At 37.3% G+C, this 72,089-nt stretch overlaps 1 protein-coding gene and 1 long non-coding RNA gene across 4 annotated transcripts; both read left to right on the top strand.

Annotated features, from left to right (window-relative positions):
- The first annotated feature begins 17,872 nt into the window (after positions 1-17,872).
- LOC138888766 (uncharacterized) lies at positions 17,873-31,066 on the top strand. 2 transcript variants are annotated; one of them, XR_011406279.1, is made up of 6 exons: positions 17,873-17,951; positions 18,147-18,239; positions 19,864-19,916; positions 27,629-27,781; positions 30,152-30,310; positions 30,814-31,066. It is a non-coding gene; the product is annotated as an uncharacterized lncRNA (long non-coding RNA). The 2 variants fall into 2 exon arrangements; XR_011406278.1 differs by having other exon boundaries at positions 17,900-18,032.
- Positions 31,067-38,188: 7,122 nt separating this feature from the next.
- LOC104211321 (glutamyl-tRNA reductase-binding protein, chloroplastic) lies at positions 38,189-42,265 on the top strand. 2 transcript variants are annotated; one of them, XM_009760366.2, is made up of 5 exons: positions 38,189-38,728; positions 38,824-38,904; positions 39,938-40,042; positions 40,370-40,519; positions 41,679-42,265. In XM_009760366.2, exons 1-5 carry the CDS (start codon positions 38,342-38,344, stop codon positions 41,916-41,918), a joined length of 963 nt encoding a protein of 320 aa, XP_009758668.1. In that variant the 5' UTR covers positions 38,189-38,341; the 3' UTR covers positions 41,919-42,265. The 2 variants fall into 2 exon arrangements, with proteins under 2 accessions (XP_009758668.1, XP_070027361.1); XM_070171260.1 differs by having other exon boundaries at positions 38,270-38,728; positions 39,941-40,042.
- Positions 42,266-72,089: the final 29,824 nt, after the last annotated feature.

Below are 72,089 nucleotides of genomic sequence, written 5' to 3'. Positions count from 1 at the left end.
ACTAAACATTTATAATCTTAAGAAAACTAAAAATGACTCTTTTTTTTTTCAAATTCAAACGTTGTTTTTTTCCAAATTATCCTAGGAGAAAATTCGTCAGAGTAGGAGACATTTTTTTTTTTGGTATCTTAGGAGAAAGATTCATCATACTAAGATTTTGATCCTAGGAGAAGGTTCGTCAGGCTAGGTCTCTATCTTAGGAGAAAAATTCATCGGATTAAGATTTTGATCCTAGGAGAAGGTTCATCGGACTAGGTCTTTTCTTTTTGGTATCTTAGGAGAAAGATTCATCATACTAAGATTTTGATCCTAGGAGAAGGTTCGTCAGACTAGGTCTCTATCTTAGGAGAAAAATTCATCGGACTAAGATTTTGATCCTAGGAAAAGGTTCATCAGACTAGGTCTTGTTTTTTTGGTATCTTAGGAGAAAGATTCATCAGACTAAGATTTTGATCCTAGGAGAAGGTTCATCAGACTAGGTCTCTATCTTAGGAGAAAAATTCGTCAGACTAAGATTTTGATCCTAGGAGAAGGTTCATCGGACTAGGTCTTGTTTTTTTTGGTATCTTAGGAGAAAGATTCATCAGACTAAGATTTTGATCCTAGAAGAAGGTTCGTCAGACTAGGTCTCTATCTTAGGAGAAAAATTCATCAGACTAAGATTTTGATCCTAGGAGAAGGTTCGTCAGACTAGGTCTCTATCTTAGGAGAAAAATTCATCAGACTAAGATTTTGATCCTAGGAGAAGGTTCGTCAGACTAGGTCTCTATCTTAGGATAAAAATTCATCAGACTAAGATTTTGATCCTAGGAGAAGGTTCGTCAGACTAGGTCTCTATCTTAGGAGAAAAATTCATCAGACTAAGATTTTGATCCTAAGAGAAGGTTCATCAGACTAGGTCTCTATCTTAGGAGAAAAATTTGTCAGACTAAGATTTTGATCCTAGGAGAAGGTTCATCAGACTAGGTCTTTTCTTTTTGGTATCTTAGGAGAAAGATTCATCAGACTAAGATTTTGATCCTAGGAGAAGGTTCGTCAGACTAGGTCTCTATCTTAGGAGAAAAATTCATCAGACTAAGATTTTGATCCTAGGAGAAGGTTCATCAGACTAGGTCTTGTTTTTTTGGTATCTTAGGAGAAAGATTCATCAGACTAAGATTTTGATCCTAGGAGAAGGTTCATCAGACTAGGTCTTGTTTTTTTTTCTCGCAAACAACTTAGGAGGAAATGCATCTCCTATGGGTAAAACTTAACTTAGGAGGAAATGCGTCTCCTATGGGTAAAACATAAACTTAGGAGGAAATGCGTCTCCTATGGGTAAAAACTAAACTTAGGAGGAAATGCATCTCCTATGGGTGAATCTAAAACAAACTTAGGAGGAAATGCATCTCCTATGGGTAAAACTAGACTTAGGAGGAAATGCGTCTCCTATGGGTAAAACATAAACTTAGGAGGAAATGCGTCTCCTATGGGTAAAAGTGAAACAAACTTAGGAGGAAATGCATCTCCTATGGGTAAAAACTTTAATGATTTCAAATTAGGAAGTGCGTCTCCTATTAATGACATATTCATTTAGGAAGTGCGTCTCCTATGCGTGAACCATTTCCTTTTTTTTTTTTGAATTATTTACTTACATGTGTTGTCTTCCCTCGAAACTGTTGGGGATTATTTTGATGGGGATGACTTTCCCCCTTTTTTCTCTTTTTTTCATTATTATCTTTTTATTTTTTTTTATTTTTTTATTATTCTTTTTTTTTTGTTTTGTTTTTTTCATAGCTTCTTCCTTCGAAGACTACCTCCCTTGAGAGTCGTTTTGCCTTTCCCCGAAAGGAACTGCTGAGGATACCGACTTTCCAACCTTGTGTTGGACTCCTCGCAACTACTAGGGATAACGCTGTTGGGGAATTATTTACTTACCTGTTGGGGGTAAAATGTTATCAGCTGAGGGTACCTGACTTCCAGAAAATTTTCTAAATGGAAGGAAAATTTTCTGCCCCAGTTCGATAATATCCCTTGTGGCATGCAGTTCTGGCATCAATGCCATTTCCGTTACCTGCTTCAAATCAAACAAAATTTGTTAGTTTAAAACATGGTGGTTGGTTGCGATACTCCTACTGGGATGGCTTTCCCTTTCTCCTTCATCGCGCTGTGTTCCACGACTTGCTGGGGATGATATTATGTGTTGGGGATAATCCCTTCCTGCTGGGGATATCCCTCTTCTTTTGTGGCATAGCTTGGAAACTGGCATTTCCCCGACCTTTTAGTCTAGTATGGATTTCGCCAAATCATGCTCACTACTCTCCTTGCATTGTTCACGGGCCTTGGCCTTGAGGTTTGTAACCTTGGTTTTGACAAGGATATCCCTCTTGACACTCGTCAATCCTTTTGTCAATTCCCTTTTGCTGGGGATATTTTCTTGACACTGGCCTCGCGTTTGTTCCTTGCTGACTATACCATTTGGATGTACTAGTCAAATCTAATCTTGCATGATTGGAGAGTTGATGGCCCATTTTGAAGTCATTTCCCACTGGTTTTGACCAAACAGACTCTATTGGGGAATTTTTCTATGAAAGGAAAAAATAAAAAAAGGGAACAGAACAAAAAGACACAGGACAAAGATGACTCTTTAACAAAAGAAACTATAAATAAAACCCTATCAAACGCAGATACCGACTCTAATGGTCATGACATGCATATGTGGCCTATCTTCTACCGTCAATCATTCTTCAATTGGCGATTCCCCATTTGATTCTCAATCTTGTTCGACTCGTAGTACCCGAAAGGTTTTCACTATCAAGTCTCTCTCATTTTGGTTTCTCTCAGCTTTCATTGCCTTATGGTGCCTGTGAAGGTTTTCACCAATAAGACTCTCTCATTTGTATCACTTTTCCAGCTGGGGCTTTGGAGTGTCGGTATGACTCTTTCTGTTTGGAGATTAGAGTCCTCTCTGCTGTGGAACAGAATGTTATGTCCACCGGTAAGACTATCATTTGTTTGACATCTTTTGAAGACTGATCAGAAGGTCTTTCTTTGGACCGTAATGTGGGTTTTGGATAGGGCTAGAAAGAAAGGGTATAAAAGGCTCAAAAGTGCGTCGATTCTGGGTTATTAATTACAACTTTTGGAACCAGATTTATTTACAACGAACGCAACCTCTGCCCCAGTTTCTTGCTTGGGGATATCTTAATTGATTTTTTTTCATTTTTCAAAATTATGACCGAGCCATGAAGCGCTTACGTATCCTCTTTGAGGAATCAGGTCAAACGTAGTTCCCAATTCCTCTTTTTTCATTTGACTTTCTCTTTTTTTTTCTTTGTTATCATTTTCTTTTCTTTTCTTTTCTTTTTTTTTTCTTTTTTGTTTTGTTGTTTTCTTTTCTTTTTTTTTTTTCTTTCTTTTGTTTGCCTGCCGCACTTGTGTATTCTATTCGTTGCTACTAATTCCGAACGAGGGGTATGAAAGGAAAAAAAAATAAGGCTCAAAAGGGGTAAACGAAGGATAAAGTGTTTAGGTAGCAGAACAAAATGCCTTCGTCATTCCAGTCTTCAAAACATGCCCAGTGCAAACAACATAATTAAACCATAGATTTATAGTCTCTTCCGATGGTGCTGGACTTGAAAATTATGTTAAACATTTGCTTTTCCTTTGTCATTTCTAAAGCACCATTGGGCGACACTCTCATTATCATGACCGACCCTCATGCCAATTTGGCGAATCTTGCTTTTAACGTTTTTCTGTGTTTAATTTGCCCCAGTTCCACATGACTCGAGCTACGAATAATCTCAACCGTCCTTATTTTCTTTAAATGGTCTGATCACCTTTTCGGGGTTTTATGATTAACTTTAAAGACTAGGCCCAAACTGTGTGCGCATGTCATGTCACTAGAATCCGCGATGAACATAATGACAAAAGGACTAAACAAAGAGATGAATGGAAATAATAAAAGACAGAATTTTGTATTAGACTACCGGTGAAATGGTTTGAATAACAAAACAAACAAAACAAACCAGAATGAAATCCTAAAATAACCTGGACAAAACTTAAACAAACCGATATGACAAAATGGAAAGATAAGAAAGTTTGACACAGGACAAAATCCGAATTACAATCCTAATAATCCGAACAAAGAAATGACAACAAAATAAGCCACCAAATGCCTCTTTCTTGCTAACCAAGGAACGAAGCGTCCTCCCACTTTATCAAAACTGGCATCTTAGCCACTGAGCTTTGCATCGGTATTGTCAAGACCATTGTCAGCTTCAATATCAGCAACCTCCGTCAACAAGTTTCCAATAGGATTCAAGTGTTTCTGTTATCAGGCCTGATCCCCGCAGAGTGTATATCATGAAGTGCAAACAAAGGATTCTGGGCGTCATTGTCCGGCTTACCACAAACCAACCACCTTAATTTTCTTTGCGATTTAAAACGAAACAGGTTAAAATGGACTCAGTCGGTCCCCATTATTAACAACATTTTTTTTTTCTCTTTCTTTTTTCATTTTTTCATTTTTCCTTTTTTCGATTTTTTCTTTTTTCATTCTCTTTTTCCATTTTTTTCTTTTTTGTTTTTTTTTGTGGTCGAATCTTATGGAGAATGCCTACGTATCATGACCCCGTATGAATCAGACCTTGCGTAGTTCAGACCAATAAAAGATAAACAATAATGAATATTTTTTTCAATTTTCATATTAAAACAAACTGGGTTTCAAGGATTTAATTATTAACCCACAAACTTGAAAATCAAACAACCCGCATGTTCTAATCAAAAGATTTACAAACTCAAAACAACCGGCCAGCTTCCTTTCCCCGTTTGACAAATGCAACCGAACGGTAATTTTTTGCAAGCGTGCCCCCCTCCAAATTTCACATGAATTTGAGGCCGGGGAGGATTATTTTGATACTTTACAAACTTGTCCATTCTTTTACGAAAAATAATCTTTCGACAACTGAAAGATACTCTAAGGCTATTTCGGCAAGAACGGTTTAAGACGCGGCCGAAGCTGGCTCGGCTTATTATGACAAAATTTGAACGGTATTCACCTGACCGCTGACTCTTTATTTTTTTTTTCTTTTCAAAATTACAAGAAAATCTGGTGTTGCAAACACGACCCTTCAGCGCCTCGGGGACGAAGATTTTTTAAGGCTGTGTGGGTTAACTAGACCAAAAATCCTAAACATGACCCAAAAAGTGGCTGTTTATGCAAAGTCAGCCTTCCGGCGTCCCTTTCGGGAACATTCGGCTATTTATGACCAAACAGCATCACCTTGACTTGTTTATGACTCTTTTATCATTTTTCAAAAATAGAAAATTCTATATTGCAAACACGGCCTTTCAACGCCTCGGGGAAGAAGATTTTTAAAGCTGTGGGGGTCAACTGGACCAAATCTTAAACATGACCCAAAAAGCGACTGTTTATGCAAAGTCAGCCTTCCGGCGTCCCTTTTGGGAACATTCGGCTGTTTTTGACAAAACAGCATCACCCGACTTATTTATGACCCTTTTTTTTACATGTTTTTTATTTATTTATTTTTTGGCTATTTTAGCAAAAGGTGGGGCTGGACACCGCCCGACTTGTTTATGACAAAATTAAAATTTTGACACGTTTTTTATTTATTTATTTTGGCTATTTAGTAAAATGGGGGTTGGACCCGATGAGGGTTGCCTACGTATCTCACATCCTGTGAGAATCAAACCCGCGTAGTTCGGGCAAATAAACTGTTTTTTACAACAAACAAACAAACTCTTATTTTTCATTCATAACAAACTAACAAAAACATAAAACATTCCTTCTTTTTTTCAAAAATTTCGGCAGAGTTTCAACACTACTTGGACATTGATTTTTTTTCTAAAAATAAGTAGTTATATCTCTATACTGTTATTTTCTCCTCTTTTTCACGATTTTTTTAATCTATGGAAAATGATGAAAACATACAAAATCTTTTGAATTTTCATGCTTTTTTATATGTATTTTTATTTTTTATATTTATTATTATTTTTCAAAAATGTGGCATGAGAAACATAAGTATTTCCAAGACATCTTGGATTCCGCAAATGTTCCCCATGCGCTTTTCCCAACATGTGAAGCATGGGGGACATAGGGAATTCCAAGACTTCTTGGGTTCCACAAATGTTCCCCATGTGTTTTTTCCCAAAAATGAAGCGTGGGGGACATATGGAATAACAAGGCTTCTTGAATTCCACAATGTTCCCCATGTGCTTAATTAACATAATAACATGCTTATCTAAAAAATCGTGCAACTTTCTTATTAAACGTGATCAACATAACAAAGTGTGTCATTTGTCCGCAACTATCATTGGTCCGCCAAATGACCCATTCACCCTTGAATAAATACAACATGTAGCACATAGGATGCCAGAAGATGGTCTATTATTTCCAGGTTGCTTGTCCTAGACGGACCCAACCCCTGTGTTGAGTCCCCTAAGTCAAATGCACATGATGCAAATAAGCGTTCCTATTAGGGATCCGGCATGAAGTCACATTATTCTATGTTCAAAACCTGGGTATTTGTTCTAGACAGTGTACCTGAGCGGACAACTCGAGTTGAGGAAGGAGCTCCTTTCCGCAAACCAAAAGGCCAGCCGACTTAGAAACTTTCCGAGCCTCTTTTATTTAGGGTATGACACTAACATAATAGGGAGTCTCAACCAGTAAGCACATTCCCGGAGGTAAGAAGAGAAGGGTTTCGGCACAGTTTATATACAGTTCAAATAATATCAAAGCGGTGTAAAAGCATCATTTAGCACATTGAGCCCAAACATATAATAAAATCAGATAATAAATAAAGCCAAATAATAACAATTATTCTAAGCTCGAATTTCTAACCCTGAACCAGTGGTTCTGGGTCATTTTTCCCCAGTGGAGTCGCCAGAGCTGTCACACCTCCTTTTTCCGCACCCGAGAGGGCGCAAGGGAGTTTTTTCCAATTAAAGGACAATCGAAACGGGATTGGTTTATTTATTTCAGAGTCGCCACTTGGGAGATTTAGGGTGTCCCAAGTCACCAATTTTAATCCCGAATCGAGGAAAAGAATGACTCCATATTACAGTCTGCGTACCAGAAATCCGGATAAGGAATTCTGTTAACTCGGGAGAAGGTGTTAGGCATTCCCGAGTTCCGTGGTTCTAGCACGGTCGCTCAACTGTTATATTCGGCTTGATTATCTGATTTTATACAAATATGAACTTATGTGCAAATTTTAACTTTTAACCACTTTGTTATTATTATTTTAAAAGAATGTGAACATCACTTGAAACATGTCTTTGGATTGCGTCATATGAAATGCGCCCACAATCCGGAACACATTTTTATTTGATGTTTTGGGATTTGGATTTGGGTCACATGAAATGCACACCCATGTTTAAGAAAGTAAATTATTAAACACGCGCCTAAAGGGACTAGCGTGTTATTATTTTGGGAAGATCATGAAATTCGCTAAACGGCCCTCCTGAATTCTAAGTAATTTAAAACAAGTATTTACTGAGGGCCCCGCAATTTGTATTTTTATTCGGCGAGGCTCATCTCATTCTTATTTTTAAGGGAATTTGCAACGTCATGGACATGCATCTCGAACCACGTTACAATCAATGTACCCGCGATTTAGAGACGCATTTCAACTCCGCTGAGATTTGGATTTGGGTCACATAAATGTGCACCCGAGTTAGGGAGGATAAATTATTACAGGCGCGCCTAAAGCAACTAGCGCATTATTATATTGGGTAGGGCCGTGAATTTTGTTAAACGGTCCGTCCCAGAATCTAAGTATTTAATACATATATTTTGTGAGGGCCCCGCAATCTATGTGTTTTATTTGGCGAGGCTCGTCTCATTTTATTATTTAAGGGCAAACTTAAAACAACTACGCTTTTCTATCAATGAAGTCATCCGAGGCTAAACGAAAACAACGATTCTAATAAGTAATAATATCCATGATAAAACGAGAAAGAAAAAAAAACAATTTAACAAAACGATTCACAAACCGTTCATATGTTCTCACATTTACCTTAAGCATACAGTAACTAACCATAAGGTAAACATTTTTAGCAAAAACAACAAAAATTGCATTGTTGACATTCATCAATATCAAATACTCTCATTCACCTTGAATCATAACATGCGAAACGAACACAATGAAACAAAGGAGGAAGAACAATAACCTTTGAACCTCGACAAACTCAGAACGACAACCACGACCCCGACGGAACTCAAGCCGGACCTCACTGAACAACGACAACCTCGATGGAAGCAGAGAGCTCGGCCAAAACTATCAATGCACGAGATATCGGCTGCTGTTGGATTTTCTCGACGTAGCAGGTACGTGAAGATAAGAAGAAGGGGTCGTTCGGATGTGAGGAGGAAACAGCTATGGAGGGTCGTTTGGGGCTGTGGTCGACGCGGCTATGGAGGGTCGTTTGTGCAGTGACGACGGGAGTTCAGACAGGAGGATGGTCGACTGGTGGTGGGTTGTTGACGCAAGGTGATGAGGCTGCAATGGCGGGGAAGCTGACGGGCTGGGGTTGGTGACTGTGTGAGACGGTGGTGGGAGCTGGTTGCGACGGGGGACGCGATGGTTTAGGGTTCTTGTTCATTTTATGGTTTTTGCCGGAGAAGAACATGACGCAGTAGTAGCATCAACAGCTGCTACTCGACAGGGGGTCCGGTGGTTCGAGCGTTGGGGGGTGCAACTGGTTTGGGTTTGTTTGAGGACGGAGCAGCTATGGAGGGTTTTAACAGTAGGGTTGCGGGTGGTTGACGGAGGTGGAAGGGTTACGATGGTCGCCGGATTCTACTGGTTTAGCAGGTGGTCGTGGGAATGTGACTAGTTTCAGTTGACGACGGAGGCGAAGTAACAGTGCTCGTCGGATTTAAATGGAGGAAGAAAGCGATGGTCGTTCGGACGTGAGGGGGGGCATCGCGGCTGGTTTTGGGTAGGTGTTTGGACGAGATGGTGATGGAGTTAGGCTGGTAGGTTTTTTCCAGTAGGGTTTTTGGTTCTTCTTTCTAAAGGAAGAAGAAGATGAGCAGTGAAAACCCTCTCCAATCTTTTTTCAAGTCCGTCCCCAAAATCCTTTTTTGTCCGTGTATTTGATACCCTTTGCCAAAATAAATGAGCCCCATGTGTGGTGGGGTTCAAGGCTTGTGTCCCCCACGCGTGGTGGGTTTCCCCGCGTATGGGATTCCGTCCGTGTTCCCCACGCGTGTCCCCTCATGTGTGGTGGACTCGGATTATTATGGGCTAGGTCCGAAATTAGGCCTAAAAACGGGTAGTTTGAACCCGAATATTATTCTTTTGCCCGGACCCGATTAAGAACACGACGTTGTTCGACTAATCCTATGTAAGCAAAATAGCTACCAAAATAAGACTAATATTTAAACAAAACTATATCTTTTTTAATATTTTTCAAGATTAAAATAGCTATGAAATATTAATAAAACTATTTTTTTTGTAATTTTCATTTTTATATAAAGATAACATATAAAGTAACATTTTTGTATTTTTCAAAATTTAAAATGACTACAAAACATTAATAGAACTATATTTTTTTGGTAATTTTCGAAATTATGTAAACTACAAAATAAGGTACTATTTTTTGTATTTTTCAAGTTTATGAGAAATACATAAACTAAAAATTTATATATATTTTTTTTGTAATTTTTCTTTTTGCAACGAAATAAAGCAAAATAGTCAAAATAGCTATATTAGACCTAAATTACATATTTATGCTAAAAATGTGAAAATTTTCGGGGAGGGTCAAAAATCCGGTGTCTACAATAGGCACCTAAAACTCTTGAGTTGTGAGTATTTGGGCCTTTTATTGTACAAAAGTTCATAGGAGCTTTTATTGTTAAGAATAGTGGATGGTGAGTCTATTTATTATGTAAGTAACTGTCAGGATGCACTCTCCCCAGTACTTTATGGGTAGTTTGGACTGGTAAAGAAGGGTTCTTGTTGTTTCAAGTAGGTATTTGTATTTTCTTTCCACCACATCATTTTGTTGTGGCGTGTATGGACAAATTTTCTGATGAACTATGCCCTTTTCTTGAAAGTATGTCATGGTTTCATTGTTAACAAATTCTAGACCATTATCAGATCTAATGGTCTTAACAGAGGTGTCAAACTGATTTTCAATCATGGATAGAAAGCTTTTAATAACATGAAAAGTATTGCTTTTGCAGCTTAGGAGGTGAGTCCAAGTTGACCTACTAAAATCATCAACAATGGTAAGGAAGTATTTGTAATTATCATGTGGTGGTGTATGATAGGGGACCCACAGGTCTACATGAAGTAATTCAAATATTTTGGTGGATGAAGTAGTTCTTTTAGGGAATGACAATCTAGTCTATCTAGCCATTGGACATATTGAACAAACAATAATAGGTTGTTTGGGTGCAAAATTGACCGATAAAGCAGATATTTTCCTCATCTTTACAAAAGGTACATGTACCAGCCTATTATGCCACACGTAATCAACATTATTTCCAGAAGATGTAGAACATACAGGAGATGAATTTACACTAAAAATATCAGTTTTTATTGCATGAATGAATACTGTTTACATTGTTCAATAAGCAAGATGGATCATTTACATTTGGTAATGAATAAGATGGATGAATTTGATCTTTTTTTCTACTAGCATTGTTATAAAAAATGGAAACACAAGAATGAGACAACTAGGAATTGGAACAGTAGATGGACTCAAGTTTGAACAGTTGTGATACTTTGAACAAATGAAGTACAATCCATTTCTTGTCTTACCAATCTCTAGAGGCCACTTTATTGAAGGGGCCTGCATTAGACAAAGATACTTGTTTAAATTAACATGCAATCAAGATGCATTGTTAAAGAGTGAATTGGAATGAGGTTGTATTTGAAACTAGGTACATATAAGACTCTAACCAAAGTTAGCTTAGGAATGAGTAAAGCATCACCAATTTCTGTCACTTTCACCTTATATTCATTAGGCAAGGTGACAAGAAAGGGATAAGGTAGGGTTCTAATATTGGTGAGAAAAGATTTTCTATATGTCATGTGGTTTGTAGCTCCACTATCTAATATCCACAAATCAACAATTGAATTTGAATATTTTCACATAGTTGTTTCATCTATCTTTTTATAAGTACAACAAGCTAGAATACCTGCGAAGTTGACAGCTTCACTAGTGATCATGTTTGGATTTTCTCCTGCATTGTTGACTTTGAAGTTCTAGCTGACTCAACAGCTGGTTGTATTGTTCCTTTGTCAGGTTCTGAAGATTCTAGTTCTGATTCCTACTATCAGCATCTTCATTGTTGCAGACTTGCATTAATTCATACGAACCATGTACATTTGCAGCAGATCATGTATTCCTACCCCTTGTAAACTTGAGGTCTTGTGGAAACCCATGTAACCTATAGCACTTTTCCTTGGTATGTCCTTACTTCTTGCAGTAGTCACAATACAATTAGATCTATTAGGGGGAAATGCGGGTCTATAGGAGTTACGTCCTGTCGTATTGCCCTGTGGATTATAATTGGTTCTAAATTTGTTGTTTCCTGGTCCATTAACATTCAGGGAGGTGGACTCTATGACTAGGAGATTGTTTCGCCTAATTTCTCTCTGCTTTTCCTCCTAGATAAGGATAGAGAAAGCCCGTGCAATACTAGGCAATGGGTTCATCATCAGAATACTTTCCCTAACCAATGTGTAGACTTCATTGAGTCATATTAAAAATTGAATTATCCTTCGATCTTGTTCTGCTTTGTACAAATTTGCCTTTGCACCACAGGTGCATTGACATCCACACTGGGCATGCGCATTTAAGGTATTAAGCTCCCCCATAGATTTTTTTTATTTTTGTGTAATATTCAGTTATGTCTAGGGTTCCTTCATTTAGGTCGTTAATTTCCTTTTGTAATTGATAAAGTTTTGCTTCGTTTGTCTGACCGTACCTGTCCTCGAGCTCTTGCCATAACTCATTTGTGTCACTCACGTACTACAAACCATCGACCAAATCCTTTGAGAGCGAGTTTAGAATCCATAATGTCACCATATCATCACATCGTGCCCACTGGTCATAGGTCGCCTTTCCAACATTGGGTTTCTTATACTTTCCTGTGATGAATCTGACCTTATTTTTCATAGATAGAGCTCTAAGAACACCTCTCTTCCAGGATCTATAGCCGGTGCCGTCACATGTCACCGGTACCAAAACAGTCCCAACACTTTTCGGTGAATGCATGTACAGTAGATTGGTTGAATCCAAAATTGTAGTGGTGTCTTGAATTTCTTTGTCTCTAGCCATGAGATGAGGTAGAGAATGTCAAAAATCTGAATTAATTGAAGATCGAGAGTCTGTGAATCGACGAATCTCAGAAAAAATTATGGATTGAAAACTTCCGATGTGTGATTTCTAATCGGGTGAAAATAACGAAGAAGGGAAATAGGATGTGAATTGAATCGGGATCGGAGATTAAGAGTTGTGCTCTAATACCATGTCGAAGATGGAGGTCAATAATCCACAGACCTCCATTGATGAGCTAGGTCGAGCTTCAGAGAAGGTTCTAGAGACAAGAGGAATTGGGAAAATGAAAGTTATCTATATCTCATGTCCGAGCAATGTATATACAGGTGTGACTAAGAGGAAAAAATAATATGTGACTAAGTGTGACCACTAACTATAAAAATGTCACTCTAACTAACTCAACTACATAACTAACTAACTCAACTACTTGATTAACTAACTCATCTACACACATATAAATATTACATTAATTATTCTCAATAACTTTTGATTTTTTTTTTTGAAATATTGTAATACAATGACAAATACATAAAGTTAGATTACTATCTTAAATGTTGTGTCCAGTCAATATTATCGTATAAATGTAGAATGCCCGTGTTAATAGTAACAATCACTAAGTATCAAAACATTCAAGAGAGTAAGCATAAATCTATGCCTATTTGGTAACATTTTTCTCAAATTTCAGTTAAGAAATATTAATCACTATTTATATGTACCAGAAATTTATGATTTAACGAATAATATGATGTCATCAAGTTAAAAATTCAAGCAAAACGTATTGTTCGATAATATAAGGCAAAATTAATTGTCAGCAATAAAAAAGAGTTCTTCAAACTTCCAAACACCAACAGTGAAGAAATTCACAAATGAACTGAAGCATGTATTTAATTTGTGAACAGTAAATTGTATTGAGTTTAACACTGGTGTAAGGAGAATAATAAAAAGAAAGAGAAAATGATCAAGCAGTTGATCATCACCTTGGGGCCAAAAACAATTTTGGCTGCTTCACAGTCTTTCGCACAGTTCACAATACAACTACCCAATATTATCCCACACTAAGGTAGCAAATGGTTAACCACCCATATTATCCATTAAAAATAGCTTGAATAATAAACTTTTTAAAAACGGGTCAAATATGGATAAGAACCATATTATCCATTTAGAAAATGGATAACCAATGGGTCTAACTTTTACATTTGTAAAGCCTCAAAGTGAGGTTGCTCAAGTTAGGGAGACTAAGAATTCTCCCAAAAGTGATCATATGCAAGAAGTCATGGATCAATCATATTATCCGTCGGTTAACCCATTTTTTATCCGTATTAAATATGGGTCAGATCGGTTAATTTATCCGTTTTTTCATTGCCCGTTTTCGACCCGAATCATATCCTACCCGACCCGCATGTTTGCTGCTCCTATCCCTCACCGTGGGGTCTTGGAAGGGTAGTGTGTGCGCAGACCTTACCCCTACCTTGTGAGGATAGAGAGACTGTTTTCAATAAACCCTCGGCTCAGGATAATATAAGTATCATATTAATAAAGATATATGCAAGAAAAGACAATATTAAAAAGCCATATAAAAACAGAATAAAACAACTAAAGTGATCAAACAACGAGAAAACAATGGTTGGATTCGCACCGTTCACAATCTCGCTATAAAAAAAAAACACATAGAATAGAAAAAGAGGACCTTTTGTCCGTGGAATAATCTGTTTATGGTAGGCTACTCTGTCATTTAATTTTCATGTTTTAAAATGTATTTCATTAATACCAATGGTTTCTCTGTTTTGTTCTTGTTTTACGTGTACTCATTCTCTAGTTCAACAGCATTCACCAACTCAACCACTTTCCCGTTGCTTAGTTAAGTTTTACTCTTCATCTTCCACCCTCAGAAAATAAGAGAGAAAGAAAAGAATGGTTAAAAGCCAAGATAGCCAAAAAAAATGTTGGAATGGTCAGCTAAAAAATGGGGCAACAACGGATGAAGACCAATTAAGTGCTTAAAAGAAAGACAATGATATGGCATCTGATTAAAACAGGTCTATATTAGTTGTCTTCCCGTTGGGATGACATCGTTGACATTCTTTTCTTATAATTAATCTGCAACGTTTAATTATTGCTGCTTCTAGTGTCAAAACTTAAAGAAATTTCAACACATTTTATATGACTCGGTGTACTACATCCAGAGAGCTATGGCCCCAAGGACTTGGCTCTCCTTATAAAGATAGAAATTCAACAACGACACGAATAAGAATTTCACATTTCTTTAGACAGGGCAATCAGGCAATGTTAAAGGACCAATTTCAGACAGTCGCTTTAGGTACGAGCAAAATTTTGTTAACTTCTCGCTCACTCAACCACAGGCTAGAGCATCCTCGTACTAAATTCGCCGCTAGGCGTAATTGCAAATTTGTGATCATCAATTCACTTGAATTTCAAAACAATAAAGATGCAACATAAACACGAGAAAGATTTTCTCATTTCCATCCAACAGAAAAGACCAAAGTATATTGGCGATATTATTGAAAGTTAAAATGTCCCAAATTCAACTTCCAGCAGATAAGCACTCTGTATAGTGCCAAGGCAGTACAAAATTCACTCAAGAAGAAGAAGCAATGCCTGAGATTCAACCATATTTTCAATCTTCCGGAGTGTCTGAGCGGATGGCTGTGAAGAAGACATGCAAAAACGTCCGTCAGTAAGCAAACTACTAGTATTTCTCAAACCAATAAGACAAGTAAAGCAAATAATGGATGCACGGAATAGTCAACCCCATCCTCTACACCCCTCAACCCACCAAAATAAAAAATATTTGAAACACCAAAAGGAACACACAACAATCATGTAGAAGTATGAACTTAATCCTGCATGTAAATACACTAATTAAGTAGCAAATTGAACATAAGACACAAGTGCACGACTTTTGTCTTCTACCTTATTGTACCAATCTTTAAGTGGTGGCTTGCTTATTTTATATATCCAAGGCACCACACCAACATGTGAACAGCCATGCTAATAAGACTACTCTTTTTAATTTTTCTGAAGAAAGTCACACAACATGCTGAATTCCTATATTTTCATAAATTTAACCATTTATTGATCCAGCATGTAGAAGCCAAATATAGAGAGCGAATAGATGGATGTCGGTAACATATCTGTAGATTACAGTCACCCGTTAATATCAATTAATAGAGTCTCACCATTCTGATCCTCCACTTCCCTATCCAGTTCTGTTTCACTCAAGATGTACATCTCAGTTTTAAAAACAAATAAGACATTGAACTGGGTCCGTGGTAAACATGATAAACATTATTATCGAACTTTCAATACCCCAAAATATCACCAAAGCACCATCTCTACGGCCCGTCCCCTTATCATATGCCCCCTGACTTTATACTCAACCGAAGACTGGAAGATAACTAAAAGTAATAGTTTTTCAAGGTAACACATTAACATGGACAACTAAACACACTATATATTTTTCATAATGAGCCAAGACAAGAACTGGAGTGCATAAGGACAGACAAGGTTATGTTTGAACACTTGGTTAATCCTCTATCAGCCAAAAAGAGTTAAATACAGAAAATTTTAATGACTATAAGAGAAACCAAATCCAGCACATTCCTGGAAATCTAAGACCTTGACTAACATGATATATGTCCTGATGATTGATAAGATGTTGGAGACAGAATGATAGTATTGTTCTAGTTGAAAGATCGGCTATAACTAGAGCAGATGGGGGTAAGATGTGTCATTGCACTAGAATTAATTTGTTCTGCTAGGTAGACAACGACAGGAAGGGATCATGTCTAGAGGACATATAATAGTCAAATCCATTATAAGCTAAAGTGCTAAACAGCAAAGAGCTAAGAAACCAAAAACACAATAACTAAATTACATGACAGTGGCAAGAAAAGATCATGTCTTGAGGACATATATCCCCCCCCCCCCCAAAGTTACAGTTCTTGCCCCTTGAGCAGTACCAAATTAATTAGAATAATTTTTGGTTGGCTTGGTTGGATAAGAAAATGAAGTATTTAACACCATTTGGAAAAAAAAAACAATTGGATTGGTAAGATATCTGCGATTGCTATTTATAACTTGACAAAGAGGAGAAACCAAATATCAAATGGTTAAATTAGAACAATGGCAAGAAGGGACATATGTTAAGGACAAATAATACTCAAATCCAGCATAAGCTAAACGACCAAGAGGGAAGAACCAAAAATCAAAAAACTAAATCAGTTGGCTCCGAGATCACTGATTAATAGAGCTCAATGTAAACTAAAACAACACTCAAAATCCTTGTCAAAATCCACCTCCCTCCTATATAAGTTAGTGGCGGAAAAATCTATTACCACATAAATTAGTGCCCTCAGTCTAACTATAAGATTTGATCTCTAGAAACCTGTCTTAAACTGATTTTAAGAACTGAAATAATGAATGAGAAAACCGAATGTCCTTTAATTTTCATTTTCCCAGAAGACTAAACCTGGGAAAATGAAACTTCAAAACAAACAGCTATGGTTGGATAAGAAAATGAAGTATTTAACACCATTTAGAAAAAAACCCATTTGGATTGGTAAAACATATGTGACTGCTATTTATAAGTTGACAAAGAGGAGAAACCAAATAGTTAAACTAGAAAACAATGGCAAGAAGGGACATATGTCAGGACGTATAATACTTAAATCCAGCATAAGCTAAACGACTAAGAGGGACGAAACCAAAAACTAAATCAGTTGGCTCTGAGATCACTGATTAATAGAGCTCAATGTAAACTTAACAACACTCAAGATCCTTGTCAAAATCCACCTCCCTCCTATATAAGTTAGTGGCGGAAAAATCTATTACCACATAAATTAGTGCCCTCAGCCTAACTATAAGATTTGATCTGTAGAAACCAGTCTTAAACTGATTTTAAGAACTGAAATAATGAATGAGAAAACCGAATGTCCTTTAATTTTCATTTTCCCAGAAGACTAAACCTGGGAAAATGAAACCTCAAAACAAACAGCCACTTATGATACCTCAAAATAACAAATTTGCCAGAATTCATATAGAAGACCCTAAACTAAATACACGTCCATCCCTAATAAGCGAATTTGAAACGAAAACGAAACGAAAAGTGTGAAAGCAATCAAATCAGTGTTAAGGAGACCAAAATATCTTAACTTTATATCACAAAAACAAAAAAGAGAGGAAGCGGATTGCTTACTGGGTTTCTGAGGCTTGCCATCGACCCATTTGGAGATGGAGTAGTGGACCTTTTCCCGAGTCAAGGCTTCGGTCTTGTAGGGTTCCTTAAGGCAGTTCCTGACCAGGTTGGCACACAGATTCGAGTATGTTATGTAAGTCATCCCCGCCGCTCTCCAAAAGGGTGCCGCTGCATTCGACGCCATTTCTCCTCCTTCACTTTCTTCGATTGACCGGAACGGATTACTACGCTGTTTGTAACGGGGCTCCGTTATTATACCAGGGTAATGTTTCTATTACTATAATACCCTTGAAATGTTCCTGAAATTGAGGGTAATTTCGTCAATTACTGACAAGCCACTTGCTTCCTTCAGAGTCGATGGATCTCACTCGCCCTCTAATTTCTATTTTGGTATGGAGGATTAAACAAGAACTTCCTTTTATTGACAAAGCATAAGGTAAACGAGGCCTTTCGTCGGTGTTTTACTTATTCCCATTATGTGTAGAACATTCGAAATAGGAAAACCGTAATTCGTCAGGTATTTTTATTTTAATATTTGACAGAAATTAGTGGTTCTTCAGGTAAATTAATAAGCTTTTTTATTGGCCCCTTTTTATTTGTTATTTATTTTATACCTCTCTTTGTTTGACAGAATGAAGAAAAGGTAATTTGGGGTTCTAGTTCAGTTTATTGAGATGCTTATGAAAATCAAGGTGAATTTCTAGAAACAGGAAAATATGGAAAGGTATTGAACTGGTTCCCACTTATGTTTAAACTAGTATGGTTATTTATTTATTTATTTATATATTTTGATAGGTGTTCTTGTTAAAGTAATTGTAGACTCACATTACTACTTTTGGATTTTGGTAATCTCTTGCATTGCTTCAGCACGTGTTAACTGCATAGCTTTAGCTTGTTCAAAATTTGACTGTATCTGGGAATTTAGTTCTATTCTCATTGTCGCCTAATGTCTCGTGTATTAGAATTGTTGGCACTTGATGAATGCCTGCCTTTTGAGGCGCCCTTAATGGGTCAACAATGTAGGTATAAACCTTCTCAAGATGTCACTATAGTGCTTGATTAGATGCGTCTTTCTTGTTTTATTTTGTTTCGGTAGTGGTTTGGGGATAGAGGGCAGAGGAAGTCTACCTTGCTTTGGGTACCGCTATATTGATCAAGCCTGATCAATTGAACACTAAAGTTTGGATTGCGCTTTATTAATGCCTATAAGTAGGATTATATCTGTAAAAAGAAATTAGTCAAGGATTTTCTAATCTGGGGCTTATTTCAATTCCGTGCTTACTTGGGAGAACCAATAGATGGAAAACAAATAGGCTGCATTTATTACTTTTTCAGTCTGTAATCTAGTCACTGGATTGCTTTATTGATAACTAAGTAACTGGCTTGGTTAGAAAACCCCTAAAGCCTACAAATATTTTCACCTTGGTTGTGTCATCTCAAAACAGAAGATTTAACATAGAACAACAGTTTCAACTCTTGAGTGGTGAAAAAAAAACACTAAAATGGGAGAGAACACGGGCAAGGATCCTATTGGTAAGGGGATGGATCAGACATGTGTGCTTGCCCTCGAGGCACCTTCACTTTCTGGTAGTTCGGCTAGGCCTCGACGTCCCAGAAAGATGAAAGCTCGCACTGATGGTACTGGCTATCCAATTTTTGTTTGGTTGTATAATTGTTGATTTTTTTTAGTTTTGTTTCACATATGTCCCGTGTCTTCAAAACCCCGAGATTTTGCAGAATCTCTACTAAGGAAAGAAAAGGATTATGGAAAATGGTGTCTTTCTTTTTCACCCTCTCCCACTCAAAAGGAGTAGGAGTGTGGTTTTATATCTTTTTCCCATCCACTTTATCAGCCAAAAAGGGAAAAGGAAGAAAATTTGGACACCATCCCCCTGATGAAAAAAAAAGAAAAAAAAAAGTTGGAAAGCAAGTTGAATGTACAAATTCTATTGTTACTAGTTGCACAACCTATGCTCTTTTAAAATTTCTATTGCTCAAAGTATTTTTCATGAGGTCAGGTTGAATGTGTCTATGCAGAAAGAATAAAGAGGACTGCGTGTTATGTGTCTCAAAGCTCTCTAACTTATAATCCCCATTTGCTTTGCGATCTAATGCTGTTAATTTTGGTGGGGACTAATGCTTTTGTGCTGCCCAGATCATATGGTTCTATAGATATATGCTTTTTCTAGAACTATTTGCATATTTTACATTGATGCTCCTCGACACGTATGTCATATTCAATGCTTCTGTCAGTTGAATATTTATGCTGTGCCTGTAACAGAACATTCATGTAATACTCCATATATAAATTCTGAAACTAAACACTCTTATTACATTTATTCTTGCAGAACCAAAGCATGAAGGGTTACTTGCGGATTCCTTGATTATCAATCCAGGAGAGGTCTCATTTTTGTACTTCTCCAGTGTTCATATTCTTTTGGACATGAAAAGCTTTCTTGTTCTGTGTGCTATTTTCTTCTCTAACATTGGTGTATTTCTTGCCTTGTCTATTTGTGAAAGAAAAGTATATCTCTTACCTTGTCATCTAGTATGCTTTTGTTCTGGTGCAATCCATAATTATCTGGTTGTCCTTTTCATGTAATGCGTTTCCGATTCCACCAAGTGTGCTTCTGTCTCCTTGATTTAGTTGCTTCATCATCTTCATAATGACAATATGGCATTGCTTTGTGGATGGAGACTTTGACTTTTAGCATGGTAAATTGAACCAAGGAGCTGAATTTTAATAACTGTAAATGGACAATGGATGGAGACTAAGGCCATAAGTTTTATGCTCATTCTTTGAAATGGATAAGTTTTATGCTCACTATCTTCTAAGAAGGTGACTTTTTCTTTTCGTTCGCTCAAATCATTCTTTGCTGCTGATGGTTTCTTGTCACTGCCAAAACCTAAAAGCATAGAGCCGAACCTTCCACAAAGTTCTCATTCTGTTTATAAAACCTTCATTTCCTAACCAAACCACTAAACACTGTTTATATCACAGTTAAAGTTTTGGAAGCTTTCTAGAATCTCATACTGTTGATCAAACCTTTCAGCTAAAGATCCTTTGTCCGTGGTCTGTCCTAGAAACTTGGGCTTAAACTGCATGTATCCTTTTCATATGGCTCTTTGTGTTTCCGACAACATTTTCAAGCAGGTTAAAGTACTTGCAATCCTTGAAACCAATATTTTTCTAAAATAACAGTGGCATCCGGGCCAATGTACGTGCCCCTCAACTATTTCCACTGAGTACTTGCATCCATCCATCAATATAGGTGTGAGAAGGCACGAGAGAAAATATGATATATTGATATTATGTGTCTAATGCAATACAAGATGTGCTAATTTATAGCTACTCTATACAAAAGGCATACTACAACTATTCCAATGTGGGACAATTACATATCTATATCTAACACTCCCCTCAAGCCGGAGCATACAAATCATATGTACCGAGCTTGTTACATATATAACCAATGCGAGGACCGGTGAGGGACTTGGTGAAAATATCTGCAAGTTGATCATTCGACCTCACAAACTTCGTAGTAATATCTCCTGAAAGTATTTTCTCTCTTACGAAGTGACAATCAATCTCAATGTGTTTAGTTCTCTCATGAAACATCGGATTTGATGCAATATGAAGGGCAGCTTGATTGTCGCACACAAGTTCCATTTGACTGATTTCACCAAATTTCAACTCATTGAGCAATTATTTGGTCCAGACTAGTTCACATGTGCCATAGCCATTGCTCGATATTCTGCTTCTGCACTAGACCAAGCAACTACATTCTGTTTCTTGTTTTTCCAGGACACCAAATTTTCTCCTACTAAAACACAATATCCAAACGTAGAACGTCTATCAAATAGTAATCCTGTCCAATCAGCATCTGAGTACCCAACGATCTGCTCATGACCTCGATCCTCAAACAGTAATCCTTTGCCTGGAGCCGATTTTATTTACCGGATAATGCGGACGACTGCATCCCAATGACTATCACAGGGAGAATTCATAAACTGACTTACAACACTCACAGGATAAGAAATGTCGGGTCTAGTAACTGTGAGATAATTTAATTTACCAACCAGCCGCCTATAGCTTGCAGGATCGCTAAGCGGCTCCCCCTGTCCTGACAGAAGTTTAGAATTCGGATCCATCGGAGTGTCAACAGGTCTGCAACCTATCATCCCTGTCTCCTCAAGAATGTCTAAAGTATATTTCCTTTGAGAAATAACAATACCTGAGCTAGATTGAGCAACCTCAATACCTAGAAAGTACTTCAATCTGCCTAGATCCTTAGTTTGAAAATGATGGAAGAGATGCTTCTTCAGATTAGTAATACCATCCTGATCATTACTAGTAATAACAATATCATCAACATAGACTACCATATAAATACATAGACTTGAAGCAGAGTGCCGATAAAACACAGAGTGATCAGCTTCACTACGAGTCATGCCAAACTCCTGGATAACCGTGCTGAACTTACCAAACCAGGCTCGAGGAGACTGCTTAAGACCATAAAGTGACCGACGCAAGCGACATACAAGGCCACGAGACTCCCCTAAGCAACAAAACCAGGTGGTTGCTCCATATAAACCTCATCATCAAGATCACCGTGAAGAAAGACATCTTAATGTCCAGCTGATAGAGGGGCCAATGACGAACCGCAACCATGGATAGAAAAAGGCGGACTGATGTCACTTTACCCACAGGAGAGAAGGTATCACTGTAATCGAGCCCAAATATCTGAGTATATCCTTTGGCAACAAGACGGGCCTTAAGCCGATCAATTTGGCCATCGGGACCAACTTTGATTGCATAAACCCTGACAACCAACAATAGATTTACCTGAAGGAAGAGGAACAAGCTCCCAAGTACCACTTGTATGTAAAGCAGACATCTCGTCACTCATAGCCTGTCGCCATCCTGGATGAGATAACGCTTCACCTGTAGACTTAGGGATGGAAACCGAGCACAAAGAAGATATAAAAGCATAATGGGGAGATGACAGACAATGATAACTCAAACCAACATAATGAGGATTAGGGTTAAGTGTGGTCCGTATACCTTTTCGAAGTGCAATCGGTGTACTAGGAGCAGGGTCCGCAGTAGGAGCTGGGTCAGGTGCAGGACGAGAACCAGTTGGGCTTGATGTAGGGCGCAGACGACGATGATAAGTCAAGAGTGGTGTTCCTGTGACTGGGGAACTAGGAGGAACAACACTAGACTCCTCAATGGTTAGTATGGGTGAAACCTCTGTGTTCGAAGGTAGAGGAAGAGCTATAGGAAACTCCTCAAAGGTCGGTATAGGTAAGTCCTTAGATATATCATGGTGGTCAGCAGAAGCAAAGAAAGGTTTAAACTCAAAAAATGTGACGTCAGCTGACATAAGGTACCTACGAAGATCAGGTGAATAACAACAATATCCCTTCTGAATACGAGAATAGCCAAGGAAGACACACTTGAGAGCACGAGGAGCTAACTTATCTTTCCCAAGGGCTAAGTTATGAACAAAACATATGCTCCCAAAAACACGAGGTGGAAGAGGATATAAGGCTTATTGGGGAAACAATACTGAATGCGGAATCTGATCCTTGATGGGAGATGAAGGCATCCTATTTATCAAATAACAAGCTGTGAGAACTGCATCGCCCCAAAAATGCAACGGAACACGAGATTCAATTAGAAGTGTGCGGGCAGTCTCAATAAGGTGCCTATTATTTCTCTCTGCAACCCCATTTTGCTGAGGGGTATAAGGACAAGATGTCTGATGAATAATTCCATGGGAAGTCATAAACTGCTGAAACTGAGAAAATACATATTCTAAGGCATTATCACTGCGAAAAATACGAATAGAGACACCAAATTGATTTTTTATTTCAGCACAAAAACTCTGGAATATAGAGAATAACTCAGAACGATCTTTCATTAAGAAAAGCCAAGTACATCTTGAGTAATCATCAATGAAACTAACAAAATAACGAAATCCCAAGGTTGAACTGACTCTATTAGGACCCATATATCAGAATGAACCAAGGAGAAAACAGACTTTGCATGACTCTCAACACTACGCGAAAAGGAAGCTCGGGTATGTTTCCCAAGCTGACACGACTCACAATCTATTGTAGACAAACTGGATAAACTAGGCACCATCTTCTGAAGTTTGGATAAACTTGGATGTCCTAAACGACAGTGGATTAGGTCCGGAGGATCGGTAACTAGACATGTTGTGGAAGGACTGAGTGAATTAAGGTAGTAAAGGCCTTCTGATTCACGTCCTGTACCAATTGTCTGTCCCGTACTGCGGTCCTGCATAATAAAAGAATCATCAGTAAAATATATACCACAATGGAGGGCACGAGTCAAACGACTAACAGATACAAGACTAAAAGGACAACCAGGGACATAAAGAACGGAATCTAGAGTGATAGAAGACAATGAATTAGCTTGTCCAACTCCTTGTGCCTTAGTTTGACATCCATTGGCTAAAGTAACAGTGGGAAGAGACTGTGAATATACAATATTCGACAAAAGTGATTTATTACCAGAGATGTGATCATAAGCGCCCGAGTCCATGACCCACGGTCCAAGAGTACTAGACTGGGAAACACAAGCAAAAGAATTACTAGCAACAAGAGTATCAGTCTGGGCAACTAAGGCTACTTGTGGAGATGTCTGCTTACTTGCTCGATACTGAAGGAGCTCATTATATTCTTCTTTAGATACAGAAAAACCTTGGTTACCTGTAGTCTCGGTCTGAGCAACGTAAGCATTTTTGGGTGGACGACCATGTAAGGAATAACACATTTCACGAGTGTGTCCAAGTTTGTGACAATAAGAACACTTGTGTCTAGATCTCCCAAAATGACCTCGTCCTCCTCTGTTCTCCATAGTTTGAGACGCCCGAACATCCACTGTCTGCGATGCGAGAACAGAGGAATCAAGTATTTGTGATGAGATCAGTGGGTGGCTTGGTACTGCAGCAAGGTGGAGTAATCGAGAGAATAATTCATCAACTGTAGGAACAGTCGGACTAGCCAAAATCTGGTCTCGCACTGAATCAAGATCATTAGGAAGTCCAGCGAGTGTAAGAACTAGAAACATCTTTTGTCGTTGCTCTTGTTGTTTTGCCACACTAGCAGAAACTGGCATTAATGTCTCCAATTCCTCCATGACTGCTTGTACTTGACCCAAGTAAGTAGACATATCTAATTCTTGCTTCTTTAAGTTTGTCATCCGTGATATCACATCATAGAAGCGAGATATGTCATTAGTGTATAAGGTATGAGCCTTTGCCCAAACCAAATAACATGTCTGGAATGGACGAAACAAAAGCATCAACTTGGAATCAATAGAACGCCACAAGATGCTACATAATTGAGCATCAATCTTTGCGCAAAGCGCTATCGCCTTTTCATCTCCTTCGCTAGACTGTTTAATTCGATGATCTTGAACACCTTGACCTTTACACCACAACTCGACAGATGAAGCCCAAGCTAAGTAGTTTGAACCTCCCATTAAAGGTTCCGAAGTAATCATAACACTAGAGCTTCCAGAACTATGTTTTTAGACCCAAAAGCATCAATTCCCAAAGACATCGTTGCAAATTATTACCAAATTAGAGAAATAATCAAATGTAATCCACTGAAACAGAGTAAAGAACAGTGAAACAGAATAAGGAAATACTGTAGCAGTCGGAATATTACTGCAGCAGTCGGAATAGTACTATAGCTGCTGGAAAAATTCAAAGTGGTCGGAATGACATAAAAACAGTAGGGGTAGGATCGGAATTACCAGACGACCCAACTGTTCTGAAGAAACGTTTTCAAAAAATGGCCGGAAGTCCACTTTTGAAATCACTATTCACGTCGGAAAAATATAAAAGTTGTCGGAATTTGGTGTAACCTGGATGGGTAGGCTCAGAATTGCAAGGGGAACAATTTGTCCGGAAGAGTCGTCGCCAAAAAATGGCCGGAAGGTGGCCCACGCAACGTCGGAACTTCGCCGGAGAATTTTCTTCCGGTGGCGAGTGGGGCACGTGGAGGGTATTCTGATGGAGATTTTTTTATGGGTTGGTCGCCGGAGCCCGATCTACTTCGTGGTGGTGTTGGTTTTTGCACAACACTGACGAAAAATGGCTTTTTTTACTTGCGGCAGACCTGCCGGAAAAAGGCTTCCGGTCAACTGATTTTCCTTCCCGGAGTCGCTGGAATTTATGCACAGCGATAAATCTCTCACGATTGCTCTGATACCATGTGAGAAGGCACGGGAGAAAATATGATATATTGATATTGTGTGTCTAATGCAATACAAGATGTGCTAATTTATAGCTACTCTATACAAAGGGCATACTACACCTATTCCAATGTGGGACAATTACATATCTATATCTAACAATAGGTACCGTATAACTTTGCCCCCATTGACTTAGGTGGATATGAATAAATCACTTAGCTTTTTATTTCTGTTGGGATTCAAACCCTGGTCTCCCGTGGTCTTCATTCTAACACCTTTGGGCTACTCCCAGAAACACAATTTCACTGTTGATATCTTGACTGCTTACCTATTGTATGACTTTCCATTAGCAAGTCTAACTGTTTTGTCTCTGGCCATGATAGAGGTGTCACTTTTCGACGTTTTATGTAGAAATTTAGTGCAAAACCATACTCAAAATTAGGAGACTATAATTCTCTTTGGAGCTTCTTGCCTCGTAAGGGAACTTGCTAAATAATAGAAGAAGGAATATTTTAGTTTTGATAGATTAGTGGCAAGAATTCTTCCAGAGGTAATATTTCACTATTTGTTGAAAAATCATTTTCTGCCTAGGTGCTGAGTAATAATGTCAGAAGCTCGCTGGAAGGAAGATGCAATGCTTATTAAGCATCTGAATTTACAAAAAAAAAAGGAAGAAAAGAAAAGAAGTAAATAAATATAAAGTTTACAACAATTACTGTACTACCTGAAATTATTAAGTCTTACAAAAACCCTACATCACCCGTGTCTTTGACATTTTACTATTGCAATTCTGACTTTATTATCCTCCAGTCGCTACATGTACCTTATGTAAGTAATTTTCAACGCTCAATATTATAATATTAAAAGAAGAATTGATTAAGTTCTCATTCGTAAACAGAAGGCACCCATTGGTGTTTGAAGATTACATTACTGGCTTGACCATTATATATTGCTGTATCTTTTATGCAGTTGGAAATGCCTCTTTTGGCATACTAGCTTAGTGTTATCTAATACGTGGATCATTATGATCTTGAATTTTTTTTTGGATACATTACTTATGTGTAGTACTGTTGGTGTAGGTTATATTAGGTAGTTGTGTATATTGAATCAATCAAGTATGCCTCAATCCTAAACAAGTTGAGGTCAGATACATATATGTGACATCATCGAGAAAATCAGGTCATATGGAACAAAAACTGCTATTCGTGAAGCATATCTCTAGGGTTTTAAATATGCTTGCAGAAAACCCGACATGCACTTTTGTTCCCTGACAAATAAGAGTGAAAGTAGTTAGGGTAATAAATTTGTTACATAAGCTTTAATTTTTAAATTTTGGATCAATGATGTGGCTGATATATTCTATAGTAATAACAAAGGATGTGGGTTTTCTACCTTATTTTATAAGCCTAGAGGCCTAAAGGATAATTGCAATGGCCTTCCAGATGGCGGTAAACGAAAAATATAGACAAGAATATGAACTTAAAAAAAATAGGAATGTGAAATGCTACGTAGCTCGGGGCGGTCATCACGATGTTTTCTCCTCCCTCCATTTGTTAGACATTCTAAATTTAGCCATCCTGTTGAATGGTAGTAAAAGACTAACGTGGTTTGATGTATTATGTCTTGTTTTATAACTTCTCTATGGGTAGTAGCAATCAGTGAAGACCAGTTAGATTGCTGACCTTCTGTTAATCTTCCCAATGGTTGTCATGTTCATTAGTTTATTACCGCTTCAGATTTGTTTGATAATGAATTGGAAATGTACTTCTTTCATGTTCTCCATTTTCTTTTGACTAAGCAATTAGGTTTTTTATAAAAGTAGGCAAGCCGTATATAGTTGGTGATAGAAGTGCACTCAAAGAACTCCGTTTACCTTTCAGGATGTTGGAGAAAAAGTTCTGTCTTATTTTCGGAACAGCACCAATAATTCTGCTAGTTTCCTTGGTCGCACGCAGACGGGCATTATCTTGTCAGCTATTGGTTCAGTTTTGGACCCGATAATGGATACAGAAAATTCATCAGCTTCAGATAAGGTACCTGATTATCTTATTTGCGTTATTTCTGTTTGCATCTCAAGAGTTTATTCCAAAGCAACAATCGTGCCAGATCATTACAAGGAACTATAATGGATTGCAGATAGCGAATCTCTGTTTTTCTCCTTTAATAGGTAGTGCGCATAATGTGTTCTCTAGATATGCAAAGGAGATTTCTAATGTTATGTGTGTAAGAATTCTTACTGGTAAGAGGACTCATTAGGTTTAGAAGCTACGTTTTGTGTTCTAAATGCTAGAGCCTAATAAGGCGTGACTTCGAAATAATGCATTTAACTTAAATGATTTCCTTGGGATTTAGAAGGCAAATCTAGATTTAATACAGCTTCAGAAGGCTAAGCTAAACTCAAGCCTGCTAGGCTTCTTTATTTATGTTAGCTGAGCTCAAATGTGAGTCGAGCTGTATGGTGTTTGAAGTTTTGACTTATGGGCAAGTCACGAAATGGATACACCAATCTGGGGTCTAAAGTGGTGAGTTTGCTCCACTAACGTTAAAATGGATTAGTGTTTCTTTAATACAAGGCAGAGAAAGAATAATGAACAGAAGCGTGTCAATGGAGCCATTCCCGTTCAACGAGTTACATGTGTACATATATGCTCTTGAGTTGGTTTGGAGACTGAGATGGTACCTATTCTGTTCCTTTTCTTTTTCTTTGTCGGGTGGGACCAGGAAGGAAGTCGAAACAAAGATTTGAAGTGTGTTTGACATTTATTGACGTTTCTGGTCTTTGATCCTCTTGTAGTTAAATTGGAATAAAAGTTGTTGATGGTAATCTCAAAAAGGGAATTTCTTTTTCTTCAGTGAGATAAGTGGGAATCCATTCATTGCACTCGACGAGTGTGCATGGTTGGTCTAAAGATACTGAACATATTAGGCACCACAATAATTAGCATTTGTTAAGCTAATAAGATAAACTCAATATACTTTAAACTAGTTAGGATCCCGTAGCTAAGGAAGTCTTAACGACTCCAGTTTCATAAGATACTTAAACTAAAATGTTATGACACTCTCATTATAGATACTATAATTAGCATTCATTAGAATCGACGAGTATGCATGGTTGGTCAAAAGGGTTTAAACACATTACTGCCACAATAATTAGCATTGGATAAGTTAATAAAATAAATTTAATATTTCGCAAACAATTAAGATGATGTAGCTAAGGAATTATCAACTATTAAGTTTCATAAATTAGATATACTAAAGTATTGTGATAACTCAAAAAAAAAAAAAAAAAAGATGTTCAATATGGATAAAAATATTTGTAGTAGTAAATACTCTCTCTGCCCTGTAGGAGTGTCATGTTTCCTCATGAAAAATCCATTTGCCTAACCTAAATAGCACTATTCCAAGATCATTAAGTTGTTTTATTGAGAGTATAACGTAGACGTTTTAGTAACTACATAAAAAATTCGGCATCTTAATTTAGCACAGATAATCTAAACAGTTGTTGTGGTAATTAGATACGAATATATCTTTACATTTTCTCACTTATAATTGTGGTAATCTGTAAACTGTTGTTTTGAAATCTATTAACTTTAATATTAGAAAGGGTGTACACCAAGTCTGTTCTTGGAAAGTGTGTTAAGTACGGCGCTTATTTACTAAATAGTAGTCCTCCTTCCTCTTTATCAAAATAGTCCTCCTTCCTAATTTTTGTAACAGACTTTCAATTTGGAAGTGTTGAATTGTGTAAAATGCCCCATTAAAGGTTTAAACATGCTTTGTCATGTGCAGACCTGTTTCTTCTGGGACAAATACCTGAAATAACTGTCTATGGGTTGCTTAGACTCCAATCTGAACCTCAAAATCTTTGACATATAAATGATATTATTTTGCTCGACTTTCACGAGTTTTATGCTTGAACTTCATTTTTCAACTCAATTAATTATGATGTCATGTTTCCCTATGAACTAACCTTTTAATTATATTAATATTTCTTATGTGATGTTTCCCTACTTTCCTAAAGACTAACCTTTTTAATTATCTTCTATTATTTGAGTCAAATATAGATATTAGACTCCACAACTCGTGCAAACTGTATCACTTAAATGGAAGGTTAGTAATAATAAGGATCTTGACTGTAATTATGAAGTTTCTGAAATAAACTATTTAAAATTAGGAGTGCCCTTCCATACCTCTTGGAATTTTTTGTTGAAGGCACTGTTTTGGAGAAGGAAAATAACCAATAGTATAAAAAGATATATATCAATTATAAGGCACTGTTATGTTGCTCATTCTGCTTATCAAATTTCATCGTTGGTTAACCATTCTTACTCTGTAAATCGGAATAATGGAATTTACCTATCTTGAACTCTTAAGATACTTATCTTATACATGTCATCCTGCAGGGTTCATTTTCAATAATAAAGCTTCAGGGAAAGTATATTATATCTGAAGATGGTCAAGTTCAGCAAGAAGGACCACTGACTATACTCTGTGCTGGTTCATCTGGTGTTGCTGTTGGAGGTCGAGTTAATGGTCATCTGGTTGCAGCAAACCTGGTCCAGGTTCTTACTACTTCTTTGATGCCAAAATTACCACTTCCTTTTTCAGAATATCTGTTGGTGCCAAGTGCCAACTATGAATTTGAAGTGTCAGATTCTATTTCACTCAAATAAGTACTATTATGAAGCATTTATGGAGGACTCACTTATATCCTGCAAGTTTAAATAGAATAGTTATTATCTCGGACATGAATCTTGTATTTTGTTTCTCCTTTTTTGGTTCTAAGCTTCTCCAGGTTAATGTAGATTAAAAGGTCCATCCCAGTAGTTTCAATTATTCTTTTTCCTCTTGTTCTTGTTGTGGATGAGTTTTACGTAGGCTCAATGCATAGTAATTTCCTTCACCCCCCCCCCCCAAGGGTGCTTGTAGCCAAATTCCTATTACACACCCCTCCTTCACGTGGAGCCTTATACACACCAAACATTTCCTCGAGTGTGTCTAAGCTTTTTATGTAAGCATTATTATCATGAAGTCATGAATGATGTCTAATTTGGTGTCCTTGCAGGTTATGGTGGGTCATTTCTGCGCATAAACCAAGAGAAGGTGAAGCGAAAATTTGAAGAGCTGCAAGCACCGCTTGTTTTGCTAGTTTTGTTTCTCCATCAACATCTGTGCTTTCTATTCTTCTTTGGTTATACTTTGAAACAAAAAATGGATTAGTTACCTTTCATGTTGGTTTCTCTTGACATTGACCAGGATAGTCCAACTAAAAAGCTTAATGTTTATTGATGGAAAACCTTAAAATTTCTTTTGGATGATCTTCTGTAGTTGAGTACCTTTTTTTGTAGGGCGAGTATTTGCATTTTGCAGGAAATGTCCTAGTTTTTTTTGTCTTTATGGAGCCCGGTTTATTTAGAGCAAAAATACAGTTAAGAGTCAGGAAATGTTCTAGTGTTTTTCCGAGGTTGCATGATATGTTCCTTCCTTAAAATATAGATATATAGACACAATCTTCACACACTGATACAACACATGAAGATCAGATAATTGAGCAATTTGTTGGACAAGGGGGGAGAATCGTATATGAAAGACACGTGTTTTGTATTCACTGGAGGTGAATTTTTATGAGGATCACTTAGGAATCTGGATATTCAGATGAAAGCTAAACGGAATATATATTTGTTGTTTATTTCCCTTTTGCACCACTCCAATTTGCTTGAGACTGAAGGTAGTAATTGTTAGCTCTAGTAGGAATAAAAGAAAGAGTGTTGGACTTAAAATTGTACCCCACGTTAAGTGTGTTTACTAAACCATAGATAAAGTAAATCATAAGAGAGCCCTTGCACAATAGTTTGAAATTAAAAAATAAAACCAGTATAATGAAAGAAGATCCCAAAAGTGAAATGATTATAAGATGTCACCCGTTAGGGTTGTGGTGGAGTGGTAATTACTTTTTCATCCTTAACTAGAGGTCTCGGATTTGAGTCCCTAGGTATGGAATCACCTTTGTTTGGGAGCATTTTACCCTCAATGTGGGATTTCCCGGCGCGAAACCGAATTTAGTCGGGGCCTAATGTGAATACCGGCATCCGGTGAGAAATCAAAAAAAGAAACTGGTCATATGTCGAATCAACTTTGAGACTATAATGTAAAGTGTTACAGTATTATTATTATTAACTCGACCGTTGAAGAGGAAAAATAAAAGTTTCCATTTAATGAAAGATGAAGATGGATTAAACGTTAGACTTTATTAGGAAAGTAATTGTAGAAATAAAGATTTCATATAAAAAACGATGTCTGTAATTGACCAATAAAATTAATAAGGTCACATTTAATAGGATAAAAGGTGTAATTGAGAACATTCTCTAAGTATTGCATACTTTCTATGTCCAAATTAACTGTCTTTAGTTGATTTTAGTGGTCAGAACAATGAAAATCTGATTGTCACCTATTTCTGATAAATAATATAATATCACGTGTTTTACAGTAACAATAGTATTTTTGACCTATTTCAATAATATCAACTCCAAATATTTTGAAAAAATAATACTGTATACCCGCTCTCAAAATAATAGCCAAAATATATATATATATATATATACTTTTTGTATATTATATATATATATTATATTATATTATATACAAAAATTATATAATTTTTTTTTGCTACGAAATGTGCGGGCTATTGAGAAAACCCAAATTATTTTCTATAGTTTGAAAACAAGTTGAAATCTGTTGTAAATATATTATATTATGGATGTTCATTTAGTACTTCGTTGTAAATAATCTTCCTGAAGAAGCTTATCCATATGGGACTCCACCGTAGATATGTTTATCTATTAGTACTCTATTGGAAATAAGCTTCCTGAAGAAGCTTACCACTTCGGTACCCGGTTATGGATAAACATTACCCTAGGTAGAAGATTATCCATACCGGGTATAATAAGCTTATCCATTCAGTACTCCGTTATGGATAAACATTGCTCTCAGTAGAAGATTATCCATATCTGGTATAGTAGCAGCTTACACAGCAGCTTGCAGTAGCAGCTTACACAACAACTTGCAGTAGCAGCTTACACAGCAACTTGCGTAGCAGCTTACACAACAACTTGTAATAGCAGCTTACACAGCAGCTTGTAGTAACAACTTACACAGCAGCTTGCGTAGCAGCTTACACAACAGCTTCCTTTCTTCTATAAATAGAAGAGATTTCAGTTCATTATGTACGTCAGTTTGAATTCGAATAATATATCAGTTTCTCTCTATACTTGTCTTTACTTTATAGTCTTTATTTTATAACACGTTATCAGCACGAGACTCTGAGATCTCGAGCAAATACTTTGAAAGTATTAGAGGTAAGAACTTTCTTTTCCTAAATAATGTCAAATCTTTCTAAACTTGAATTTGTAGCCCTGGATATATCAGGCAAAAACTACATGTCTTGGGTGTTTGATGCTGAAATTCATCTTGATGCGATGGGTCTGGCAGACACCATCAAGGATAAAAATCAGGCATCAAACCAAGACAGTGCCAAAGCAATGATATTCCTACGCCATCACCTTGATGAGGGCCTGAAAATGGAATATCTCACTATCAAAGATCCAGTCATACTGTGGAATAATTTGAAAGATAGATATGACCACCTGAAGATGGCCGTTCTTCCACAGGCACGTTATGATTGGACTCATCTAAGGCTACAAGATTTTAAATCTATCAGTGAGTATAATTCTGCTATGTTCAGAATTATTTCCCAATTGAAATTATGTGGTGATAATATTACTGATCATGATATGTTGGAGAAAACTTTCACCACTTTTCATGCCTCGAATATGCTCCTGCAGCAGCAATATCGAGAGATGAGATTTAAAAAGTATTCTGAACTTATCTCACATCTTCTTATAGCAGAGCAACATAATGGGCTATTAATGAAAAATCATGAAAGCCGACCTATTGGTTCTTGTCCATTCCCTGAAGTGAATGAGACGAACTTCCACCAAGCTAAACGTGGAAGAGGTCGTGGCCCCAGTCGTGGTCATGGCCGTGGTCGGGGAAGAAACCCCAATCATGGTAATAATAATGCACCAAAGAAGCCTCCTCACCACCAGCAGTGGAAAAGGAAGGAACAAAAGCATGAAGCGGTGCAAGCACCAAATGCAGAAAATGCATGCTATAGATGTGGAGAAAAAGGCACTGGTCACGTACCTGTCGTACGCCAAAACACCTGGTTGAACTTTATCAAGTCTTCCTAAAGAAGACAGAGAAAAATGTTGAAACAAATTTTATTTCTGAAGATAATTTAGACTTCATGCATTTGGATGTAACTGATTACCTTGCACTCCCAGAAGGAGAAACAAGTCATGTAATCGGTGGTGAATCTGTAAAAATGTAAATATTTTAATTTTTGTTATTTGTAATAGATAGTATGGTTATGTAATTGTTGTACATAAAGAAAAATTATGATTTGATAATGATGTTTACTATAATATATCTTGTTTATGTCATTTTGAAGAATATGGATAACATTATTAGATCAACTTAAACTCTAGCAGAGTTTGCAAGAAATATACAACCACAAGAAGTGGTTATATTTCGTATATCTCATTGTAATTATATTTTGTTAACTACCAGAAGTGGTATATGCCTATGATCACCAGAAGTGATAATTTAGGCTTTCTATGGTTACAATTGAAGATAAGCTACATAAATATTCTCTATATTAAATGCACGCCTCGATTTGCTCCTGAAGTAGTAAATATTTTAAAAGAGGTTGAGGCATCACAATTTGATGTGATTAATGCGCATTCAGATAATTATGTTCGATTTCCTGAAGGATGAGAACTTTTGATAATATTAATCCATTCCCTGAAGTGAATGTGACAATACTAATAAGTCGGGTAAATATGAACGCGCTCTTGATGTGAATACATTACAATTCACCTCCAGAAGAGTTAATATAATTGAGAGAATATATACTCAATATTTCGTATTTTAAATTTGCTCCTGAAGAAGTAACACAATTGAAATTGCCTCCTGAAGTGGAAAAATATTATGAAGAGGAGTTTTCGTGTGCTTAAACAATTGTTTTACATTGTTTATTTGATTGTGATTTTCTCTCATGACACCAGCAGTGTCTGAGCAATATTTGATAGTACAAAATGTATCAACAACTCCTGAAGAGCTAAATGTTTGCCTAAAGAATACATGACACCAGTAGTGCCAGATAAATATTAGATTGTGGATAATAAATGAAGGCTCTCGAAGAGCTTATATACAAATATGTCATTCATATTATATGATTATGGTCAAAACATATGTTGTAGTAAACCTGAAGTTTACTAATACAAATGGCTATCATATTGAGACTACAAATGATTGGAAGATTGATAATCTTCATGTTTCCACAATCATAGGGGGTAAAATAATATGTATGTGAGAAGTTACCCGTCTTATTCTTTAATTTGTACTATATCATGTATCACAGTAAACCAGAAGTTTACTAAAGCAAAAGTTTATGCCATAGTAAACCAGAAGTTTACTAAGAGATAACACATGACATGATAAACTTGAAGTTTTCATTTGCCATTTTTAAATGAGCTATTTGAGAATTCAGATAAGCATATACTAAAGAACTAGAAGATTCTTCAGGAATTCTCATGTGTTGCTTGTTCTCATAATGAATTGATTATACCAGCTAAAGTTGGGACTAAGACCCCTGATTCTGAAATATATAAAAGGTGAATATGGGCCCGTTCACCTATCATGTGAACCACTTATAGGTGCATATATGAGATGGTTACATGTGTAATTATTGTCAACCTGCAGTTTGGCATTTGGAATTGCTTTTCTCGATTAAGAGCATAATTTTCAGATTATGAAATCAAGACAGTTCATCTTGATAATGCTGGTTTATATCCAAGCTGGTTTAGCATTGAATACCTCCTATTAATGGCTAAACCATTGCTTATGAGAACAAAGCTTCATGTGTTGGTCTAAGATTTTCTAAATTGCATATAGCAGCACTTGTATGCATCAGATCAACAATATATGATAAGTCCTCCCTTCACAATTGGTTTAGGATCAGAAACCAAATATTTTTACTATCTTTTGTTGTGTGGTATATGATTAATTTCTCTACCATAATACACAAAGATATGTTTCCCAAAGATGATTGGGGATATATGTTAGTTTTTCTAACATTTGGGGGATGGAATAAACAGTTGAAAAATATGCTATATGAATCGAATTATCATGATCCTCACTTAGAAGATAATTCAAGTCGAATGCCAGAAGCATTTGCTGATCCAAAATTAAATATCATATTTCAGCTGCAAATGCTCCTATTAAAATTAAAGTCCCTGAAGGATAGAGTTTACTGTACGCATGAAGCGTGGTAGATCAATCGGTTTCAAAGGTAACAATCCTTGAAAAATAGTAGGAGCTAATGATCAAAATGAGGAGGAAATAAGCTCTAGAAGAGCCCACGACATAACATTTCATGAAACTCCCGAAAAGGTTCAGGTACCTGGAAATAAAGAAAGTGATGAGATCTCCACAAGTTATGTCGCTTCGGAACTGACACAAAATGATCGTCGACGATATATTTAATACAATATAGTGCACAATATTGTAAAAGATTGTGAGGATCGGACTAGCAGTCCAGACACTTGAAGATGTCATACCATTTAGATACAAGTCTTAACCTATATGACTTATTTGGCTAAATCTATATGAAGATCCTTGAAGGATTGAAAATGCCCGAAGCATATAATTCAAAGTCTTGAGAAATGTACTCGATCAAATTATAAAGATCTTTGTACGGTTTAAAGCAATCTGTGCGCGTGTGGTATAATCGCCTCAGTAAATATTTGCTGAAAGAAAGTTACATAAATTATGTTATTTGTCCATGTATTTTTATAAAGAAAATGTCATCAAAATTTGTTACACTTGCTGTTTATGTTGGTGACATAAATCTTATTGGAACTCCGGAAGAGCTCCAAGAGGGTCTTAAAAATACTTTTACATGGACAAAGTGTACCCATTAAGTACACCAATGAATATTCAATCACTTGAAGTGAATAAGGATCCGTTCCAACCTCTAGAAGAGGATGAGGAGCTCCTTGGTCCTGAAATACTCTATCTCGGTGTAGATGGTGCACTTATTTATCTTGCTAATGCTAACAAAAGTGGTGCAGATCGTATTGGTAATGCAGATGCAGGTTATTTATCCGATACCCATAAAGCTCGATTTCAAACCGGCAAGCAGGGAGTGCATATGATTGAGATCAGTGATTCATTCGAGAAACATGTGGGTTGGAATGTGATAAAAGACCCACAATATTATACGGAGACAATGTTTCATGCATAGCACTATTAAAGGGAGGATTTATAAAAGGAGATAGAACGAAGAACATTTCACCAGAATTATTCTACATACATGATCTTCAGGAAAATTGTGACATTGATGTGCATCAAATTAGTTCAAGTGACAATCCAACAGATTGTCTTTACCAACATCAATTTTTGAGAATATGGTATACAAGATTGGAATGCGGAGACTCAAATATTTGAAATAAGGTTTTCATCGGGGAGTAAAATACGCGATGCACTCTTTTTTCCTTACTAAGGTTTTTTCCCATGGGGTTTTCCTTATAAGGTTTTTAATGAGGCACCTAGCAATGCGTATTACTAAATATGTGTACTCTTTTTCCTTCACTAAGATTTTTTCCCACGTGGTTTTTCCTAGTAAGGTTTTAATGAGACACATTATCTTTTAATGAACATCCAAGGGGGAGTGTTGTAAATATATTATATTATGGATGTTCATTTAGTACTTCGTTGTAAATAATCTTCCTGAAGAAGCTTATCCATATGGGACTCCACCGTAAATATGTTTATCTATTTAGTACTCTATTGGAAATAAGCTTCCTGAAGAAGCTTATCACTTCGGTACCCGGTTATGGATAAACATTACCCTAGGTAGAAGATTATCCATACCGAGTATAATAAGCTTATCCATTCAGTACTCCGTTATGGATAAACATTGCTCTCAGTAAAAGATTATCCATATCTGTTATAGTAGCAGCTTACACAGCAGCTTGCAGTAGCAGCTTACACAACAACTTGCAGTAGCAGCTTACACAACAGCTTGCGTAGCAGCTTACACAGCAACTTGTAATAGCAGCTTACACAGCAACTTGTAATAGCAGCTTACACAGCAGCTTGTAGTAGCAACTTACACAGCAGCTTGCGTAGCAGCTTACACAACAACTTGTAATAGCAGCTTACACAGCAGCTTGTAGTAGCAACTTACACAGCAGCTTGCCTAGCAGCTTACACAATAGCTTCCTTTCTTCTATAAATAGAAGAGATTTCAGTTCATTATGTACGTCAGTTTGAATTCGAATAATATATCAGTTTCTCTCTATACTTGTTTTTACTTTATAGTCTCTATTTTATAACAAAATTAGCCTAGTTAATCCTTAAAAAAAAAAAAAAAATAAGGATTCTGAACTGAATTTGCAAAAGCTGTCTTAGATAAAAGATTTGCTTCTAAGCATTGAGTTGTGCTCCTAAAGTTACCCATTTGTTTGAGAATGGCGACCCACCTTCCAACTTCATCTCTTCCCTCGACGCGTCTCTCTAAAATTGCACTACCTTTGAGCAAATCCTGGAGTAGAGCTCAATTCGCCTTCTCAAAAAGTCCAAGATTTTCAATTGGGCCTCTTAAATGTGCAGTTTCAGTTGTATCCGAGCCAATTCAATCAGAAAAAACCAACAATGGGAAACCATACCCAGCTGAAGTTTCGAGGACAATTATGGAATTATCTTCAGTTGGAACTTTATCCACGCCCACCCAAGATGGTTGGCCTTTAGGCTTTGGTGTCCGTTTCGCTGTTGACCCACATGGAACTCCTGTCCTCTTTTTGAATGACGCCACTTCCAAATTATCTGTCAATTGCAAGTCTAGCATCCATGTTCAGGTCTGTACAGATGTATCTTAAACATTATTATGCATATGTGTTAAAAGTTATCGACTTGATTTTTTGATGATGGAAAAATTTGAACTTGATATCAGTTAGAGCAATATGGATTGCGGACTCCACAGTGCACTATACAAGGAACTCTTGAAAAGCCAGAAGATACCACAGCTTTGAAGGTGAAAAAAAAATGATTTTTCTATTGGTTTCTCCTCTTTACGATGGGATTATGTCTACAAATATCTAGAAAGTTCTTTTATGTGGTTTACTGATACTATATGCTAAAGGTGATACTTAGATGCGGAGCCAGGATTTGAAGCTTGTAGGTTCGAGATTCTAGGCCGTTTATGTTACTGTGTTCTAAATTAATAATTTATATATATTCAATGAATTTTTTTAGATAAATACAGGGTGTATACTAAAGTTACTGGCTTCGGCCGAACCCGCAAGTTCTATGCTAGCTCCGCCCCCGGTGATACTGGATGGAACCTATAAAGCTATGTCACTTGTCTATCCAATCGAACTCTTATAGGAGTTTTGGACTTGGGAATTTGGGATGGATGCATATACTGGCAAAAAGTGTAAACACAAACTAGGAATTAACGCTGACTGTTGCATTTCTTAAGATGAATTTCCAGCAAGGTTTAAGTGCACAGTATCGTTTGAGTTATATATAATGTCTTTCAGCATCTGCTAATGTCATTTGGTTACTAAAAGAGAGTGAAGAAAGCATGCCAGTTGATTTTTCAGCACCTGACTAGGACAAGATGGAAAATCGTCTATGCACCTCAGATGTGATGAAATGTAGGACTTTAGAGGGAAGCGACACCTAGGAATAGATTGAATATGGAGATATTTCATCTTTCATATCCATTATCGTCCAGCGATTTTTCTCTGCTTCAATGCTTTGCCAGTGTAAAAGAAGTGTTGTCATTTAGAAAGGAATATTACATAGTAACATATTCCTGAGGTTATCTGAAACATTTATCCCCAAGCATGATATTCACTAATTTCAATAAACGTGGAGTTGATAGTAACCATGCATGACTGGAGTTATTGTTCTTCAGTTCTTTGTACTTCTTTTTTTTTTTTCCAATTTCAATGATGTCATATGTTCTAAGTTGATGCTTTATTTTTGATGAATTTTACCAAGTTTTGATCTTCGATGATAATTTGAACTCTCTATTGATGACACCAAGTTTCTTGTTTTAGAAGCTTCATTCAGTTTGGAAAAAGCGATTTGGGCATGAAGTAGATGAAGACCACTTATTTTTGCTTTCTGTGGAACGGGTACTGCAACTTGAAGATTTTGCAGAGGTTTGTTTGTCTGTTTGCTATGGTTATTTCATTGGTTTCCATGAACCATTCATAGCTTTGTTGCTTCTTTGATTGAGATTACTTAACCTGATTTAATCTCCTTTTGATAACATGTTTGGTTAGTATTCCTTTTTATCATTTAACAGAACAGGTTAGCTTTAGTCAAATACTATATGATAACATTTGTTTAAATAATAGAACAATTTACATTATCCACACCAAATAGCTTCAAGTTTATTCTTTCGCCCTAAATAGTATAGTATAGGTCATGTTTATTGCTGATTGCAGCTACCATAATGATAATATGAGATGATAAACTACTTTCAGGATGGAATTTGGGTCACTTCATCAGACTACAAGTTGGCGAACCCTGATCCTCTTCGAGACTTTGCAGAAAGAATGATTGAAGAGATAAATACTCACAATAGGGAAGACATATTACGTTTTTGCAACATCTATGTAGACTTGGATTTCCAGGTTTGTAAGGAACATAGCTTTTGACTTTCTCTTACTTCCAGTTTAATTTTTCTTTTTCACTTTAGTGCCATTATAGGTCTAGGTGTACCAACTCTTTTTTGTTTCAAGTAGTGTCCTTTGTGTGAGGATAAGATAAACTAGCCAAGTTTCAGGTTAGTTAATTTTGTTTGTTCTTTTGATCATAAAGGTGGTGTCCGAGTCACTTGCGCACCTTGACTATTTTTCAGTTTTTACCTATATCATATTCATATTCTGACTTTCATATCTTTAGATTTCTCTCTCTTTTTCATCTGAAATACAATATAGAACAGTTCTAAGTCTATTTGAGTTTTCTGTATATATTTGCTTGAAAATATTTTTACTTTCTACATATGCATATAAAATGGCACAGTTTCTGGTATTTACTGTGTGGTTTTCACGTAGACAATAAGATCTGTTCGCTACTTCTGGAACATGTGACTTGCATATTGATTACAAAATTCCACCCTTATTTTTTTGTAAGAGTAGAGAAGTTTATAGGACGCAGTTGTGTTGAAAAGAATAAAAGTTGTTCGAAATATTTTACAGTTTCCTTCTTAGAAAAGTGGACAACATTTTGCAATAACTGAAAAGGGAAAGTGGGACAACATTTTTGGGACAAAGGGAATATTAAGGAATGTTGGGATAGGGGCATATAGACCATCAATGTGCTGTAGATTTTAACGCAAGATGAATAAAAATAAGAGTTCCAAGAGCAACATACAAAGAACTTTGCGGAGCTTAGGCTTTGGGTTATGAATTAGGATTAGCAATAGCATTGTGATGGCCCTGGTTCGCATTACAAGTTGCTATGTGCCCTTTTACCTGTCTCGAGAGTTGTGTTTGATTATCTCGCTCTCTTTCTAGTTGCTAGGTACCATTTGATCATTTTCTCCATGTCCCATTTTTACCAAATAAAAGCTCGCTAAGTTTACAGTATAGATTTGTAATATTATCTATTACCTAGTAGTTTAGTTGAATGCTTATATCTGTGATCCGTGCTCCAGGTCAAGGAATGTAATCTAATCTTAAATTACTCTATTGTGTGCTTTGAAGTAAATTACAATTTCTTACTGGTTGTCTCTTCACAATTGTTTGACGACTTAGTTATTTGTTTGCTTTTCTGGGGCTGGACTCGCAGGTTTCTGATGCCAAGATGCTCTGGGTTGATAGATTAGGTTTTGATGTCCGCTTCAGGTCTCCTCAAAATGATGTATTTGAAGCCCGTATCCCGTTCCCCAGAGAAGTTGCAGATGAGAAGGGTGCAAAATCATCTTTCAATTGTATGTCTCAACTAGCTTGGGAAGTAGAAAAGAATTTCCATGCTGCAGAGTTTGAAAAGGCAAAACAACTGAAAAAGATAGAGTACACAGGACTCTGAATAATATTGGCTTCTCTATGCAATTTTTGGTCCAATTATTAGTGGTAATTTCTTGATACATGATTCATTTTCTCGAGGGATTACTAAGTTGATTTGGACTTTGGAGGCTGATCAATGTAATTTCTCAGTAGGATAGTTTAAAAATTGGTGAGTGTTTGCAATTGCAGCGGGAATGTAAATTTGCTAAAAGAGATGTTCATCTCTGGAGCAGCACAAGAATGTTTATGAGCCATTGGTGTTGGCAGTGGCGCAGCCACCTTAGTCGAAGGGGTTTCAATTGACATTCCTTCGCCGGAAAATGAGTCAAAATCTTACTTTTATACATATATACTATACGTTGAATCCCATTAATTGCTTCGTATGTTAATTTTTATATATTTTGACACCCCTTAAAAAAAAAAGTGCCACTGTTGGCAGCATATATTTTGGCTGCCACTATACAATCTGGGGCTGCTATCACCGATCTCTAGATTTCTCTAAGCTGCACTTGAGGGAAAAAATCTAACGCTTAGTTAAACACATGTTTATTAGGTTCAGACGGCAGGACGACGGCGTGGATTTAGGCTGGGCAAAAATTTCCTTTGATCCAGCGGCTGGTAGTGTTGGCTGTCCATTGTGTTACTCTTTTAGGAGAGATTTTTCTATTTGGTTGGTTAGCCTTCTTTTGACTCTTTTTATGCATTGCTGAAGACAGTTTAAACAGATAAAAAGGCTTGTTTCACATTGTCTTTTTACGTCAATATATAACGGATGACAAGTTAAAAAAAAACACACTATAAATTGTCTTCGTTTTGAAGAGAAGGTGAAAGAAAATGAAGAGTCGTTCGTCTTTTCTTATCTATTTTTCCACAAGAATCGTTCTTGTTTTGGAATATAAAATCGTAGACCAAGAAAATGATGTCTCAGACTTTGAAAATTGTTCAAGATTATTTTATTTTGCTATTTTTATTTATCGGATATCACCAAAGATACGTTCAACGATCTGTGAGTAGGTTAGGTGGGTAACATTCAAGATGTATAAATATTAGTAAAATTATGAATTCCGCAAATATAATCTTGAAATAAACTCACTTTTAGAAGAGTGTAGAAAAGGGGAATTCTTTGGATATTGCAAGATACCGGTTAGCTCACGTTTGAAGCAGAGTTGAAGTAGGATTTGAAACCAAATAGACTTATGCAGTGTGAGTTTAGTTAGAGTAGGGAACTTATAATACTATACGAACAACAAACGAACAGGCGTAGTTTCTACTAAATTACTTAAGACTTAAGAGTTTGACAACGTAACCAAATAGGATTGAACATAACATGATAAATATGGCTTTCACTTTTTTACTCTGCATTATATTGGTCTCCGTCGTCGAATAAAACAAAGATTATATACCGTAGAATTAAGTAGGAGAATAGTCAAAAGAGCATATATTGATCTATATATTAATGTTATCTGTGCATTGTTAAATATTCTGGAATTAATATATATGAAGTCATGGGGCGAAGAAGAAGATGATGAAGTGGATCCAGGAATAAAAGCGCTAGTGTTCGCGTGCATGGCTGCCGGTATACTATGGACATTAGTGTTGGGAAATAGGGAGCTACGCCCTAAAGATTTATTGAGGAAGCAGCAATACTCCAAATTAGCCACTCATCTCCTCTTTACCCTCCTCTTGTTTTGCTGCGCTCTTTTTCTCATCAGTTAGTTGTATCCATTTTGTTACCAAGTACTACTCTCATCAACAAACAACCCTACCTGAAGCAGCACAACCACTACTAATAAAAGAACAAGATGCAAAAGGGTCATCAGTGATATATAGACGAATTCAAATTTTGAAATTTACACATATCTCGCAAATCGAGTTTGTGAGAAATTATTTCTTTTGTGAGAGGTTATATATTTTTTGTTTTCCTTAGTAAATACTAGTATAGTATTAACTAGTACGACAAAAAAGAAGAAGAAGGTAAATAGCTACGAATTTAGCCAGTTGTACTTTCCGGTTATGATGCTGTACCTGGTGATTTTCCTGGCCACACTCACCTTTTTCTATAAAAGAAGAAAAAGCTTTAACAGTTTATCATTGTCATGATCTTCGCTAAAATCCATAGAGTAGCAGCTCAACGACTCATACCAGTTTCAATTGGAACAACCTTCCTTGAATTCCGCTATACATGTAAAATTGGTTAACCGTCTAATTTGACATGTAGGACCAGAATCAAGATTAATTAGTTATGTTCAAGACTTTAAGTAACTTCATTCTAGTCAAACCATCTAATTAGGGTTCACATAAACGAACGTATTAGTCGAAGTGCATTGTAAAGTTTATGTTCCAAATCCATGCATTATGTGTCAGTTAATGCGGAGTATCAAATAAAATGAAAAAATGCAAATAGAATCATGTCGTGTATCAAATAAGTGGTATATATGGCTTGTTAATTCAAATCAATATGTCATCTGTGAAATTACATGTTCCCAAGTCAAAATGAAAGTCAATCAACGGTGTCCAAGTAGAAGCAAGAGAGAATTCTATTTCTATGCATCCAAGTTCAAGTTTAAGAATCATCTTGTTCAAACCCAAATTATTTCTTTCTGACGGTGAATCCCAATTATTGTTTGCGGAAACACCATAGTGTTGTTGAAGGATAATACAAAATCAAGGCCAAGCTGTCAAATCCTTGAATAAAATCCATATTAATTTAAATTTTAGAAATTGTAACCTTCATAATTCTTTTGAAAACAAATACTTGTATAATGTGGTATGCTAGCTATTTCGTGTTTTAATTTTTCAATCAAAAAAATTTGTGTTACATGAACTATCCCCATACGCAGAAGAATACACAAAATACTAACAAGGACGGGCTCATAAATTTGTCAAATTCTGAATTACAGGACTTGTAGAAGAGAGAAAAATAAGAAGAATAATGGGAAAAAAGGGCCGCCAGGGGAAGGATCGGACCACAAGGGTCTATTGTACGCAATCTTACTCTGCAAGAGGCTATTTTCACGGCTCGAACCCATGACTTCATGATCATATGATAATAATTTTACCAATTACGTCAAGTCTATCGTTCAAGAAGAATGAAAAAATACACATTTTTCTAACCACAAGTACACATTTATTTTAGTGCCTATGCTATTGTTGTCGGCATATTGTACCTTCGACTTTATCTTTTTGGCTCTTATTATAATTTTATTAAAACGTGCTATGTCCTTTTATGCTAACCAAGCCAAACTAATTAGAAAACTGAACATTTCACACTTGTTCGTACTCCAAAAATTTCCTTAAATTATGGCAAGTCCGAAGCTAAAATCAGAATTAACGTTAAACATAAACAGTAAGGACAAAAGTTGAGATTTTCTGGTAAATGTTGAGTTATAGTCTTGGGCCCACCATAGTTGTGGGGTTTAAATTCTATAGGGATGCAAAGGCATTTTCTTTCCCAATAAGTTAAAACAATTCAACTTGTCTTGCTCATGTTAAATGACCAAAATGATTTTTCTATTCCCAGAAAATAAAGAGGTAGTTGAGAACAATTTACGATACCATACATCGAGAAAGGTGTAACCTGTAACAACAATCCATGTCTTCTTCTCCAAAATAGATTTGATTAATTAAATATTATACATCCTGAGAATAGCATAACAAATTCCTAGAATGGAAAAAATTCAAAAATCCAAAATGCAAGAATGGTTAGTTAATAGTTACACATCTTCGGTGAATATAAATTAAATATTACTCCTTCCGGTCCAAAATAAGTAATTTTTGGTTTTTTTCTTGTGGTCCAAAATAAGTGATTTTTTCAGATTTTAAGAATGAATTAATTATTTTTTTCTACATTGCCCTTAGAGTAATTAATGTTGGAGTATGTGTTAGAAGTGTTTATGTGAAGAGATAGTAAAGGTTAATATGGTCAATTTTATTGCTAATTAATGTTAAAAGGTGAATTTCTTAATATGTGTGAAAACAACCAAAAAATTACTTATTTTGGACAGGAGGGAGTATTATTATTTTTCTATATGTATACTCCCTTCGTCTTAAATTATCTATTGTATTTCTTTTTCTACACGCCCCTTAAGAAGAGGTTTTGGACTATTTTATCCTTATTTATGTCTTAAGATATAATCTCTCTTCATTAAATATTTACTCTATTTATGTGTTATCTTCATCTTCAAGAACAATTACTATTAAGGGTAAATGGACAAAAATAATTAATTGTTTTGAACTTCTAAAATGATAAATAATTTGAGACAACTATTTTTGAAAATCACAATAACTAAATATATATATATATATATACACACACACACACACACATACTCCCTCCGTTCATTTTTACTTGGCATGTATACTAAAAATAGATTTTCATTTTTACTTGTCACTTTACGCATATCAAAAGAAGACATATTTTTTTCTTGTTTTACCCTTAATTCATTAACCAACACTTCTTGAATAATTAATGGTTAATTGTAGCTTTCCAATACTCAAATATTGGAATTCACAGAGAACTCTTCATTATATCCCCTTCGTTAAACACAAAAGTCCACTAAAGTCATCTTTTATTCTCTTTTTCTTTGGAGTATTTTTTTCTTCAAAAGTTTTTTTTTAAAACTCTCTAGTTAGTCCAAAAAATCTGTGTGCATCTCCTTTAACAATGAGATTTGATGATTATGTTTTGTATCTATTGTTGTTTGAACTCTCATTACAGTGAAGCATATTTTATAGAGTAATGTTTTGGTGGGAACATATTAATTTCATATACTCCAAAACTTAAAATAATATTTTTTTGATGAAACGGAAAAGATTTTATTTGTCACCTGACCAATACTTACAAATTAGATTTACATATGCATCAGACAATTATCCTCTCTAATGATATGTTGTTATTTCCTATTTTCTTACTTTCTATCCTTATATATGCAATTCCCTCCTATACATTCTTAGCTATACAGTGCTTCAATCAAACCTCTGCCCCTACTTGAGTGTCTTTTTCCAGTACTTCATAAGCTTTGTGCGTGCAATCCTGCTTTATCTGGCTGCATAGGTGCCTAGGCCTTAGGACCGTTTGGTCCCAGAGTGCTGCATTTCTTGCTTTTCATATGTAGTACACCACAACTGCTAATGTTGCTAGTACAAATTCCCTGCACATTCTCCCTTTAACTTGCCTTATCATCCTTCTGTCTAGCCCTCGAAATTCTGTGTTAGTTATACCAATGTTCAACCATTTCAGGATACCTCCCAAGCATTCTTTCGATAGTTGACATTTAAAAAATAGATGTTTAATTGTCTCCTCTTCATTACCACATATCACACATAATTTGTTTTGGCTAATTCTCATATGCTTCAGTCTATCCTTTGTCAGGAGTCGTTTGTATGTAGCTAGCCAGCAGATGAAGTTGTGCATAGGCATATTCATTCCATTCCATACCCACCATGTCTAAGGTCAATCCTCCATAGCCCCTTTCTTCCAGCTATAGCCACTACCTAGTGTATATTCTCCATTAGCAGTTAGCCAGTGGTTGTATATATAATCAGTTGCAAATTTATCTCTAATTGTGCATATTTTCCTCCAATGCCAACAATAATCTTGAGGAGTTTGTATTGCCACTATGCACTCCCCTTTAAGTATATGTGATCCACCCATCGTACCCATAAGTTGTCTGTTTTTGCTACTATGTTCCATACATACTTTGTTACTACTGCTTCATTCCATATAGCAACATCATGTATCCCCAGTCCATCATGCTTCTTTGTTATACACACTAAGTCTCATGCACCTAGTGGGGGTTTGTTTGTGTGAGCCTTCCCATTCCATAAAACATTCCTACATATAGCTGTGATGCTCTTAATTACTTTCTTTGGCAACAAAAAATGGTCGACCGTTAAGAGTGTATGTGCAGTAATACAATATTTACCAGCAATACTCTGCCTGTATATGATAGACTCCTTGACCCCAATATTTCACCTTCATAGTCAGCTTATCCACCAATATTTCACAGTCCATTGCTGATAGCTTCCTTGGTGAGATGAGCATCCCAAGATATCTGAATGGTAGTGCCCCCCTCTTGTACCCTGTCATCTCATACAAATTATTCAAGCATTATTCATCCATGTTGGCACTGAAGATATTTGATTTAGCAGCATTTGTAGTGAGGCCAGATGCATTAGAGAAACTTTACAATCCTCTTAGCATCAATACTATAGCTTGGAAATCTCCTTTGCAAAACATTAGTACATTATCTACAAAGCAGAGATGATTTAGATCAACCCATTGCACTTTGTATGGTAAGCAAATCCTTCTTGTTCAGCCATCAGCCCCATTATTTTTGTAAAGTACTCCATGCATATTATAAATAATAATGAGGATATTGGGTCCCCTTGCCTTAGTCCTCGCTTCTCTGTAATGTTTCCATATATACCACCATTGATAGCAATTGATATTGTGTAGTTGTAATGTATATCATTATCCATCGAATGAATTTGCAAGGAAAGTTCAGTGCATACAACATCTCTTCTACAAATCCCCATTTCATCTAGGGTCGGGCATATATCGGATAAAACCGATAATCCGAACCGTTAATTATTTATTGGGTTATCGGTATCGGATTAATGGATTAATGGTTCGGTAACGATTTAAAAAAATTTCACTATTGGGTTATCGGTTCGGGCCTCGGGTTGCCAATTTTATTAATAGATTAACCGATAACCCAATAAGAATTATAAAATTATGACTTTACCTTAAGCATATACATATGTTAGGGTTTCAGTTCATTCTCTTCTATTCTTTCTCAGCCACACTCTTCAGTTGCTTCATCTTCATTCTTCATAGACCTTACTAGTTACTCCTAGCGTAAGTCTTTAGTCTTATACATTAGGCTTTTAATTTCTATAACAAAATTCATCTTCATAAAGGGATTACTCTATGGTTTCTTTTTTCAGCTTAGGCATTTGACAAACAACATCAATTTTATCTTGGATTGTTTGAGGGCTTCAACACTTATGGAAGTGCAGGTATTGTGTGAAATAAAAATTCTAAATCAACTATGGTTGTTATCATATCAGAGGAGGCAGCTAATGCCTTGGAACATTTTGTGGGAATTGCTGCAGTTTGATAAATATTTATTCACTGATTTTTTGGTGAAACCTATAAGGATTGAGTAGTTGTTGTCTTGTTAACTTGAATTCGAACTGTTAGTATTATATGTTTGGACTTGTTAATTTTAAAGTGAAATTGCTACTACTTTGTATTATTATTAATGTATTTGGAAAACTGTTATTGAAGAATTTATACTATTCCAATTGTGACCACTGGACAGAACGCAAAAATGGGTAGTATACTATATGTGAATTCTTCTCTTCTTTGCTTAACTCCAGTGAATTGTCTTCTCTTTTTTGCTTAACTCTAGATTGAGTTATCTTATCAAGTATCGATAACCGAACCCATAATGATTGATAACCGATTAATTGATACCCAATAACCGATATCTTATCGGTTCGGTTATCAGTTTATCAAATTTATAAACCGATAACCGATATGCTAAATCGATAATATTCATAACTGAGCTGAACCGACCGATGTCCACCCCTAATTCCACCGATTCATAGGTTTTCTTGAGGTCAATTTTTATAAGGCAACTTTTTGTAGTGTTCTTCCTGTTGTAGAGTCGTACTAAGTCCTGACAAATTAAGACGTTTTGAGCAATAGACCTTCCTTCTACAAAAGTACTTTGATTTATTGAAATTATTTCAGGCAACACCTTCCTTAATCTTTAGCATAACATCTTTGACATAACCTTATAGATAGTAGTGCAACAAGCTATATGCGTGTAATCACCTACAGAGTTTGCATGTGTACCTTTTGGAATAAAGGTGATTACTGTATTATTCAGCACATATAGTAGCTTCCAGTATTGATATACTCCAACACCCATGCAGTTAGGTCATTCCCTATTATTCTCCAATTGCCTTTGAAGTATTGGATCCCATAGCCATCCGGGACACGGCTTTTATCCCCTGCAATTGCTCGTAAGGCCTGCTTCATTTCCTTCTTTGAGTATGCAGCCTCCAGTATCTTTATGCTCTCTTTAGTCAGCACATGTCTGTCACGCCCCTTTTTCTCGCGAAATCGGGTTTCGACATTGACAACTCTGTTAAGGAAGGGTTTGAAATAGAGAGTCGCTACCTAACGGATTAAGGTGCGTTAGGGTACCTATTTACAGATAACTCTATCTAACTGGTTTGTATCACCAAAGATCGGGTAAGGGCTCAAAATTGCCTCGAAGAGAAGGTGTTAGGCACTCTTCGAGGTCCACAACTGTGGGTCCCAGTTGAACTCAATTACATGAATTAGTCTAGGAGATTAAGTACAGAAAAAACAAGAAATTTGGGAAGTTTATTATTAAACACAAATAATTGATGAAAGACAAGATGGGGGGGGGGGGTCCTAAGTTTTTTATCCTAATGGATCACCCCGTGCAACATAAATAATACTTCGTAACTCCCTTAAGGTGGGGAGTTACTCATATTATTCAACGGGGCGCAGACTATCAGCTCCTGCTACCTGATTACTATCTTTAAGCTGTTACCCAAAGCGCACTAGTCAATTCTAAGTCGTACCCTACGCGTGCACTATCCGTCCCATGCCTATGGTCCAGGAGGCATTTGGACCTCTATCTTATGGTGGTTCTAGACTCTAACTTAGGTTGCTCAAAAATTAAAAAATACTAGGCGACATACAAACATTTTGAACTTTCACTTATAAGCAAATAAGGACTCAGGTTGGTCTCCGCACTTAGACAACAAATGCACGCAAAACTTGGTTAACAAAGATAGTTGCAGATTTTAACAAGTTGAAGTTGCAGAATCCTATAGGCAGGATCTCTATGTGATTCTGAATTTAATGAGCGGGCAATTTACCTATACAATCTCTGAAACCTATGTGGTTGCCTACTGATTACAGGTATAAGAGATTAAACCTATAAGCATGATATCTAGGCATTTTCACGTAGTAACTAATAGTGGTAATCACAGGATTATGTTCAAAATTGGTTAATTGAGTCCTATAGGTATGGTTTCTAGTGATGATAATTAACACAACGTTGAAGACTCTTAAAGGAACGAGTAGGATAATTAATTAAACTGATTCAGACCCTATAGGCATGAATCTATAATTAAAACTGATTTTAGATCCTATAGGCATGATTTCTATAATTAAAACTGATTTTAGATCCTTTAGGCATGATTTCTATAATTAAAATTGATTTTAGATCCTATAGGCATGATTTCTATAATAACTGAAAAATAACACGTTTTGAGCAAAGATAAAATACTTATAGGCATGATTTCTAATACATGATAGCCGAACATTTTTGAGCATAATAGCATACTTTAACTAAGTAATGAACCTATAGGTAATATTTCTACCCATTTCAACGCAAGTATAAGATAAAAGCCCCTTCCCTAATTTTACTAATACCCTAGAATGTTATTACAAGAATTATTATAGATCCACAATGAATAGAATAAATTAAAAAGTAGAAGCTATAGGGAGTCTATAGTAGGCCCAAAGGTACACCTGACCCGGCCAGGCCTTTATTCTCGTAGTTCACAACAACCCCAAAATTATATTTTCATGGACATAAGGCATCCATAACTTGAGGGAATCATCCCGTGGGCACACAATAGAGCTGAACATATAAAACCATGGCAGTAGTGTGTCAGAGTTCCCAAGGACTTCAAAAACCCAGGACAGTGCTCACACTAGAGAGGTTAGCAAGGACAATTCAGAGGAGAAACTAGGAACCAAGCCCTAGTGTGTCAGAGTTCACAAGGGTCTCAAATGAACCCTGAGCAGTGATCACACTAGGAAAGTCAAAGGACATAACCTAAGTAGCATTGGCTTTCAGCCGGCTAAGAATGAGATTCAAGGAACTTAGGTGACCGGTGAAAGAAAGGACCAAAATTGAGAAAACGTGAATTGAAGGGTTTAAATAGACACAACCAAATTGAGCAAACCAAGGCAGATAGTTGATTAAATCACAGAACTAAAAAAAGAACAAGCTTATGTCGCGCCCCCTATTTCCTTCGCGGAATCGAGTTTATGACATTTTGGTTGGGACAACTCTTTCCTTTTGGGAAATAGGGTTTGCAATTTTGAAAAGTCGTCACCTAACAATTTAAGGTACGTTAGGGCACCTATAGGGTTCATTTGTAACTACGTTTGATAACCAGAGATAGGGTAAGGGCTTGAAATTATCCTAAGGGGAAGGTGTTAGGCACCCCTCAGGATCCACTAGTGTGGTTCCCGACCAAACAGTTTTTGTAAATTTGTACAAATAGCAAACAAACAAGTATTACTCAAATAGTAGGGGATTTAAGTTTAGACACACAAGTGTTTGAGAAATAAAAGGCAAGATTTTGAAAAGAATTGCAATCTAAATATACTTGGGAATGTGAAGGGGGTGTCCTAGGTTTGCTTATAATATGTGTCACACCTCCTTTTTCCGCACCCGGGAGGGCGCAAGGGAGTTTTTTCCAATTAAAGGACAATCGAAACGGGATTGGTTTATTTATTTCAGAGTCGCCACTTGGGAGATTTAGGGTGTCCCAAGTCACCAATTTTAATCCCAATTCGAGGAAAAGAATGACTCTATATTACAGTCTGCGTACCAGAAATTCGGATAAGGAATTCTGTTAACCCGGGAGAAGGTGTTAGGCATTCCCGAGTTCCGTGGTTCTAGCACGGTCGCTCAACTGTTATATTTGGCTTGATTATCTGATTTTATACATGTTAAACCTATGTGCAAGTTTTAAACTCTTGACCGCTTTTATTATTATTTTTTACGAGAATTGCAACGTCGTGAAAATATATCTCGAACCACGTTACATCAATGCACCCGTGGTTATTGACATATCTCGACTCGGTTGAGATTTGGATTTGGGTCACATAAATGTGCACCCGAATTAAGAAAAATAAATTATTAAAGGCGCGCCTAAAGCGACTAGCGTCTTGTTATTTTGGGGAAGGCCGTAAAATTCGCTAAACGGCCTGTCCTCGAATTCTAAGTATTTTAGTTTGTACATTTAGAGGGCCCCGCAGCTTGTGCATTTTTTGTTTGTCGAGGCTCGTCTCATTCATTATTAAAAAGGAATTTGCAACGTCATGGAAATGCATCTCAGACCACGTCACAGTCAATGTACCCGTGATTAGAGACACATTTCGATTTCGTTGAGATTTGGATTTGGGTCACATAAATGTGCACCCGAGTTTAGGGAGATAACATTATTAAAGGCGCGCCTAAAGCAACTAGCGCATTATTATATTGGGTAGGGCCGTGAATTTTGCTAAACGGCCCGTCCCGGAATCTAAGTGTTTAATACATATATTTTGTGAGGGCTCCGCAATCTGTACATTTTTATTTTGGCGAAGCTAGTCTCGTTTTTTTTGTTTATTTATTTATTTATTTATTTATTTTTTTTAAAACGATGCCATTTTTACGCCTTTAACAATACTAAACCTTACGACTTTTTTACAACTAAAATCTCATAACTTGTCAAAAAAAATTAATAAAATGAGTTTAGTGAACGAGTGTTTCGGGCGTAGTAAGAGCATGTACTAATAATAATTTTGTCCGAATGACCTAAGCAAAGGAAAGGACGAACAGATTAACGTCAAACTTGTGTCATAGAACAACTAGTCCAACTTAATTAAATGACATCGGATAAACAAGAATCACGTAACGCAAAAATGAGCAAAAATGCATACGATGAAAACATAAGCAGAAAATTATCATACCAATTTCTATATTGCATCTTCGAACATTTAACGTAACATTTCCTTATCTAATGCTTGAGGTTTACTAACCTTTGAACCTCGGCAAACTCAGGACGACAAACACGACCCCGACGGAATTCAAGCTAGACCTCACTGGACGAGGAACAACGACGGAACCTCGGACAAACACCTCGACGTACCGGACCTCGATGAACCAAAGACGACCTCGATGGAAATAGAAAGCTCGGACCCACAACTGTCAACAACCAAGGATTGTTTGGTTGCTGCTGTATTTTTCCGGCGCCACACCTGGTACGTGGAGCTGCAGCAGGAGGGGGTCGTTTGGTGATGGTCGATAAAACAGTAATGGAGGACTGCCGGTGGTTATAGGCGATGGGGAAATGGGGGCAGTGACGACAAAGACGAAGCAGTAGTGTTCGTCGGATTTAATGGAAGAAGAAGGCGATGGTCGTTCGGACGCGAGGGGGGGGGGCGTCGCGACTGGTTTTGCTTGGTGTTTGGACGTGGTCGACGGACGGCGACGACGCAGCAGCAACAGCTGCTGCTCGACGACTTTAATGGAGGTTCGCCGGCAAATGGTTTGATGGAGCTAGGCGGAGGATGAGTGGTCTGTTTGGTGCTGGTGTTTGGGTGATGGTGTTCGCTGGTTGTTTGTTGGACAGTGATGACGAGGGTGGCATCAGTAGGGTTTGGACGTGGTGTTGGGTCTGTTTATGGTGGTTTCACGGTGGGGAATGCGACGGGCTGTTTGGGTGGTGGCGATGGGCAGTGGTCGACGAGCCTGTTTGGTTGTTTGACGGAGGTGGCGAGACGGAGAGGGGCTGGTTGGTCGCTGCGAGGAAGATGAAGCAGGAAGGGGTCGTTTGGATACGAGGGGGTGGTGGTTTTAGTTCTAGGGTTTTTTGCTTCTTCTTCTTTAGGAAAAAGAAGCATGAACAGTACTTCCCCCCGTTCTTTCAATTTTTTTGCCCGTTTTCATAAAATGTCCCCCCTTCCAAAAATGTTTTGTCCGTGTATTTAGTATCCCTTTGCTAGAAAAATGAGCCTCACGCGTGGTGGGGTTCGAGGCTTGTGTTCCCCACGCGTGGTGGGGTTCCCCGTGTATGGGATTCCGTCCGTGTTCCCCACGTGTGGCGGACTCGGATTATTATGGGCTGGGTCCGAAAATTAGGCCTAAAAGCGGGTAAGTTTGAACCCGAATATTATTCTTTTTCTCGGACCCGAGAAATAGGAACGCGACGTTGCTCAACTAGTCCTATGTAAGCAAAATAACTACAAAAAATAAGACTAATTATTTAAACAAAACTATATCTCTTTTTTTTTTATAAATATTTTCAAGATTTAAAATAGCTACAAAATATTAATAAAACTATTTTTTATAATTTTCGTTTTTTAATACAACAACAACAACAACGACCCAATATAATCCCACAAGTGGGGTCTGGGGAGGGTAATATGTACGCAGACCTTACCCCTACCCCGAAGGGTAGGGAGGCTGTTTCCAGGAGACCCTCGGCTCAAAAAACAATAGGAGATGATATATTAGTACCATAAAAATGCGTAATAAAAATAACAACAATATATAAGAGATATGAAATATGAAATATAGGATATTAAATACGAAAATACGAAAATACGAAATAGATGGCTGGTATAGTACAACTAGAAGGTAAAGCCCTGCCTCAATAGACGACCAATGACATTCCTAGTCTAACTCCTAACTGGATAGTCTCCCTCTATCCAAAATATAATATTCACAAAATATAAAGTAATATTTTTTATATTATTTTTTTTAAAATTGAAATGACTACAAAACATTAATAGAACTATATTTTTGGTTATTTTCGAAATTATATACAGTACAAAAATAAAGTGCAATTTTTGTATTTTTTCAAGTTTATGAGAAATACATAAACTAAAATTTGTATATATATTTTTTGTAATTTTTCTTTTTGCAACGAAATAAAGTAAAAATAGTTAAAATAGGTATATTAGACCTAAATTACATATTTATGCTAAAAAATGTGAAAATTCTCGGGGAGGGTCAAAAATCCGGTGTCTACAGCTGCCCCTCTTTGACTGGAAACACGAAGAGTTTTCCGACAAAGAACGACTAGACATGTTTTTGGCCCTACCATTACTTGGACGGACTAAAGTAAGGAAAGTAAGGGAATGTGACCGAGCCCTGGTATCTGAGCTGCCTACATATCCTTGGTTATACAGGAATCAGGCCACATGTAGTTCGGGAATGAGAGAGATGGTGAAGTGTACCGAGGTGGAGAGCCGATCGAGGTGCCGTTCCGTTGAGGTTCCGGTCCGCGGTCCTGTCATTACAACAAAAATGAAAAACTGAAAAAGACTAACTAAGCCTATCAGCTACTAGTTACAAGGATTCCTATCTGTAAGTCTTCTGAAACTTGGTCTTGAGTCTTGAATGGTGCTTCATATAGACTTTGGATTTGAACCTTGATACTTGCTAGTTGTAGGCGCTAGTTCTTGAGCAGACCACATATGTTCTTCTACTTCCGTACCTTGGATTCATTTTTTTTTCTCTTTTTTTCTTGTTGTTTTTTTTACCAGCCTTTTGTGAATGCTGGGGATTTTTTTTGCTGTAGCCTTCTGCTTCCCGGTGCTGGGGATTTTTATTGCTTCATGCTAGGGATTCCTGTTGTATTCCTCTGCTTTACTGATTCTAAGTGTGCTCCTTTCTCATATGAGCAGGCTTTTGACTTCAATACTTCAATTGTATTCCCTTATTCTCCAGGTGGGCGCCTGATTTCTATTTCTTTTATTTATCCTTGTTCTCCAGGTGGACGCCTGATTTCTTCCTTCCTTTGTCCTTGTTCTCCAGGTGGACGCCTGATTACTTCCTTTCTTTATCCTTGTTCTCCAGGTGGACGCCTGATTTCTTCTTTCCTTTGTCCTTGTTCTCCCGGTGGACGCCTGATTACTTCCTTTCTTTGTCCTTGTTCTCCAGGTGAACGCCTGGTTTCTTCTATCTTCGACATACAACAACCTCCGTTCTACAGGCGGGTTCCTGACAACCAAAACAAACAAAACAAACAAAATTTCCTAACCCAGTTTGTGCCAGGAAGATTTGTGAGTCGTTAGCAGGATGTAATGATGAGTAAACTAAAGACTAGGCTAGGATGTGCATCTCCTACGAGTAAAACCAAAACTTTTGCTAGCAAATGCGTCTGCTAAAATAAAACCTCAATGACTCAAACTAGGAAGTGTGTCTCCTATGGTCGAATCGGAATGAACTAAACTAGGAAGTGCGTCTCCTATGGTCGAACTTAAAATGAATCAAACTAGGAAGTACATCTCCTAAGGGTGAAATCTCAATTCCGGAAGTGCGTCTCCTGCAATAAAATATAACCTGAAAAAGCCAAACTAGGAAGTGTGTCTCCTATTGGTAAGATTAAACTTAGGAAGTGCGTCTCCTATGGTAAAACTAAACTGAGGAAGTGCGTCTCCTATTGGTAATGACATGCCCGCATTTATACTTGTGGGCGACCTAGAATATGGAATGAACAGACAAAATGTATTCCCGTATTATACTGGTGGGCGACCTAGAACTGAAAGTATTCCCGCATTTTACTGGTGGGGGACCTAGAGCTTAAAAGTATTCCCGCATTTTACTGGTGGGCGACCTAGAACTTAAAAGTATTCCCGCATTTTACTGGTGGGTGACCTAGAGCTGAAAGTATTCCCGCATTTTACTGGTGGGCGACCTAGAGCTGAAAAGTATTCCCGCATTTTACTGGTGGGCGACCTAGAACTTAAATGTATTCCCGCATTTTACTGGTGGGCAACCTAGAACTTAAAAGTATTCCCGCATTTTACTGGTGGGCGACCTAGAACTTAAATGTATTCCCGCATTTTACTGGTGGGCGACCTAAAACTTAAATGTATTCCCGCATTTTACTGGTGGGCGACCTAGAACTTAAATGTATTCCCGCATTTTACTGGTGGGCGACCTAGAACTTAAAAGTATTCCCGCATTTTACTGGTGGGCGACCTAGAACTTAAATGTATTCCCGCATTTTACTGGTGGGTGACCTAGAACTTAAATATATTCCCGCATTTTACTGGTGGGCGACCTAGAACTTAAATGTATTCCCGCATTTTACTGGTGGGCGACCTAGAACTTAAATGTATTCCCGCATTTTACTGGTGGGCGACCTAGAACTTAAATGTATTCCCGCATTTTACTGGTGGGCGACCTAGAACTTAAATGTATTCCCGCATTTTACTGGTGGGCGACCTAGAACTTAAAAGTATTCCCGCATTTTACTGGTGGGCGACCTAGAACTTAAAAGTATTCCCGCATTTTACTGGTGGGCGACCTAGAACTTAAAAGTATTCCCGCATTTTACTGGTGGACGACCTAGAACTTAAAAGTATTCCCGCATTTTACTGGTGGGCGACCTAGAACTTAAATGTATTCCCGCATTTTACTGGTGGGCGACCTAGAACTTAAAAGTATTCCCGCATTTTACTGGTGGGCGACCTAGAACTTAAAAGTATTCCCGCATTTTACTAGTGGGCGACCTAGAACTTAAATGTATTCCCGCATTTTACTGTTGGGCGACCTATAGCTGAAAGTAAAAGGACAGAAATGTATGCCTCTGTTATATGGGCGGCCTCCCAACTTCAATGCTAACTTAGGAGGAAATGCCTCTCCTATGGGTAAACAAACTTAGGAGGAAATGCGTCTCCCATGGGTGAAACTAAACTTTAGGAGGAAATGCATCTCCTATGGGTAAAACTTAGGAGGAAATGCATCTCCTATGGGTGAAAACTTAAATTTAAGAGGAAATGCGTCTCCTATGGGCAAAACTAGACTTAGGAAGTGCATCTCCTATTGGAAAAGACGTGAAATGTTCCCTTGTTATACAGGTGGGCGCCTAATGGTATAGACACCAAATGTATTCCCTTGTTATACAGGTGGGAGCCTGGCTAGAATATGAAATGAACAGACAAGAAGTATTCCTCTCGTTATTCAGGTGGGTGCCTGTTTTCGACAACAACTTTGAAAATAAGAACCTATTTGAGGGCGGATGAACCCGACTAATCCTGTTCGAGGGCGGATGAACCCAACATATCCTATTTGAGGGCGGATGAACCCGACATATCCTATTTGAGGGCGGATGAACCCGACATATCCAATTTGAGGGCGGATGAAACCGAACTATCCTATTTGAGGGCGGATGAACCCGACATATTCTATTTGAGGGCGGATGAACCCGACATATCCTGTTTGAGGGCGGATTAACCCAACATATCCTATTTGAGGGCGGATGAACCCAAAATATCCTATTTGAGGGCGGATGAACCCGACATATCCTATTTGAGGGCGGATGAGCCAGACATATCCTATTTGAGGGCGGATGAACCCGACATATCCTATTTGAGGGCGGATGAACCCGACATATCCTATTTGAGGGCGGATGAACCTGAACTACCCTATTTGAGGGCGGATGAACCCGACATATCCTATTTGAGGCCGGATGAACTCGACATATCCTGTTTGAGGGCGGATTAACCCAAAATATCCTATTTGAGGGCGAATGAACCCGACATATCCTATTTGAGGGCGGATGAACCCGACATATCCTATTTGAGGGCGGATGAACCCGACATATCCTATTTGAGGGCGGATGAACCCGACATATCCTATTTGAGGGCGGATGAACCCGACATATCCTATTTGAGGGCGGATGAACCCGACATATCCTGTTTGAGGGCGGATGAACCCAACATATCCTATTTGAGGGCGGATGAACCCGACATATCCTATTTGAGGGCATATAAACCCGACATATCCTATTTGAGGGCGGATTAACCCAACATATCCTATTTGAGGGCGGATGAACCCGACATATCCTATTTGAGGGCGGATGAACCCAACATATCCTATTTGAGGGCGGATGAACCCGACATATCCTATTTGAGGGCGGATGAACCCGACATATCCTATTTGAGGGCGGATGAACCCGACATATCCTGTTTGAGGGCGGATGAACCCGACATATCCTGTTTGAGGGCGGATGAACCCAACATATCCTATTTGAGGGTGGATGAACCCAAAATATCCTATTCGAGGGCGGATGAACCCAAAATATCCTGTTTGAGGGCGGATTAACCCGAAATATCCTATTTGAGGGCGGATAAACCCAACATATCCTGTTTGAGGGCGGATGAACCCAACATATCCTGTTTGAGGGCGGATGAACCCGACATATCCTGTTTGAGGGCGGATTAACCCGAAATATCATATTTGATGGCGGATAAACCCAACATATCCTGTTTGAGGGCGGATGAACCCGACATATCCTGTTTGAGGGCGGATGAACCCAAAATATCCTATTCGAGGGCGGATGAACCCAAAATATCCTTAAGACTTGAAGATGTCTTACCTTGAATACTTGTTGGGGATTGGGATGAATTTTCCCTTTCTACCTTCCCCATTTATTTTTTATTTTTTATTATTATTCTTTTTTTTATCATTATTATTATTAGCTTCTTCCTTTGAAGACTAACTCCTTTGAGACTTGTTTTGCCTTAATCTGAAAGGAACCGCTGAGGATACCGATTTTCACCAAACTTGTGTTGGACTCCTCAAACCTACTAGGGATAACACTGTTGGGATTATTTACTTACCTGTTGGGGGGTAAAACGTTATCAGTTGGGGATAACGCTGTCGTGGATAATACTGCTGGGGAATTCTGATTCCTTCAGAACTAGTGCTTCACTCTTCGGAAGGCTGTTGGGAATGATGTTGGCCTCTTGCTTTTCTGAGCTCAAGTTTCATCCCTTTGCTGGGGAACAACTTCCTCCATTGAAACTTATTATGTTGGGGGCAACACTGGTTCTAAGACCACTTCCCTTGAGACTGGCGTTATTTTTATTCTTCCCCGAGTGGGTACCTGACTTCCAGAAAATTTTCTAAATGGAAAGAAAATTTTCTGCCCCAGTTTGATAATATCCCTTGCGGCATGCATTTCTGGCATCAATGCCATTTCCTTTACCTGTTTCAAATCAAATAAAATTTGCTAGTTTAAAACATGGTGGTTGGTTGTGATACTCCTACTGGGATGATTTTCCCTTTCTCCTTCCTTGCTCTGCGTTCCACAACTTGTTGGGGATGATATTGTGTGCTGGGGATATCCCTCTTCTTTTGTGGCATAGCTCGGAAACTTGCATTTTCCCGACCTTTTAGTCTAGTATGGATTTCGCCAAATCATGCTCACTGCTCTCCTTGCTCTGTTCATGGGCCTTGACCTTGAGGTTTATAACCTTGGTTTTGGCAAGTATATCTCTCTTGACGCTCGTCAATCCTTTTGTCAATTCCCTTTGCTGGGATATCTTTTTTGACACTGGCCTCGCGCTTGTTCCTCGCTGACTATACCATTTGGATGTACTAGTCAGATCTCATCTCGGAAAGATGATGGCATATTTTGAAGTCATTTCATACTTGTTCAGACCAGACAGACGCTACTGGGGATTTTTCTTTTCTATGAAAGGAAAAAGATAAAAGAGAACAGAGTAAAAGGACAAAGGAAAAAGATGACTCTTTAACAAAAGAAACTATAAATGAAAACCTATCAAATGCAGATACCGACTCTAATGGTCATGACATGCGTATATGGCCTATCCTCTACCGTCAATCATCTTTCAAGATCTTCAATTGGCGATTCCCCATCTGATTCTCAATCTTATTCGACTTGTAGTGCCCGAAGGGTTTTCACTATCAGGTCTCTCTCATTTTTGGTTCTTCTCTCAGCTTTCATCGCCTTATAGTGTCCGTGAAGATTTTCACTGATAAAACTCTCTCATTTGTATCACTTTCCAGCTGGGGTTTTGGAGTGTTGCCGGTATGACTCTTTCTGCTGTGGAATAGAGTCCTTTCTGCTGTGGAACAGAATGTTATGCTCACCGGTGAGACTCTCATTTGTCTGACTTGGCATCTTTTGAAGACTGATCAGAAGGTCTTTCTTTGGACCGTAATGTGGGTTTTGGATAGGGCTAGAAAGAAAAGGTATAAAAGGCTCAAAAATACATTAATTTTTGGGTTATTAGTTACAACCTTCGGAATTAGATTTATTTACAACAAACGCAACATTTGCCCTAGTTTCTTGCTTGGGGATATTTTAATTGATTTTTTTTCATTTTTAAAACTATGACCGAGCCATGAAGCGCCTCGTATCCTCTTTGAGGAATCAGGTCAAACGTAGTTCCCAATTCCTCTATTTTCTTCTGACTTTCTTCTTTTTCTTTTTTTTCGTTATCATTTTTCTTTTCCCCTTTTCTTTTCTCATTTCTCCTTTCTTTTTGTCATTTTTTTTTCTTTCTCTCTTTTTTTCTTTTATTCTTCTTTTCCGTTTTGTTGTTTTCTTTTCTTTCTTTTCTCTTACCTGCCATGCTTGCGTATTCTATTCGTTGCTACTAATTCCGAACGAGGGGTATGAAAGAAATAAATAAGGCTCAAAAGGGGTAACGAAGGATAAAGTGTTTGGGTAGCAGAACAAAATGCCTTCGTCATTCCAGTCTTCAAAACATGCCAAGTGCAAACAACACAATTTAAACTTGTAGTCTCTTCTGATGGTGCTGGACTTGACAATTATGTTAAACGTTTTATTTTTCCTTTGTCATTTCTAAAGCACCGTTGGGCGACACTCTCATTATCATGACCGACCCTCATGCCAATTTGGCGAATCTTGCTTTTAACGGTTTCCTTTGTGCTTAACTTGCCCCAGTTCCACATGACTCGAGCTCTGAATAATCTCAAACCGTCATTATTTCCTTTAAATGCTTTGATCACCTTCTCGGGGTTTTATGATTAACTTTAAAGACTAGGCCCAAACTGTGTGCGCATGTCATGTCACTAGAATCGGCGTTGAATAAAAACGATAAAAGGACTAAACAAGAGAAAACTGGAAATAAAAGAAGACCGGATTTTGCATTAGATTACCGGTGAAATGGTTTGAAAAAAAAACAAAAACAAACCGGAATAAAATCCTAAACAACCTGGACAAAACTTGAACAAACCGCTATGACAAAACGGAAAGACAAGCGGAAAGACATCGACACAAAACAATATCCGAATTACAATCTTAATAATCCGAACAACAGAAATGACAACAAAATAAGCCACCAAATGCCTCTTTCTTGCTAACCAAGGAACGGAGCGTCCTCCCACTTTATCAAAACTGGCATCTTAGCTACTGAGCTTCGCATCAATGCTGCCAAGACCGTTACCACCTTCAATATCGTCAACCTTAATCAACAAGTTTCCCATAGGATTCGAGTGCTTCTGTTATCAGGCCTGATCCCCGCAGAGTGTGTATCATGAGGTGCAAGTAAAGGATTCTGGGTGTCATTGTCCAGCTTACCACAAACCAACCACCTTAACTTTATTTGCGAAACAAACAGGTTAGAATGGACTCAGTCGGTCCTCATTATCAACAACATCTTTTTTTCTTTTTCTTTTTTTTTTCGATTTTTTTCATTCATTTTTTCCTTTTTTTCATTTCTTTTTCTTTCTTTTCTTTTTCATTCTTTTTTTCATTCTCTTTTTTATTCTCTTTTTTTTTCATTCTCTTTTCATTTCTTTTTTTTTTTGCTTTTCTTTTTGTTGTGGTCGAATCCTATGGAGATTGCCTACGTATCATGACCCCGCATGAATCAGACCTTGCGTAGTTCGGACCAATAAGAGATAAACAATAATAAACATTTTTTTCAATTTTCATATTAAAACTGACCGGGTTTCAAAGGTTTGAAGATGACTCGAAAATCAAACAACCCACATATTCTAATCAAAAGATTTACAAACTCAAAAACAAACGGCCAACTTCCTTTCCCCGTTTGTCAAATGCAACCAAACGGTTAGTTTTGCAAATGTGGCCCCTGTCAAATTTTACATGAATTTTGAGGCCGGGGAGGATTATTTTTTGAGGCCGGGGAGGATTATTTTATGACACTTTACAAACTTGCCCATTCTTTTACGAAAATAGCCTTTTGACAATTGAAAGATACCCTAAGGCTATTTCGGCAAGAACGGTTTAAGACACTGCCGAAGCTGGCTCGACTTATTTTTGGCTAAAATCCAAACGGTATTCACCTGACCGCTGCCTCTTTATTTTTTTTTCTTAAAAATTATAATAAAAACTTGGTGTTGCAAACACGGCCCTTCAGTGTCTTGGGGACGAAGGTTATTAAGGCTTTGTGGGTCAACTGGACCAAATATCCTAAACATGACCCAAAAGGTGGCCGTTTATGCAAAGTCAGCCTTCCGGCGTCCCTTTCGGGAACATTCGGCTGTTTATGACAAAACAGCATCACCTGACCTATTCACGACTCTTTTTATCGTTTTTCAAATTAGAAAACTCAATATTGCAAACACGGCCTTTCAACGTCTCGGGGACGAAGATTTTTAGGCTGTGGGGGTCAACTGGACCAAGTCTTAAAAAATGACCCCAAAGGTGGATGTTTATGCAAAGTCAGCCTTCCGGCGTCCCTTTCGGGAACATTCGGCTATTTATGACAAAACAACATCACCAAAATTAAAATTTGACATATATTTTTTTGTTATTTATTTATCTTTGGCTTTTTTAGCAAAATGGGGGTTGGACCCGATGAGGGTTGCCTACGTATCTCACATCCGGTAAGAATCAAACCCGCGTAGTTCGGGCAAATAAACTATTTTTGAGAAGACTATTTTCCATTTTCTATCCTTTTTTTTATATATATAGCAAACAAACAAACTATTATTTTCATTCATAACAAACAAACATTCCTTCTTTTTTCATTTGTTTTTCTTATTCTAAAGAAAAATGTTTTTTTTTGGAATTTTTACCTTTAATAAAAGAAATGCTTAAAAAAAATATTTTTTGAATTTTGAATTTTCTTTTCAATCTTGAAGGAAGAAGGAAAGTATTTTCTGATTTTTCTTTTATATATATATAATTTAAATAATTAAAAAGGCTTTCTAAAGAAGTTAATAATAGAAAATATTTTTGGAATTTTTTGTTTTGAAAATTGGGGGTCTAAAAACTTTTCTAGACTTTTGGCAAAACAAATATTTTTGCAACAAGTAAAGACATATATATATTTTTTGAAAATAAAAAAAACTTTTGGATTTATATATATATATATATATATACTCGCGACAAATAATGAAAGACTCTTTTTTATTTTTTTTATTTTTTTGCATTTTCATAAGCAAATAAATAATAAAAAAACCATTTTTAAAAATAAGACTCTTTTTTCATTTTCATTTTTATGGCAAGACAAACTATATATCTTTTCTCCTTTTTTTTGAAAAACAAAACAGAGCGACGACTTTTTGTTTCTTTGCTTTTAATAAAACAAACTAATAAGACATTTTTTCCGTTTTCTCAAAATTTCGGCAGAGTTTTGATACTATTCGGACATTGGTTTTTTTTTCTAAAAATAAGTAGTTATATCTCTACACTGTCACTTTCTCATATTTTTCACTATTTTCTAATTCGTGGAAAATGATGACAACATACAAAATCTTTTTGAATTTTCATGCGTTTTTCCTTTATATATATATATATATACTTCTAAGACATCTTGGACTCCGCGAATGTTCCCCATGCGCTTTTTCCAAAATATGAAGCATGGGGGACATAGGGAATTCCAAGACTTCTTGGATTCCACAAATGTTCCCCATGTGCTTTTTCCAAAAAAATGAAGCATGGGGGACATAGGGAATTCCAAGAATTCTTGGATTCCACAAATGTTCCCCATGTGCTTTTCCCAAAAATGAAGCGTGGGGGATATAGGGAATTCCAAGGCTTCTTGAATTCCACAAATATTCCCCATACTTTGATTAAAATAACACCATGATGGAAATGACCAAATGACCCATTCGCCCTTGACTAAATACAACATGTAGCACATAGGATGCCAAAAGATGGTCTATTATCTTCAGGTTGCTTGTCCTAGACGGACCCAACCCCTGTGTTGAATCCCCTAAGCCAAATGCACATGATGCAAATAAACGTTCCTACTAGGGATCCGACATGAAGCTGAGTTATTCTAAGTAAAAAAAACCTGAGGCATATTGTTCTAGCCCTGGCTTACCCAAGTGGACAGCTTGAGCCGAAATGGGGGCAACGTACCGGGAGCACGAAAGTCTGCCCGGCCTAGTTACTTGTCCCAACTTCGTCTTATTTGGTATGACTTCTAACAGAAAGGTGGGTCACGCGCACGTGTACACCATAAATTTAGAAGACTCAGAAAGAAGAAGAGTTTCGTAGCAGTTTTATACACAATTCAGATAATATTAAAGCGGTAAAAGCATCATTTAGCATATTAAGCATAAACATGTAAAAATCAGATAATAAATAAAGCCAACTATAACAGTTATTTTAAGCTCGAATTCTTGAACCCTGAACCAGTGGTTCTGGGTCCCAGAGATCCCCAGCAGAGTCGCCAGAGCTGTCACACCTCCTTTTTCCGCACCCGGGAGGGCGCAAGGGAGTTTTTTCCAATTAAAGGACAATCAAAACGGGATTGGTTTATTTATTTCAGAGTCGCCACTTGGGAGATTTAGGGTGTCCCAAGTCACCAATTTTAATCCCGAATCGAGGAAAAGAATGACTCTATATTACAGTCTGCGTACCAGAAATCCGGATAAGGAATTCTGTTAACCCGGGAGAAGGTGTTAGGCATTCCCGAGTTCCGTGGTTCTAGCACGGTCGCTCAACTGTTATATTTGGCTTGATTATCTGATTTTATACATGTTAAACCTATGTGCAAGTTTTAAACTCTTGACCGCTTTTATTATTATTTTTTACGAGAATTGCAACGTCGTGAAAATATATCTCGAACCACGTTACATCAATGCACCCGTGGTTATTGACATATCTCGACTCGGTTGAGATTTGAATTTGGGTCACATAAATTATTAAAGGCGCGCCTAAAGCGACTAGCGTCTTGTTATTTTGGGGAAGGCCATAAAATTCGCTAAACGGCCTGTCCTCGAATTCTAAGTATTTTAGTTTGTACATTTAGAGGGCCCCGCAGCTTGTGCATTTTTTGTTTGTCGAGGCTCGTCTCATTCATTATTAAAAAGGAATTTGCAACGTCATGGAAATGCATCTCAGACCACGTCACAGTCAATGTACCCGTGATTAGAGACACATTTCGATTTCGTTGAGATTTGGATTTGGGTCACATAAATGTGCACCCGAGTTTAGGGAGATAACATTATTAAAGGCGCGCCTAAAGCAACTAGCGCATTATTATATTGGGTAGGGCCGTGAATTTTGCTAAACGGCCCGTCCCGGAATCTAAGTATTTAATACATATATTTTGTGAGGGCTCCGCAATCTGTACATTTTTATTTTGGCGAAGCTAGTCTCGTTTTTTTTTTGTTTATTTATTTATTTATTTTTATTTTTTTTTATTTTTTTTAAAAGGATGCCATTTTTACGCCTTTAACAATACTAAACCTTACGACTTTTTTACAACTAAAATCTCATAACTTGTCAAAAAAAATTAATAAAATGAGTTTAGTGAACGAGTGTTTCGGGCGTAGTAAGAGCATGTACTAATAATAATTTTGTCCGAATGACCTAAGCAAAGGAAAGGACGAACAGATTAACGTCAAACTTGTGTCATAGAACAACTAGTCCAACTTAATTAAATGACATCGGATAAACAAGAATCACGTAACGCAAAAATGAGCAAAAATGCATACGATGAAAACATAAGCAGAAAATTATCATACCAATTTCTATATTGCATCTTCGAACATTTAACGTAACATTTCCTTATCTAATGCTTGAGGTTTACTAACCTTTGAACCTCGGCAAACTCAGGACGACAAACACGACCCCGACGGAATTCAAGCTAGACCTCACTGGACGAGGAACAACGACGGAACCTCGGACAAACACCTTCGACGTACCGGACCTCGATGAACCAAAGACGACCTCGATGGAAATAGAAAGCTCGGACCCACAACTGTCAACAACCAAGGATTGTTTGGTTGCTGCTGTATTTTTCCGACGCCACACCTGGTACGTGGAGCTGCACCAGGAGGGGGTCGTTTGGTGATGGTCGATAAAACAGTAATGGAGGACTGCCGGTGGTTATAGGCGATGGGGAAATGGGGGCAGTGACGACGAAGATGAAGCAGTAGTGTTCGTCGGATTTAATGGAGGAAGAAGGCGATGGTCGTTCGGACGCGAGGGGGGGGGGCGTCGCGACTGGTTTTGCTTGGTGTTTGGACGTGGTCGACGGACGGCGACGACGCAGCAGCAACAGCTGCTGCTCGACGGCTTTAATGGAGGTTCGCCGGCAAATGGTTTGACGGAGCTAGGCGGAGGATGAGTGGTCTGTTTGGTGCTGGTGTTTGGGTGATGGTGTTCGCTGGTTGTTTGTTGGACAGTGACGACGAGGGTGGCAACAGTAGGGTTTGGACGTGGTGTTGGGTCTGTTTATGGTGGTTTCACGGTGGGGAATGCGACGGGCTGTTTGGGTGGTGGCGATGAGCAGTAGTCGACGAGCCTGTTTGGTTGTTTGACGGAGGTGGCGAGACGGAGAGGGGCTGGTTGGTCGCTGCGAGGAAGATGAAGCAGGAAGGGGTCGTTTGGATACGAGGGGGTGGTGGTTTTAGTTCTAGGGTTTTTTGCTTCTTCTTCTTTAGGAAGAAGAAGCGTGAACAGTACTTCCCCCCGTTCTTTCAAAATTTTTCCCCGTTTTCAAAAAATGTCCCCCCTTCCAAAAATGTTTTGTCCGTGTATTTTGTATCCCTTTGCTAGAAAAATGAGCCCCACGCGTGGTGGGGTTCGAGGCTTGTGTTTCCCACGCGTGGTGGGGTTCCCCGTGTATGGGATTCCGTCCGTGTTCCCTACGTGTGGCGGACTCGGATTATTATGGGTTGGGTCCGAAAATTAGGCCTAAAAGCGGGTAAGTTTGAACCCGAATATTATTCTTTTTCTCGGACCCGAGAAATAGGAACGCGACGTTGCTCAACTAGTCCTATGTAAGCAAAATAACTACCAAAAATAAGACTAATTATTTAAACAAAACTATATCTCTTTTTTTTTTAAAAATATTTTCAAGATTTAAAATAGCTACAAAATATTAATAAAACTATTTTTTATAATTTTCGTTTTTTAATAAAGACAAAATATAAAGTAATATTTTTTATATTATTTTTTTTCAAAATTGAAATGACTACAAAACATTAATAGAACTATATTTTTGGTTATTTTCGAAATTATATACAGTACAAAAATAAAGTGCAATTTTTGTATTTTTTCAAGTTTATGAGAAATACATAAACTAAAATTTGTATATATATTTTTTGTAATTTTTCTTTTTGCAACGAAATAAAGTAAAAATAGTTAAAATAGGTATATTAGACCTAAATTACATATTTATGCTAAAAAATGTGAAAATTCTCGGGGAGGGTAAAAAATCCGGTGTCTACAATATGGATCACATCAATGAAATACCCGGTATAACACTCCTCAAAGAGGGGCTACACGTGGTATTAGCGCACCGGTGATCATATCCATATCTACCCTTTCCCGCTCCGTGAAGGTAATTAAAGCGAGGGTGGTCTCGACCCCTATTGCATGCTGTTACCCGTCTTTTCCTATCAGCCCCGGAGAAATTTAGGACTCCTATCCTATAATAGGGGAGGTTCTAGGCAGACCCTCAGGTTTAAAGGAAAAATACTAAGCGACAAACAAGAACATATAGGACTGCATTTACGGGAAAACACAAAAAACAGATAGAAGGCTCAGATATATCTCCACAAGTAATGCACATAGACAGCATAACTCATACACATATAAGGTCTGAATTCAGATCCTAAGCATAGTATTTAATTGATAACAGCAGAACCAGATTTATTACATGACTCAAAAAAGAAGTCTGAATAAAGCTTGCCTACTAATTTTAACATGCTGACAGTTAAACAAAGACAATTTTGGGTTTTATTTATATTATTACCTAAGGCTTGCCTCGGCGTACAGTAATATGCAATAGTTATTCAGAGTTATCAAAACAGTATGGAGATTGTTCTTCTTCTAAAACATGTTGTTCTAAATATTGCAAAGACATGCAGGGATTATTACCAGTTTATTTAAAGCAGGATGAGATTGTTGATACTCTTTTTCATGCATCAGTAGTTAACTAAGCGTAGCTGAATGAGGATGAACGAGAACCTAATCATGGTATCTAATGATTTATATGCAGGATTCCTAAAGTAGGATTTCTAAATGCACATCATGATTGCAAAATTTCCTAAGAGCAGGATTTCTAAATGAAATTTTCGAACATGTTTACGTGGGCAGAATCACATAATAGCAGCTTATTTTATTATTATTATCTACCCTATAGATAGGATTTCTAAGTGTGGATGAGATGCTAAAACCAGTACATATAAATCCTAAATAGCATGATAGCTAATGCATGACATGTTTGGCATGTTGTACCTAAACATGGTTGTTATTGCCCATAGAGAAAATTAAACCTAGGAACATGATTTCTACCCTGGATTATACTACAACATGCATATTACTGACCCCTTTTCACTATCCAACCCCAATATTTGTTTACAAATTATTACAGACCAATACTGAAATGAATTACATAAGCAAGAAAGAAAGATAAAAGTTACACTATAGAGAGCCTGAAAATAGGCCCAAACTTTTAGCACCTGATTAGGACTTCCTCCCTGAGTTATGTAATAAATCACCTCAAGTTCTAAGATTGTTCCATAGTCTTTCTCATATCTGGGTGTGTCAGTGTTCCTTAAGGACCTCAAGGGATCCCGGGCAGTGCTCACACCCAAATTTCATAGCCAAGATAGAGTAAGTGCAGTGTGGAAAGGCCAACTTTTATGTCTCCAGGTTCAGAGGGAGCTCAAGGGTCCCAAGGCAAGACTCATACAAAAGGGGCAGAACTTAGTGGTCTAAGAGTATGTGTGAGAGTGCTTGACATAGATTTAAAAGAGTTGAGTTGAAAACAGTTTGAAACAACATGTTTGAAATAAGTTTGCAAAAACAACAGAAGAGTTGCTTAGGGAAAAACAGTTTTGAAAAAAGAAGGGGATAGGAGCAACAACAACTTGGAACAAGCCAGCATACACAGAACAAGTTCAAAGAATAGTACAATTTCAAAAGTCACAAAAAGGGAAGTAAGGGATTGGGGCCAATTATGAAACACATAAACATGGATAAGAGGAGAAGCACATAGACCAGCAATTACAAAGAACAAGTAGGAACTGATTGTCCTCCAGGCCACAAACTACTACTTCGAAGTGTTAAAAAAGGGATCATGCTTGAAATTAGAATAGTAATAGGCAATAAAACATACAGACAGGGTATGGGAGTAATCATGCTGAGGGCAGGAGTCTATTACACACAATTAGTCATGTCACTTAGTGTTAATCAAGTACATTAGGAGTCTATGATAATAACATGGCATACTAGTTGTGGGAAATAAACAAGGACTCAAGTAAACATGTTGATTACACTTGAACAAGAGAGGGCAAAACTTAAGCATGCTGAATAAAGCAGTAAACAAGAAGGGCAATTAAACACATAAACCATTAAATTAGTGCAAAAGGAGACATGGATTAACAGACAGGGAGCACATAGAGTTGAGTTTCAGAATTGAACTAGGAACATACCAGTTAAGGAAGCAAAAGTGCAGAAAGTAAAGCAAGTAGAGTTCCACAGTCTAGCCTTGGCTTTCAGCTGGCTAGACAAGCAGCTAGCACAAGTAGTAGAGAAAGAAGAGAGAGTTTGAGTGTGTGTGTGTGTGTGTGTGTGTGTGTATTCTGAACTAGTTGTTCATGTGTTAAGACTATAGAAGAGAGTCATTTATATAGTAGTTTGAAAACTGGTTCAAAATAAGGCAAGAATCAATTCTTCAGTAATTACAGAATTCAGTATCAATTAAGATCGAAAATCAGCCAAGTATCCCTTAATTAAGGTAGTAATTTACCAACGGTAGAAAATAGGTAACAGATAAGGAAAGAATCCAAGTAACATAGGTACAGAATATGTAAATTAGGGCTAGATACATAAGGGTCTAATTAAGGAAATAACAGTAGAAATCAATTAAAATATAGTCAATCACATAACAAGGAAAGAAATAATTTTAAGGGATAGGAAAAATAGTCGGAAATCTGTATAAGAGCATCAATATTATAAATCAAGGATTTCAAGAATCGAAGAAATAGTACTAATATTAAGGGAAATAGTATAGACTTCCATGCATAAACCAATAAACGGAGTACAAACAGGAAGAACCAAATCAGAACCCTTAATAAGACATCACTAGGATGAAAGTAATAAAAATACTCTAACTAATCACATCATATCCATGAGA

Source organism: Nicotiana sylvestris, chromosome 3, assembly GCF_000393655.2.
Source record: "Nicotiana sylvestris chromosome 3, ASM39365v2, whole genome shotgun sequence".
Classification (NCBI taxonomy): domain Eukaryota; kingdom Viridiplantae; phylum Streptophyta; class Magnoliopsida; order Solanales; family Solanaceae; genus Nicotiana; species Nicotiana sylvestris.
The sequence above is the reverse complement of the archived record's forward strand: the minus strand, read 5'-3'. Positions and strand labels throughout refer to the sequence as shown.

Bases quoted from the DNA above. Each gene is read 5' to 3' on its own strand.
- LOC104211321 (XM_009760366.2), top strand. From the start codon at position 38,342: ATGGCGACCCACCTTCCAACTTCATCTCTTCCCTCGACGCGTCTCTCT. The intron at 38,729-38,823 runs GTCTGTACAGAT...ACTTGATATCAG, and splicing joins AGTCTAGCATCCATGTTCAG to TTAGAGCAATATGGATTGCG. The intron at 40,520-41,678 runs GTTTGTAAGGAA...CTGGACTCGCAG, and splicing joins ATGTAGACTTGGATTTCCAG to GTTTCTGATGCCAAGATGCT.